Source organism: Pongo pygmaeus, chromosome 6 (assembly GCF_028885625.2).
Source record: "Pongo pygmaeus isolate AG05252 chromosome 6, NHGRI_mPonPyg2-v2.0_pri, whole genome shotgun sequence".
In the NCBI taxonomy this organism is placed as follows: Eukaryota; Metazoa; Chordata; class Mammalia; order Primates; family Hominidae; genus Pongo; species Pongo pygmaeus.
In genome coordinates this window covers 28900105-28972193 of record NC_072379.2, presented here as the reverse complement: position 1 = coordinate 28972193, position 72089 = coordinate 28900105, and positions in this window count along the sequence as shown.

The following is a 72089-nucleotide window of genomic DNA, read 5'->3' as shown; positions in this document are numbered from 1 at the left end:
TGACATTTCTTTTTGCAGCATAGGCCTCAAACCGCTCCAACTATCCACTTGCAGATTTTACAAAAAGAGTGTTTTAAAACTGCTCTATCAAAAGGAAGTTTGAACTCTGTGAGGCGAATGCACAAAGCACCGGGAACTTTCTGAGAATGCGTTTGTCTAGTTTCTATGTGAAGATATTTGCTTTCCCAGCATAGGCCTCAATGCACTCCATACGTCCACTTGCAGATTCTACTAAAAGAGTGTTTCAAATCTTTTCTATCAAAAGGAAAATTCAACTCTGTGAGTTGAATGCACTCATCACAAAGAAGTTTCTGAAAATGCTCTTGTCTAGTTTTTATATAAAGATATTTCCTTTGCCAGCGTAGGCCTGAAATCGCTCCAAATAGCCACTTGCAAATTCTACAAAAAGAGTGCTTCAAAACTGCGCTAAGAAAAGGAAGGTTCCACTCAGTGAGTCAGATGCATAAAGCACAGGGAAGTTTCTGAGAATGCATCCGTCTAGTTTTTAGGTGAAGATATTTCCTTTTCCAGGGTTGGCCTCTTAGCACTCCAAATATCCACTAGCAGATTCTACTAAAAGTGTGTTTCAAAACTTCTATATCAAAAGGAAGCTTCAACTCTGTGAGTTGAATGCGCACATCACAAAGATCTTTCTGAGAATGCTTCTATCTAGTTTTGATGCGAAGATATTTCCTTTTCCAGCATAGGCCTCAAAGCGTTCCAATTATCGACTTGCAGATTCTACTAAAACAGTGTTTCAAAACTGTTCTATCAAAAGAAAAGTTCAACTCTGTGTGTTGAATGCTCACATCACAAAGAAGTTTCTGAGACTGCTTCTGTCTAGTTTTCATGTGAAGAAATTTCCTTTTCCAGCAGAGGCCTCAAAGCGCTCCAAATATCCACTTGCAGATTCTACAAAAAGAGTGTTTCAAAACTGCTCTATCAAAAGGAAGGTTCAACTCTGTGAGCCGAATGCACTCATCACAAGGAAGTTTCTGAGAATGCTTCTGCCTGGAATTTATGTGATGATATTTCCTTTTCCAGCATACGCGTCCAAGCATTCCAAATATCCACTTGCAGATTCCACGAAACGAGTGTTTCAAAACTGTTCCATCAAAAGGAAGGTTCAACTCTGTGAGTAGAATGCACTCATCACAAAGAAGTTTCTAAGAATACTTCTGTATACTTTTCATCTGAATGTATTTCCTTTCCCACTAGATGCCGCAATCGCACCAAATATCCACTTGCAGTTTCCACAAAAAGAGTGTTGCAGAACTGCTCTGGGGAAAGGAATGTTCAACTCAGTGAGTTCAATCCCCACACGGCAAAGAAGTTTCTGAGAATGCTTCTGTCTAGTTTTTATATGCAGATATTTCCTTCTCCAGCACAGGCCTCAAAGCGCTCTAAATATCCACTTTCACATTCTACAAAAACAGCCTTTCAAACAGGGTGTATCAAAAGGAAGGTTCAACTCTGTGACTTGAATGCGCTCATCACAAAGAAGTTTCTGAGAATGCTTCCATCTAGTTTTTATGTGATGACATTTCTTTTTGCAGCATAGGCCTCAAAGCGCTCCAACTATCCACTTGCAGATTCTACAAAAAGAGTGTTTTAAAACTGCTCTATCAAAACGAAGTTTGAACTCTGTGAGTCGAATGCACAAAGCGCCGGGAACTTTCTGAGAATGCTTTTGTCTAGTTTCTATGTGAAGATATTTGCTTTCCCAGCCTAGGCCTCAATGCACTCCATACATCCACTTGCAGATTCTACTAAAAGAGTGTTTCAAATCTTTTCTATCAAAAGGAAAATTCAACTCTGTGAGTTGAATGCACCCATCACAAAGAAGTTTCTGAAAATGCTCTTGTCTAGTTTTTATATGAAGATATTTCCTTTGCCAGCGTAGGCCTGAAATCGCTCCAAATAGCCACTTGCAAATTCTACAAAAAGAGTGCTTCAAAACTGCGCTATGAAAAGGAAGGTTCCACTCAGTGAGTCAGATGCATAAAGCACAGGGAAGTTTCTGAGAATGCATCCGTCTAGTTTTTAGGTGAAGATATTTCCTTTTCCAGGGTTGGCCTCTTAGCACTCCAAATATCCACTAGGAGATTCTACTAAAAGTGTGTTTCAAAACTTCTGTATCAAAAGGAAGCTTCAACTCTGTGAGTTGAATGCGCACATCACAAAGATCTTTCTGAGAATGCTTCTATCTAGTTTTGATGCGAAGATATTTCCTTTTCCAGCATAGGCCTCAAAGCGTTCCAATTATCGACTTGCAGATTCTACTAAAACAGTGTTTCAAAACTGTTCTATCAAAAGGAAAGTTCAACTCTGTGTGTTGAATGCTCACATCACAAAGAAGTTTCTGAGACTGCTTCTGTCTAGTTTTTATGTGAAGAAATTTCCTTTTCCAGCAGAGGCCTCAAAGCGCTCCAAATATCCACTTGCAGATTCTACAAAAAGAGTGTTTCAAAACTGCTCTATCAAAAGGAAGGTGCAACGCTGTGAGCTGAATGCACTCATCACAAGGAAGTTTCTGAGAATGCTTCTGTCTGGAATTTATGTGATGATATTTCCTTTTCCAGCATACGCGTCCAAGCATTCCAAATATCCACTTGCAGATTCCACGAAACGAGTGTTTCAAAACTGTTCCATCAAAAGGAAGGTCCAACTCTGTGAGTAGAATGCACTCATCACAAAGAAGTTTCTGAGAATACTTCTGTATACTTTTCATCTGAATGTATTTCCTTTCCCACTAGATGCCGCAATCGCACCAAATATCCACTTGCAGTTTCCACAAAAAGAGTGTTGCAGAACTGCTCTGGGGAAAGGAATGTTCAACTCAGTGAGTTCAATCCCCACACGGCAAAGAAGTTTCTGAGAATGCTTCTGTCTAGTTTTTATATGAAGATATTTCCTTTTCCAGCATAGGCCTCAAATCGATCTAAATATCCACTTTCACATTCTACAAAAACAGCCTTTCAAACAGGGTGTATCAAAAGGAAGGTTCAACTCTGTGACTTGAATGCACTCATCACAAAGAAGTTTCTGAGAATGCTTCCATCTGGTTTTTATGTGATGACATTTCTTTTTGCAGCATAGGCCTCAAAGCGCTCCAACTATCCACTTCCAGATTCTACAAAAAGAGTGTTTTGAAACTGCTCTATCAAAAGGAAGTTTGAACTCTGTGAGTCGAATGCACAAAGCACCGGGAACTTTCTGAGAATGCTTTTGTCTAGTTTCTATGTGAAGATATTTGCTTTCCCAGCATAGGCCTCAATGCACTCCATACATCCACTTGCAGATTCTACTAAAAGAGTGTTTCAAATCTTTTCTATCAAAAGGAAAATTCAACTCTGTGAGTTGAATGCACCCATCACAAAGAAGTTTCTGAAAATGCTCTTGTCTAGTTTTTATATGAAGATATTTCCTTTGCCAGCGTAGGCCTGAAATCGCTCCAAATAGCCACTTGCAAATTCTACAAAAAGAGTGCTTCAAAACAGCGCTGTGAAAAGGAAGGTTCCACTCAGTGAGTTAGATGCATAAAGCACAGGGAAGTTTCTGAGAATGCATCCGTCTAGTTTTTAGGTGAAGATATTTCCTTTTCCAGGGTTGGCCTCTTAGCACTCCAAATATCCACTAGCAGATTCTACTAAAAGTGTGTTTCAAAACTTCTGTATCAAAAGGAAGCTTCAACTCTGTGAGTTGAATGCGCACATCACAAAGATCTTTCTGAGAATGCTTCTATCTAGTTTTGATGCGAAGATATTTCCTTTTCCAGCATAGGCCTCAAAGCGTTCCAATTATCGACTTGCACATTCTACTAAAACAGTGTTTCAAAACTGTTCTATCAAAAGGAAAGTTCAACTCTGTGTGTTGAATGCTCACAAAACAAAGAAGTTTCTGAGACTGCTTCTGTCTAGTTTTTATGTGAAGAAATTTCCTTTTCCAGCAGAGGCCTCAAAGCGCTCCAAATATCCACTTGCAGATTCTACAAAAAGAGTGTTTCAAAACTGCTCTATCAAAAGGAAGGTTCAACTCTGTGAGCTGAATGCACTCATCACAAGGAAGTTTCTGAGAATGCTTCTGCCTGGAATTTATGTGATGATATTTCCTTTTCCAGCCTACGCGTCCAAGCATTCCAAATATCCACTTGCAGATTCCACGAAACGAGTGTTTCAAAACTGTTCCATCAAAAGGAAGGTTCAACTCTGTGAGTAGAATGCACTCATCACAAAGAAGTTTCTGAGAATACTTCTGTATACTTTTCATCTGAATGTATTTCCTTTCCCACTAGATGCCGCAATCGCACCAAATATCCACTTGCAGTTTCCACAAAAAGAGTGTTGCAGAACTGCTCTGGGGAAAGGAATGTTCAACTCAGTGAGTTCAATCCCCACACGGCAAAGAAGTTTCTGAGAATGCTTCTGTCTAGTTTTTATATGAAGATATTTCCTTTTCCAGCATAGGCCTCAAAGCGCTCTAAATATCCACTTTCACATTCTACAAAAACAGCCTTTCAAACAGGGTGTATCAAAAGGAAGGTTCAACTCTGTGACTTGAATGCACTCATCACAAAGAAGTTTCTGAGAATGCTTCCATCTGGTTTTTATGTGATGACATTTCTTTTTGCAGCATAGGCCTCAAACCGCTCCAACTATCCACTTCCAGATTTTACAAAAAGAGTGTTTTAAAACTGCTCTATCAAAAGGAAGTTTGAACTCTGTGAGGCGAATGCACAAAGCACCGGGAACTTTCTGAGAATGCGTTTGTCTAGTTTCTATGTGAAGATATTTGCTTTCCCAGCATAGGCCTCAATGCACTCCATACGTCCACTTGCAGATTCTACTAAAAGAGTGTTTCAAATCTTTTCTATCAAAAGGAAAATTCAACTCTGTGAGTTGAATGCACTCATCACAAAGAAGTTTCTGAAAATGCTCTTGTCTAGTTTTTATATAAAGATATTTCCTTTGCCAGCGTAGGCCTGAAATCGCTCCAAATAGCCACTTGCAAATTCTACAAAAAGAGTGCTTCAAAACTGCGCTAAGAAAAGGAAGGTTCCACTCAGTGAGTTAGATGCATAAAGCACAGGGAAGTTTCTGAGAATGCATCCGTCTAGTTTTTAGGTGAAGATATTTCCTTTTCCAGGGTTGGCCTCTTAGCACTCCAAATATCCACTAGCAGATTCTACTAAAAGTGTGTTTCAAAACTTCTGTATCAAAAGGAATCTTCAACTCTGTGAGTTGAATGCGCACATCACAAAGATCTTTCTGAGAATGCTTCTATCTAGTTTTGATGCGAAGATATTTCCTTTTCCAGCATAGGCCTCAAAGCGTTCCAATTATCGACTTGCACATTCTACTAAAACAGTGTTTCAAAACTGTTCTATCAAAAGGAAAGTTCAACTCTGTGTGTTGAATGCTCACAAAACAAAGAAGTTTCTGAGACTGCTTCTGTCTAGTTTTTATGTGAAGAAATTTCCTTTTCCAGCAGAGGCCTCAAAGCGCTCCAAATATCCACTTGCAGATTCTACAAAAAGAGTGTTTCAAAACTGCTCTATCAAAAGGAAGGTTCAACTCTGTGAGCTGAATGCACTCATCACAAGGAAGTTTCTGAGAATGCTTCTGCCTGGAATTTATGTGATGATATTTCCTTTTCCAGCATACGCGTCCAAGCATTCCAAATATCCACTTGCAGATTCCACGAAACGAGTGTTTCAAAACTGTTCCATCAAAAGGAAGGTTCAACTCTGTGAGTAGAATGCACTCATCACAAAGAAGTTTCTGAGAATACTTCTGTATACTTTTCATCTGAATGTATTTCCTTTCCCACTAGATGCCGCAATCGCACCAAATATCCACTTGCAGTTTCCACAAAAAGAGTGTTGCAGAACTGCTCTGGGGAAAGGAATGTTCAACTCAGTGAGTTCAATCCCCACACGGCAAAGAAGTTTCTGAGAATGCTTCTGTCTAGTTTTTATATGAAGATATTTCCTTTTCCAGCATAGGCCTCAAAGCGCTCTAAATATCCACTTTCACATTCTACAAAAACAGCCTTTCAAACAGGGTGTATCAAAAGGAAGGTTCAACTCTGTGACTTGAATGCACTCATCACAAAGAAGTTTCTGAGAATGCTTCCATCTGGTTTTTATGTGATGACATTTCTTTTTGCAGCATAGGCCTCAAACCGCTCCAACTATCCACTTGCAGATTTTACAAAAAGAGTGTTTTAAAACTGCTCTATCAAAAGGAAGTTTGAACTCTGTGAGGCGAATGCACAAAGCACCGGGAACTTTCTGAGAATGCGTTTGTCTAGTTTCTATGTGAAGATATTTGCTTTCCCAGCATAGGCCTCAATGCACTCCATACGTCCACTTGCAGATTCTACTAAAAGAGTGTTTCAAATCTTTTCTATCAAAAGGAAAATTCAACTCTGTGAGTTGAATGCACTCATCACAAAGAAGTTTCTGAAAATGCTCTTGTCTAGTTTTTATATAAAGATATTTCCTTTGCCAGCGTAGGCCTGAAATCGCTCCAAATAGCCACTTGCAAATTCTACAAAAAGAGTGCTTCAAAACTGCGCTAAGAAAAGGAAGGTTCCACTCAGTGAGTCAGATGCATAAAGCACAGGGAAGTTTCTGAGAATGCATCCGTCTAGTTTTTAGGTGAAGATATTTCCTTTTCCAGGGTTGGCCTCTTAGCACTCCAAATATCCACTAGCAGATTCTACTAAAAGTGTGTTTCAAAACTTCTATATCAAAAGGAAGCTTCAACTCTGTGAGTTGAATGCGCACATCACAAAGATCTTTCTGAGAATGCTTCTATCTAGTTTTGATGCGAAGATATTTCCTTTTCCAGCATAGGCCTCAAAGCGTTCCAATTATCGACTTGCAGATTCTACTAAAACAGTGTTTCAAAACTGTTCTATCAAAAGAAAAGTTCAACTCTGTGTGTTGAATGCTCACATCACAAAGAAGTTTCTGAGACTGCTTCTGTCTAGTTTTCATGTGAAGAAATTTCCTTTTCCAGCAGAGGCCTCAAAGCGCTCCAAATATCCACTTGCAGATTCTACAAAAAGAGTGTTTCAAAACTGCTCTATCAAAAGGAAGGTTCAACTCTGTGAGCCGAATGCACTCATCACAAGGAAGTTTCTGAGAATGCTTCTGCCTGGAATTTATGTGATGATATTTCCTTTTCCAGCATACGCGTCCAAGCATTCCAAATATCCACTTGCAGATTCCACGAAACGAGTGTTTCAAAACTGTTCCATCAAAAGGAAGGTTCAACTCTGTGAGTAGAATGCACTCATCACAAAGAAGTTTCTAAGAATACTTCTGTATACTTTTCATCTGAATGTATTTCCTTTCCCACTAGATGCCGCAATCGCACCAAATATCCACTTGCAGTTTCCACAAAAAGAGTGTTGCAGAACTGCTCTGGGGAAAGGAATGTTCAACTCAGTGAGTTCAATCCCCACATGGCAAAGAAGTTTCTGAGAATGCTTCTGTCTAGTTTTTATATGCAGATATTTCCTTCTCCAGCACAGGCCTCAAAGCGCTCTAAATATCCACTTTCACATTCTACAAAAACAGCCTTTCAAACAGGGTGTATCAAAAGGAAGGTTCAACTCTGTGACTTGAATGCGCTCATCACAAAGAAGTTTCTGAGAATGCTTCCATCTAGTTTTTATGTGATGACATTTCTTTTTGCAGCATAGGCCTCAAAGCGCTCCAACTATCCACTTGCAGATTCTACAAAAAGAGTGTTTTAAAACTGCTCTATCAAAACGAAGTTTGAACTCTGTGAGTCGAATGCACAAAGCGCCGGGAACTTTCTGAGAATGCTTTTGTCTAGTTTCTATGTGAAGATATTTGCTTTCCCAGCCTAGGCCTCAATGCACTCCATACATCCACTTGCAGATTCTACTAAAAGAGTGTTTCAAATCTTTTCTATCAAAAGGAAAATTCAACTCTGTGAGTTGAATGCACCCATCACAAAGAAGTTTCTGAAAATGCTCTTGTCTAGTTTTTATATGAAGATATTTCCTTTGCCAGCGTAGGCCTGAAATCGCTCCAAATAGCCACTTGCAAATTCTACAAAAAGAGTGCTTCAAAACTGCGCTATGAAAAGGAAGGTTCCACTCAGTGAGTCAGATGCATAAAGCACAGGGAAGTTTCTGAGAATGCATCCGTCTAGTTTTTAGGTGAAGATATTTCCTTTTCCAGGGTTGGCCTCTTAGCACTCCAAATATCCACTAGCAGATTCTACTAAAAGTGTGTTTCAAAACTTCTGTATCAAAAGGAAGCTTCAACTCTGTGAGTTGAATGCGCACATCACAAAGATCTTTCTGAGAATGCTTCTATCTAGTTTTGATGCGAAGATATTTCCTTTTCCAGCATAGGCCTCAAAGCGTTCCAATTATCGACTTGCAGATTCTACTAAAACAGTGTTTCAAAACTGTTCTATCAAAAGGAAAGTTCAACTCTGTGTGTTGAATGCTCACATCACAAAGAAGTTTCTGAGACTGCTTCTGTCTAGTTTTTATGTGAAGAAATTTCCTTTTCCAGCAGAGGCCTCAAAGCGCTCCAAATATCCACTTGCAGATTCTACAAAAAGAGTGTTTCAAAACTGCTCTATCAAAAGGAAGGTGCAACGCTGTGAGCTGAATGCACTCATCACAAGGAAGTTTCTGAGAATGCTTCTGTCTGGAATTTATGTGATGATATTTCCTTTTCCAGCATACGCGTCCAAGCATTCCAAATATCCACTTGCAGATTCCACGAAACGAGTGTTTCAAAACTGTTCCATCAAAAGGAAGGTCCAACTCTGTGAGTAGAATGCACTCATCACAAAGAAGTTTCTGAGAATACTTCTGTATACTTTTCATCTGAATGTATTTCCTTTCCCACTAGATGCCGCAATCGCACCAAATATCCACTTGCAGTTTCCACAAAAAGAGTGTTGCAGAACTGCTCTGGGGAAAGGAATGTTCAACTCAGTGAGTTCAATCCCCACACGGCAAAGAAGTTTCTGAGAATGCTTCTGTCTAGTTTTTATATGAAGATATTTCCTTTTCCAGCATAGGCCTCAAATCGATCTAAATATCCACTTTCACATTCTACAAAAACAGCCTTTCAAACAGGGTGTATCAAAAGGAAGGTTCAACTCTGTGACTTGAATGCACTCATCACAAAGAAGTTTCTGAGAATGCTTCCATCTGGTTTTTATGTGATGACATTTCTTTTTGCAGCATAGGCCTCAAAGCGCTCCAACTATCCACTTCCAGATTCTACAAAAAGAGTGTTTTGAAACTGCTCTATCAAAAGGAAGTTTGAACTCTGTGAGTCGAATGCACAAAGCACCGGGAACTTTCTGAGAATGCTTTTGTCTAGTTTCTATGTGAAGATATTTGCTTTCCCAGCATAGGCCTCAATGCACTCCATACATCCACTTGCAGATTCTACTAAAAGAGTGTTTCAAATCTTTTCTATCAAAAGGAAAATTCAACTCTGTGAGTTGAATGCACCCATCACAAAGAAGTTTCTGAAAATGCTCTTGTCTAGTTTTTATATGAAGATATTTCCTTTGCCAGCGTAGGCCTGAAATCGCTCCAAATAGCCACTTGCAAATTCTACAAAAAGAGTGCTTCAAAACAGCGCTGTGAAAAGGAAGGTTCCACTCAGTGAGTTAGATGCATAAAGCACAGGGAAGTTTCTGAGAATGCATCCGTCTAGTTTTTAGGTGAAGATATTTCCTTTTCCAGGGTTGGCCTCTTAGCACTCCAAATATCCACTAGCAGATTCTACTAAAAGTGTGTTTCAAAACTTCTGTATCAAAAGGAAGCTTCAACTCTGTGAGTTGAATGCGCACATCACAAAGATCTTTCTGAGAATGCTTCTATCTAGTTTTGATGCGAAGATATTTCCTTTTCCAGCATAGGCCTCAAGGCGTTCCAATTATCGACTTGCACATTCTACTAAAACAGTGTTTCAAAACTGTTCTATCAAAAGGAAAGTTCAACTCTGTGTGTTGAATGCTCACAAAACAAAGAAGTTTCTGAGACTGCTTCTGTCTAGTTTTTATGTGAAGAAATTTCCTTTTCCAGCAGAGGCCTCAAAGCGCTCCAAATATCCACTTGCAGATTCTACAAAAAGAGTGTTTCAAAACTGCTCTATCAAAAGGAAGGTTCAACTCTGTGAGCTGAATGCACTCATCACAAGGAAGTTTCTGAGAATGCTTCTGCCTGGAATTTATGTGATGATATTTCCTTTTCCAGCATACGCGTCCAAGCATTCCAAATATCCACTTGCAGATTCCACGAAACGAGTGTTTCAAAACTGTTCCATCAAAAGGAAGGTTCAACTCTGTGAGTAGAATGCACTCATCACAAAGAAGTTTCTGAGAATACTTCTGTATACTTTTCATCTGAATGTATTTCCTTTCCCACTAGATGCCGCAATCGCACCAAATATCCACTTGCAGTTTCCACAAAAAGAGTGTTGCAGAACTGCTCTGGGGAAAGGAATGTTCAACTCAGTGAGTTCAATCCCCACACGGCAAAGAAGTTTCTGAGAATGCTTCTGTCTAGTTTTTATATGAAGATATTTCCTTTTCCAGCATAGGCCTCAAAGCGCTCTAAATATCCACTTTCACATTCTACAAAAACAGCCTTTCAAACAGGGTGTATCAAAAGGAAGGTTCAACTCTGTGACTTGAATGCACTCATCACAAAGAAGTTTCTGAGAATGCTTCCATCTGGTTTTTATGTGATGACATTTCTTTTTGCAGCATAGGCCTCAAACCGCTCCAACTATCCACTTGCAGATTTTACAAAAAGAGTGTTTTAAAACTGCTCTATCAAAAGGAAGTTTGAACTCTGTGAGGCGAATGCACAAAGCACCGGGAACTTTCTGAGAATGCGTTTGTCTAGTTTCTATGTGAAGATATTTGCTTTCCCAGCATAGGCCTCAATGCACTCCATACGTCCACTTGCAGATTCTACTAAAAGAGTGTTTCAAATCTTTTCTATCAAAAGGAAAATTCAACTCTGTGAGTTGAATGCACTCATCACAAAGAAGTTTCTGAAAATGCTCTTGTCTAGTTTTTATATAAAGATATTTCCTTTGCCAGCGTAGGCCTGAAATCGCTCCAAATAGCCACTTGCAAATTCTACAAAAAGAGTGCTTCAAAACTGCGCTAAGAAAAGGAAGGTTCCACTCAGTGAGTCAGATGCATAAAGCACAGGGAAGTTTCTGAGAATGCATCCGTCTAGTTTTTAGGTGAAGATATTTCCTTTTCCAGGGTTGGCCTCTTAGCACTCCAAATATCCACTAGCAGATTCTACTAAAAGTGTGTTTCAAAACTTCTATATCAAAAGGAAGCTTCAACTCTGTGAGTTGAATGCGCACATCACAAAGATCTTTCTGAGAATGCTTCTATCTAGTTTTGATGCGAAGATATTTCCTTTTCCAGCATAGGCCTCAAAGCGTTCCAATTATCGACTTGCAGATTCTACTAAAACAGTGTTTCAAAACTGTTCTATCAAAAGAAAAGTTCAACTCTGTGTGTTGAATGCTCACATCACAAAGAAGTTTCTGAGACTGCTTCTGTCTAGTTTTCATGTGAAGAAATTTCCTTTTCCAGCAGAGGCCTCAAAGCGCTCCAAATATCCACTTGCAGATTCTACAAAAAGAGTGTTTCAAAACTGCTCTATCAAAAGGAAGGTTCAACTCTGTGAGCCGAATGCACTCATCACAAGGAAGTTTCTGAGAATGCTTCTGCCTGGAATTTATGTGATGATATTTCCTTTTCCAGCATACGCGTCCAAGCATTCCAAATATCCACTTGCAGATTCCACGAAACGAGTGTTTCAAAACTGTTCCATCAAAAGGAAGGTTCAACTCTGTGAGTAGAATGCACTCATCACAAAGAAGTTTCTAAGAATACTTCTGTATACTTTTCATCTGAATGTATTTCCTTTCCCACTAGATGCCGCAATCGCACCAAATATCCACTTGCAGTTTCCACAAAAAGAGTGTTGCAGAACTGCTCTGGGGAAAGGAATGTTCAACTCAGTGAGTTCAATCCCCACATGGCAAAGAAGTTTCTGAGAATGCTTCTGTCTAGTTTTTATATGCAGATATTTCCTTCTCCAGCACAGGCCTCAAAGCGCTCTAAATATCCACTTTCACATTCTACAAAAACAGCCTTTCAAACAGGGTGTATCAAAAGGAAGGTTCAACTCTGTGACTTGAATGCGCTCATCACAAAGAAGTTTCTGAGAATGCTTCCATCTAGTTTTTATGTGATGACATTTCTTTTTGCAGCATAGGCCTCAAAGCGCTCCAACTATCCACTTGCAGATTCTACAAAAAGAGTGTTTTAAAACTGCTCTATCAAAACGAAGTTTGAACTCTGTGAGTCGAATGCACAAAGCGCCGGGAACTTTCTGAGAATGCTTTTGTCTAGTTTCTATGTGAAGATATTTGCTTTCCCAGCCTAGGCCTCAATGCACTCCATACATCCACTTGCAGATTCTACTAAAAGAGTGTTTCAAATCTTTTCTATCAAAAGGAAAATTCAACTCTGTGAGTTGAATGCACCCATCACAAAGAAGTTTCTGAAAATGCTCTTGTCTAGTTTTTATATGAAGATATTTCCTTTGCCAGCGTAGGCCTGAAATCGCTCCAAATAGCCACTTGCAAATTCTACAAAAAGAGTGCTTCAAAACTGCGCTATGAAAAGGAAGGTTCCACTCAGTGAGTCAGATGCATAAAGCACAGGGAAGTTTCTGAGAATGCATCCGTCTAGTTTTTAGGTGAAGATATTTCCTTTTCCAGGGTTGGCCTCTTAGCACTCCAAATATCCACTAGGAGATTCTACTAAAAGTGTGTTTCAAAACTTCTGTATCAAAAGGAAGCTTCAACTCTGTGAGTTGAATGCGCACATCACAAAGATCTTTCTGAGAATGCTTCTATCTAGTTTTGATGCGAAGATATTTCCTTTTCCAGCATAGGCCTCAAAGCGTTCCAATTATCGACTTGCAGATTCTACTAAAACAGTGTTTCAAAACTGTTCTATCAAAAGGAAAGTTCAACTCTGTGTGTTGAATGCTCACATCACAAAGAAGTTTCTGAGACTGCTTCTGTCTAGTTTTTATGTGAAGAAATTTCCTTTTCCAGCAGAGGCCTCAAAGCGCTCCAAATATCCACTTGCAGATTCTACAAAAAGAGTGTTTCAAAACTGCTCTATCAAAAGGAAGGTGCAACGCTGTGAGCTGAATGCACTCATCACAAGGAAGTTTCTGAGAATGCTTCTGTCTGGAATTTATGTGATGATATTTCCTTTTCCAGCATACGCGTCCAAGCATTCCAAATATCCACTTGCAGATTCCACGAAACGAGTGTTTCAAAACTGTTCCATCAAAAGGAAGGTCCAACTCTGTGAGTAGAATGCACTCATCACAAAGAAGTTTCTGAGAATACTTCTGTATACTTTTCATCTGAATGTATTTCCTTTCCCACTAGATGCCGCAATCGCACCAAATATCCACTTGCAGTTTCCACAAAAAGAGTGTTGCAGAACTGCTCTGGGGAAAGGAATGTTCAACTCAGTGAGTTCAATCCCCACACGGCAAAGAAGTTTCTGAGAATGCTTCTGTCTAGTTTTTATATGAAGATATTTCCTTTTCCAGCATAGGCCTCAAATCGATCTAAATATCCACTTTCACATTCTACAAAAACAGCCTTTCAAACAGGGTGTATCAAAAGGAAGGTTCAACTCTGTGACTTGAATGCACTCATCACAAAGAAGTTTCTGAGAATGCTTCCATCTGGTTTTTATGTGATGACATTTCTTTTTGCAGCATAGGCCTCAAAGCGCTCCAACTATCCACTTCCAGATTCTACAAAAAGAGTGTTTTGAAACTGCTCTATCAAAAGGAAGTTTGAACTCTGTGAGTCGAATGCACAAAGCACCGGGAACTTTCTGAGAATGCTTTTGTCTAGTTTCTATGTGAAGATATTTGCTTTCCCAGCATAGGCCTCAATGCACTCCATACATCCACTTGCAGATTCTACTAAAAGAGTGTTTCAAATCTTTTCTATCAAAAGGAAAATTCAACTCTGTGAGTTGAATGCACCCATCACAAAGAAGTTTCTGAAAATGCTCTTGTCTAGTTTTTATATGAAGATATTTCCTTTGCCAGCGTAGGCCTGAAATCGCTCCAAATAGCCTCTTGCAAATTCTACAAAAAGAGTGCTTCAAAACAGCGCTGTGAAAAGGAAGGTTCCACTCAGTGAGTTAGATGCATAAAGCACAGGGAAGTTTCTGAGAATGCATCCGTCTAGTTTTTAGGTGAAGATATTTCCTTTTCCAGGGTTGGCCTCTTAGCACTCCAAATATCCACTAGCAGATTCTACTAAAAGTGTGTTTCAAAACTTCTGTATCAAAAGGAAGCTTCAACTCTGTGAGTTGAATGCGCACATCACAAAGATCTTTCTGAGAATGCTTCTATCTAGTTTTGATGCGAAGATATTTCCTTTTCCAGCATAGGCCTCAAAGCGTTCCAATTATCGACTTGCACATTCTACTAAAACAGTGTTTCAAAACTGTTCTATCAAAAGGAAAGTTCAACTCTGTGTGTTGAATGCTCACAAAACAAAGAAGTTTCTGAGACTGCTTCTGTCTAGTTTTTATGTGAAGAAATTTCCTTTTCCAGCAGAGGCCTCAAAGCGCTCCAAATATCCACTTGCAGATTCTACAAAAAGAGTGTTTCAAAACTGCTCTATCAAAAGGAAGGTTCAACTCTGTGAGCTGAATGCACTCATCACAAGGAAGTTTCTGAGAATGCTTCTGCCTGGAATTTATGTGATGATATTTCCTTTTCCAGCCTACGCGTCCAAGCATTCCAAATATCCACTTGCAGATTCCACGAAACGAGTGTTTCAAAACTGTTCCATCAAAAGGAAGGTTCAACTCTGTGAGTAGAATGCACTCATCACAAAGAAGTTTCTGAGAATACTTCTGTATACTTTTCATCTGAATGTATTTCCTTTCCCACTAGATGCCGCAATCGCACCAAATATCCACTTGCAGTTTCCACAAAAAGAGTGTTGCAGAACTGCTCTGGGGAAAGGAATGTTCAACTCAGTGAGTTCAATCCCCACACGGCAAAGAAGTTTCTGAGAATGCTTCTGTCTAGTTTTTATATGAAGATATTTCCTTTTCCAGCATAGGCCTCAAAGCGCTCTAAATATCCACTTTCACATTCTACAAAAACAGCCTTTCAAACAGGGTGTATCAAAAGGAAGGTTCAACTCTGTGACTTGAATGCACTCATCACAAAGAAGTTTCTGAGAATGCTTCCATCTGGTTTTTATGTGATGACATTTCTTTTTGCAGCATAGGCCTCAAACCGCTCCAACTATCCACTTGCAGATTTTACAAAAAGAGTGTTTTAAAACTGCTCTATCAAAAGGAAGTTTGAACTCTGTGAGGCGAATGCACAAAGCACCGGGAACTTTCTGAGAATGCGTTTGTCTAGTTTCTATGTGAAGATATTTGCTTTCCCAGCATAGGCCTCAATGCACTCCATACGTCCACTTGCAGATTCTACTAAAAGAGTGTTTCAAATCTTTTCTATCAAAAGGAAAATTCAACTCTGTGAGTTGAATGCACTCATCACAAAGAAGTTTCTGAAAATGCTCTTGTCTAGTTTTTATATAAAGATATTTCCTTTGCCAGCGTAGGCCTGAAATCGCTCCAAATAGCCACTTGCAAATTCTACAAAAAGAGTGCTTCAAAACTGCGCTAAGAAAAGGAAGGTTCCACTCAGTGAGTTAGATGCATAAAGCACAGGGAAGTTTCTGAGAATGCATCCGTCTAGTTTTTAGGTGAAGATATTTCCTTTTCCAGGGTTGGCCTCTTAGCACTCCAAATATCCACTAGCAGATTCTACTAAAAGTGTGTTTCAAAACTTCTGTATCAAAAGGAATCTTCAACTCTGTGAGTTGAATGCGCACATCACAAAGATCTTTCTGAGAATGCTTCTATCTAGTTTTGATGCGAAGATATTTCCTTTTCCAGCATAGGCCTCAAAGCGTTCCAATTATCGACTTGCACATTCTACTAAAACAGTGTTTCAAAACTGTTCTATCAAAAGGAAAGTTCAACTCTGTGTGTTGAATGCTCACAAAACAAAGAAGTTTCTGAGACTGCTTCTGTCTAGTTTTTATGTGAAGAAATTTCCTTTTCCAGCAGAGGCCTCAAAGCGCTCCAAATATCCACTTGCAGATTCTACAAAAAGAGTGTTTCAAAACTGCTCTATCAAAAGGAAGGTTCAACTCTGTGAGCTGAATGCACTCATCACAAGGAAGTTTCTGAGAATGCTTCTGCCTGGAATTTATGTGATGATATTTCCTTTTCCAGCATACGCGTCCAAGCATTCCAAATATCCACTTGCAGATTCCACGAAACGAGTGTTTCAAAACTGTTCCATCAAAAGGAAGGTTCAACTCTGTGAGTAGAATGCACTCATCACAAAGAAGTTTCTGAGAATACTTCTGTATACTTTTCATCTGAATGTATTTCCTTTCCCACTAGATGCCGCAATCGCACCAAATATCCACTTGCAGTTTCCACAAAAAGAGTGTTGCAGAACTGCTCTGGGGAAAGGAATGTTCAACTCAGTGAGTTCAATCCCCACACGGCAAAGAAGTTTCTGAGAATGCTTCTGTCTAGTTTTTATATGAAGATATTTCCTTTTCCAGCATAGGCCTCAAAGCGCTCTAAATATCCACTTTCACATTCTACAAAAACAGCCTTTCAAACAGGGTGTATCAAAAGGAAGGTTCAACTCTGTGACTTGAATGCACTCATCACAAAGAAGTTTCTGAGAATGCTTCCATCTGGTTTTTATGTGATGACATTTCTTTTTGCAGCATAGGCCTCAAACCGCTCCAACTATCCACTTGCAGATTTTACAAAAAGAGTGTTTTAAAACTGCTCTATCAAAAGGAAGTTTGAACTCTGTGAGGCGAATGCACAAAGCACCGGGAACTTTCTGAGAATGCGTTTGTCTAGTTTCTATGTGAAGATATTTGCTTTCCCAGCATAGGCCTCAATGCACTCCATACGTCCACTTGCAGATTCTACTAAAAGAGTGTTTCAAATCTTTTCTATCAAAAGGAAAATTCAACTCTGTGAGTTGAATGCACTCATCACAAAGAAGTTTCTGAAAATGCTCTTGTCTAGTTTTTATATAAAGATATTTCCTTTGCCAGCGTAGGCCTGAAATCGCTCCAAATAGCCACTTGCAAATTCTACAAAAAGAGTGCTTCAAAACTGCGCTAAGAAAAGGAAGGTTCCACTCAGTGAGTCAGATGCATAAAGCACAGGGAAGTTTCTGAGAATGCATCCGTCTAGTTTTTAGGTGAAGATATTTCCTTTTCCAGGGTTGGCCTCTTAGCACTCCAAATATCCACTAGCAGATTCTACTAAAAGTGTGTTTCAAAACTTCTATATCAAAAGGAAGCTTCAACTCTGTGAGTTGAATGCGCACATCACAAAGATCTTTCTGAGAATGCTTCTATCTAGTTTTGATGCGAAGATATTTCCTTTTCCAGCATAGGCCTCAAAGCGTTCCAATTATCGACTTGCAGATTCTACTAAAACAGTGTTTCAAAACTGTTCTATCAAAAGAAAAGTTCAACTCTGTGTGTTGAATGCTCACATCACAAAGAAGTTTCTGAGACTGCTTCTGTCTAGTTTTCATGTGAAGAAATTTCCTTTTCCAGCAGAGGCCTCAAAGCGCTCCAAATATCCACTTGCAGATTCTACAAAAAGAGTGTTTCAAAACTGCTCTATCAAAAGGAAGGTTCAACTCTGTGAGCCGAATGCACTCATCACAAGGAAGTTTCTGAGAATGCTTCTGCCTGGAATTTATGTGATGATATTTCCTTTTCCAGCATACGCGTCCAAGCATTCCAAATATCCACTTGCAGATTCCACGAAACGAGTGTTTCAAAACTGTTCCATCAAAAGGAAGGTTCAACTCTGTGAGTAGAATGCACTCATCACAAAGAAGTTTCTAAGAATACTTCTGTATACTTTTCATCTGAATGTATTTCCTTTCCCACTAGATGCCGCAATCGCACCAAATATCCACTTGCAGTTTCCACAAAAAGAGTGTTGCAGAACTGCTCTGGGGAAAGGAATGTTCAACTCAGTGAGTTCAATCCCCACACGGCAAAGAAGTTTCTGAGAATGCTTCTGTCTAGTTTTTATATGCAGATATTTCCTTCTCCAGCACAGGCCTCAAAGCGCTCTAAATATCCACTTTCACATTCTACAAAAACAGCCTTTCAAACAGGGTGTATCAAAAGGAAGGTTCAACTCTGTGACTTGAATGCGCTCATCACAAAGAAGTTTCTGAGAATGCTTCCATCTAGTTTTTATGTGATGACATTTCTTTTTGCAGCATAGGCCTCAAAGCGCTCCAACTATCCACTTGCAGATTCTACAAAAAGAGTGTTTTAAAACTGCTCTATCAAAACGAAGTTTGAACTCTGTGAGTCGAATGCACAAAGCGCCGGGAACTTTCTGAGAATGCTTTTGTCTAGTTTCTATGTGAAGATATTTGCTTTCCCAGCCTAGGCCTCAATGCACTCCATACATCCACTTGCAGATTCTACTAAAAGAGTGTTTCAAATCTTTTCTATCAAAAGGAAAATTCAACTCTGTGAGTTGAATGCACCCATCACAAAGAAGTTTCTGAAAATGCTCTTGTCTAGTTTTTATATGAAGATATTTCCTTTGCCAGCGTAGGCCTGAAATCGCTCCAAATAGCCACTTGCAAATTCTACAAAAAGAGTGCTTCAAAACTGCGCTATGAAAAGGAAGGTTCCACTCAGTGAGTCAGATGCATAAAGCACAGGGAAGTTTCTGAGAATGCATCCGTCTAGTTTTTAGGTGAAGATATTTCCTTTTCCAGGGTTGGCCTCTTAGCACTCCAAATATCCACTAGGAGATTCTACTAAAAGTGTGTTTCAAAACTTCTGTATCAAAAGGAAGCTTCAACTCTGTGAGTTGAATGCGCACATCACAAAGATCTTTCTGAGAATGCTTCTATCTAGTTTTGATGCGAAGATATTTCCTTTTCCAGCATAGGCCTCAAAGCGTTCCAATTATCGACTTGCAGATTCTACTAAAACAGTGTTTCAAAACTGTTCTATCAAAAGGAAAGTTCAACTCTGTGTGTTGAATGCTCACATCACAAAGAAGTTTCTGAGACTGCTTCTGTCTAGTTTTTATGTGAAGAAATTTCCTTTTCCAGCAGAGGCCTCAAAGCGCTCCAAATATCCACTTGCAGATTCTACAAAAAGAGTGTTTCAAAACTGCTCTATCAAAAGGAAGGTGCAACGCTGTGAGCTGAATGCACTCATCACAAGGAAGTTTCTGAGAATGCTTCTGTCTGGAATTTATGTGATGATATTTCCTTTTCCAGCATACGCGTCCAAGCATTCCAAATATCCACTTGCAGATTCCACGAAACGAGTGTTTCAAAACTGTTCCATCAAAAGGAAGGTCCAACTCTGTGAGTAGAATGCACTCATCACAAAGAAGTTTCTGAGAATACTTCTGTATACTTTTCATCTGAATGTATTTCCTTTCCCACTAGATGCCGCAATCGCACCAAATATCCACTTGCAGTTTCCACAAAAAGAGTGTTGCAGAACTGCTCTGGGGAAAGGAATGTTCAACTCAGTGAGTTCAATCCCCACACGGCAAAGAAGTTTCTGAGAATGCTTCTGTCTAGTTTTTATATGAAGATATTTCCTTTTCCAGCATAGGCCTCAAATCGATCTAAATATCCACTTTCACATTCTACAAAAACAGCCTTTCAAACAGGGTGTATCAAAAGGAAGGTTCAACTCTGTGACTTGAATGCACTCATCACAAAGAAGTTTCTGAGAATGCTTCCATCTGGTTTTTATGTGATGACATTTCTTTTTGCAGCATAGGCCTCAAAGCGCTCCAACTATCCACTTCCAGATTCTACAAAAAGAGTGTTTTGAAACTGCTCTATCAAAAGGAAGTTTGAACTCTGTGAGTCGAATGCACAAAGCACCGGGAACTTTCTGAGAATGCTTTTGTCTAGTTTCTATGTGAAGATATTTGCTTTCCCAGCATAGGCCTCAATGCACTCCATACATCCACTTGCAGATTCTACTAAAAGAGTGTTTCAAATCTTTTCTATCAAAAGGAAAATTCAACTCTGTGAGTTGAATGCACCCATCACAAAGAAGTTTCTGAAAATGCTCTTGTCTAGTTTTTATATGAAGATATTTCCTTTGCCAGCGTAGGCCTGAAATCGCTCCAAATAGCCACTTGCAAATTCTACAAAAAGAGTGCTTCAAAACAGCGCTGTGAAAAGGAAGGTTCCACTCAGTGAGTTAGATGCATAAAGCACAGGGAAGTTTCTGAGAATGCATCCGTCTAGTTTTTAGGTGAAGATATTTCCTTTTCCAGGGTTGGCCTCTTAGCACTCCAAATATCCACTAGCAGATTCTACTAAAAGTGTGTTTCAAAACTTCTGTATCAAAAGGAAGCTTCAACTCTGTGAGTTGAATGCGCACATCACAAAGATCTTTCTGAGAATGCTTCTATCTAGTTTTGATGCGAAGATATTTCCTTTTCCAGCATAGGCCTCAAAGCGTTCCAATTATCGACTTGCACATTCTACTAAAACAGTGTTTCAAAACTGTTCTATCAAAAGGAAAGTTCAACTCTGTGTGTTGAATGCTCACAAAACAAAGAAGTTTCTGAGACTGCTTCTGTCTAGTTTTTATGTGAAGAAATTTCCTTTTCCAGCAGAGGCCTCAAAGCGCTCCAAATATCCACTTGCAGATTCTACAAAAAGAGTGTTTCAAAACTGCTCTATCAAAAGGAAGGTTCAACTCTGTGAGCTGAATGCACTCATCACAAGGAAGTTTCTGAGAATGCTTCTGCCTGGAATTTATGTGATGATATTTCCTTTTCCAGCATACGCGTCCAAGCATTCCAAATATCCACTTGCAGATTCCACGAAACGAGTGTTTCAAAACTGTTCCATCAAAAGGAAGGTTCAACTCTGTGAGTAGAATGCACTCATCACAAAGAAGTTTCTGAGAATACTTCTGTATACTTTTCATCTGAATGTATTTCCTTTCCCACTAGATGCCGCAATCGCACCAAATATCCACTTGCAGTTTCCACAAAAAGAGTGTTGCAGAACTGCTCTGGGGAAAGGAATGTTCAACTCAGTGAGTTCAATCCCCACACGGCAAAGAAGTTTCTGAGAATGCTTCTGTCTAGTTTTTATATGAAGATATTTCCTTTTCCAGCATAGGCCTCAAAGCGCTCTAAATATCCACTTTCACATTCTACAAAAACAGCCTTTCAAACAGGGTGTATCAAAAGGAAGGTTCAACTCTGTGACTTGAATGCACTCATCACAAAGAAGTTTCTGAGAATGCTTCCATCTGGTTTTTATGTGATGACATTTCTTTTTGCAGCATAGGCCTCAAACCGCTCCAACTATCCACTTGCAGATTTTACAAAAAGAGTGTTTTAAAACTGCTCTATCAAAAGGAAGTTTGAACTCTGTGAGGCGAATGCACAAAGCACCGGGAACTTTCTGAGAATGCGTTTGTCTAGTTTCTATGTGAAGATATTTGCTTTCCCAGCATAGGCCTCAATGCACTCCATACGTCCACTTGCAGATTCTACTAAAAGAGTGTTTCAAATCTTTTCTATCAAAAGGAAAATTCAACTCTGTGAGTTGAATGCACTCATCACAAAGAAGTTTCTGAAAATGCTCTTGTCTAGTTTTTATATAAAGATATTTCCTTTGCCAGCGTAGGCCTGAAATCGCTCCAAATAGCCACTTGCAAATTCTACAAAAAGAGTGCTTCAAAACTGCGCTAAGAAAAGGAAGGTTCCACTCAGTGAGTCAGATGCATAAAGCACAGGGAAGTTTCTGAGAATGCATCCGTCTAGTTTTTAGGTGAAGATATTTCCTTTTCCAGGGTTGGCCTCTTAGCACTCCAAATATCCACTAGCAGATTCTACTAAAAGTGTGTTTCAAAACTTCTATATCAAAAGGAAGCTTCAACTCTGTGAGTTGAATGCGCACATCACAAAGATCTTTCTGAGAATGCTTCTATCTAGTTTTGATGCGAAGATATTTCCTTTTCCAGCATAGGCCTCAAAGCGTTCCAATTATCGACTTGCAGATTCTACTAAAACAGTGTTTCAAAACTGTTCTATCAAAAGAAAAGTTCAACTCTGTGTGTTGAATGCTCACATCACAAAGAAGTTTCTGAGACTGCTTCTGTCTAGTTTTCATGTGAAGAAATTTCCTTTTCCAGCAGAGGCCTCAAAGCGCTCCAAATATCCACTTGCAGATTCTACAAAAAGAGTGTTTCAAAACTGCTCTATCAAAAGGAAGGTTCAACTCTGTGAGCCGAATGCACTCATCACAAGGAAGTTTCTGAGAATGCTTCTGCCTGGAATTTATGTGATGATATTTCCTTTTCCAGCATACGCGTCCAAGCATTCCAAATATCCACTTGCAGATTCCACGAAACGAGTGTTTCAAAACTGTTCCATCAAAAGGAAGGTTCAACTCTGTGAGTAGAATGCACTCATCACAAAGAAGTTTCTAAGAATACTTCTGTATACTTTTCATCTGAATGTATTTCCTTTCCCACTAGATGCCGCAATCGCACCAAATATCCACTTGCAGTTTCCACAAAAAGAGTGTTGCAGAACTGCTCTGGGGAAAGGAATGTTCAACTCAGTGAGTTCAATCCCCACATGGCAAAGAAGTTTCTGAGAATGCTTCTGTCTAGTTTTTATATGCAGATATTTCCTTCTCCAGCACAGGCCTCAAAGCGCTCTAAATATCCACTTTCACATTCTACAAAAACAGCCTTTCAAACAGGGTGTATCAAAAGGAAGGTTCAACTCTGTGACTTGAATGCGCTCATCACAAAGAAGTTTCTGAGAATGCTTCCATCTAGTTTTTATGTGATGACATTTCTTTTTGCAGCATAGGCCTCAAAGCGCTCCAACTATCCACTTGCAGATTCTACAAAAAGAGTGTTTTAAAACTGCTCTATCAAAACGAAGTTTGAACTCTGTGAGTCGAATGCACAAAGCGCCGGGAACTTTCTGAGAATGCTTTTGTCTAGTTTCTATGTGAAGATATTTGCTTTCCCAGCCTAGGCCTCAATGCACTCCATACATCCACTTGCAGATTCTACTAAAAGAGTGTTTCAAATCTTTTCTATCAAAAGGAAAATTCAACTCTGTGAGTTGAATGCACCCATCACAAAGAAGTTTCTGAAAATGCTCTTGTCTAGTTTTTATATGAAGATATTTCCTTTGCCAGCGTAGGCCTGAAATCGCTCCAAATAGCCACTTGCAAATTCTACAAAAAGAGTGCTTCAAAACTGCGCTATGAAAAGGAAGGTTCCACTCAGTGAGTCAGATGCATAAAGCACAGGGAAGTTTCTGAGAATGCATCCGTCTAGTTTTTAGGTGAAGATATTTCCTTTTCCAGGGTTGGCCTCTTAGCACTCCAAATATCCACTAGGAGATTCTACTAAAAGTGTGTTTCAAAACTTCTGTATCAAAAGGAAGCTTCAACTCTGTGAGTTGAATGCGCACATCACAAAGATCTTTCTGAGAATGCTTCTATCTAGTTTTGATGCGAAGATATTTCCTTTTCCAGCATAGGCCTCAAAGCGTTCCAATTATCGACTTGCAGATTCTACTAAAACAGTGTTTCAAAACTGTTCTATCAAAAGGAAAGTTCAACTCTGTGTGTTGAATGCTCACATCACAAAGAAGTTTCTGAGACTGCTTCTGTCTAGTTTTTATGTGAAGAAATTTCCTTTTCCAGCAGAGGCCTCAAAGCGCTCCAAATATCCACTTGCAGATTCTACAAAAAGAGTGTTTCAAAACTGCTCTATCAAAAGGAAGGTGCAACGCTGTGAGCTGAATGCACTCATCACAAGGAAGTTTCTGAGAATGCTTCTGTCTGGAATTTATGTGATGATATTTCCTTTTCCAGCATACGCGTCCAAGCATTCCAAATATCCACTTGCAGATTCCACGAAACGAGTGTTTCAAAACTGTTCCATCAAAAGGAAGGTCCAACTCTGTGAGTAGAATGCACTCATCACAAAGAAGTTTCTGAGAATACTTCTGTATACTTTTCATCTGAATGTATTTCCTTTCCCACTAGATGCCGCAATCGCACCAAATATCCACTTGCAGTTTCCACAAAAAGAGTGTTGCAGAACTGCTCTGGGGAAAGGAATGTTCAACTCAGTGAGTTCAATCCCCACACGGCAAAGAAGTTTCTGAGAATGCTTCTGTCTAGTTTTTATATGAAGATATTTCCTTTTCCAGCATAGGCCTCAAATCGATCTAAATATCCACTTTCACATTCTACAAAAACAGCCTTTCAAACAGGGTGTATCAAAAGGAAGGTTCAACTCTGTGACTTGAATGCACTCATCACAAAGAAGTTTCTGAGAATGCTTCCATCTGGTTTTTATGTGATGACATTTCTTTTTGCAGCATAGGCCTCAAAGCGCTCCAACTATCCACTTCCAGATTCTACAAAAAGAGTGTTTTGAAACTGCTCTATCAAAAGGAAGTTTGAACTCTGTGAGTCGAATGCACAAAGCACCGGGAACTTTCTGAGAATGCTTTTGTCTAGTTTCTATGTGAAGATATTTGCTTTCCCAGCATAGGCCTCAATGCACTCCATACATCCACTTGCAGATTCTACTAAAAGAGTGTTTCAAATCTTTTCTATCAAAAGGAAAATTCAACTCTGTGAGTTGAATGCACCCATCACAAAGAAGTTTCTGAAAATGCTCTTGTCTAGTTTTTATATGAAGATATTTCCTTTGCCAGCGTAGGCCTGAAATCGCTCCAAATAGCCACTTGCAAATTCTACAAAAAGAGTGCTTCAAAACAGCGCTGTGAAAAGGAAGGTTCCACTCAGTGAGTTAGATGCATAAAGCACAGGGAAGTTTCTGAGAATGCATCCGTCTAGTTTTTAGGTGAAGATATTTCCTTTTCCAGGGTTGGCCTCTTAGCACTCCAAATATCCACTAGCAGATTCTACTAAAAGTGTGTTTCAAAACTTCTGTATCAAAAGGAAGCTTCAACTCTGTGAGTTGAATGCGCACATCACAAAGATCTTTCTGAGAATGCTTCTATCTAGTTTTGATGCGAAGATATTTCCTTTTCCAGCATAGGCCTCAAAGCGTTCCAATTATCGACTTGCACATTCTACTAAAACAGTGTTTCAAAACTGTTCTATCAAAAGGAAAGTTCAACTCTGTGTGTTGAATGCTCACAAAACAAAGAAGTTTCTGAGACTGCTTCTGTCTAGTTTTTATGTGAAGAAATTTCCTTTTCCAGCAGAGGCCTCAAAGCGCTCCAAATATCCACTTGCAGATTCTACAAAAAGAGTGTTTCAAAACTGCTCTATCAAAAGGAAGGTTCAACTCTGTGAGCTGAATGCACTCATCACAAGGAAGTTTCTGAGAATGCTTCTGCCTGGAATTTATGTGATGATATTTCCTTTTCCAGCATACGCGTCCAAGCATTCCAAATATCCACTTGCAGATTCCACGAAACGAGTGTTTCAAAACTGTTCCATCAAAAGGAAGGTTCAACTCTGTGAGTAGAATGCACTCATCACAAAGAAGTTTCTGAGAATACTTCTGTATACTTTTCATCTGAATGTATTTCCTTTCCCACTAGATGCCGCAATCGCACCAAATATCCACTTGCAGTTTCCACAAAAAGAGTGTTGCAGAACTGCTCTGGGGAAAGGAATGTTCAACTCAGTGAGTTCAATCCCCACACGGCAAAGAAGTTTCTGAGAATGCTTCTGTCTAGTTTTTATATGAAGATATTTCCTTTTCCAGCATAGGCCTCAAAGCGCTCTAAATATCCACTTTCACATTCTACAAAAACAGCCTTTCAAACAGGGTGTATCAAAAGGAAGGTTCAACTCTGTGACTTGAATGCACTCATCACAAAGCAGTTTCTGAGAATGCTTCCATCTGGTTTTTATGTGATGACATTTCTTTTTGCAGCATAGGCCTCAAACCGCTCCAACTATCCACTTGCAGATTTTACAAAAAGAGTGTTTTAAAACTGCTCTATCAAAAGGAAGTTTGAACTCTGTGAGGCGAATGCACAAAGCACCGGGAACTTTCTGAGAATGCGTTTGTCTAGTTTCTATGTGAAGATATTTGCTTTCCCAGCATAGGCCTCAATGCACTCCATACGTCCACTTGCAGATTCTACTAAAAGAGTGTTTCAAATCTTTTCTATCAAAAGGAAAATTCAACTCTGTGAGTTGAATGCACTCATCACAAAGAAGTTTCTGAAAATGCTCTTGTCTAGTTTTTATATAAAGATATTTCCTTTGCCAGCGTAGGCCTGAAATCGCTCCAAATAGCCACTTGCAAATTCTACAAAAAGAGTGCTTCAAAACTGCGCTAAGAAAAGGAAGGTTCCACTCAGTGAGTTAGATGCATAAAGCACAGGGAAGTTTCTGAGAATGCATCCGTCTAGTTTTTAGGTGAAGATATTTCCTTTTCCAGGGTTGGCCTCTTAGCACTCCAAATATCCACTAGCAGATTCTACTAAAAGTGTGTTTCAAAACTTCTGTATCAAAAGGAATCTTCAACTCTGTGAGTTGAATGCGCACATCACAAAGATCTTTCTGAGAATGCTTCTATCTAGTTTTGATGCGAAGATATTTCCTTTTCCAGCATAGGCCTCAAAGCGTTCCAATTATCGACTTGCACATTCTACTAAAACAGTGTTTCAAAACTGTTCTATCAAAAGGAAAGTTCAACTCTGTGTGTTGAATGCTCACAAAACAAAGAAGTTTCTGAGACTGCTTCTGTCTAGTTTTTATGTGAAGAAATTTCCTTTTCCAGCAGAGGCCTCAAAGCGCTCCGAATATCCACTTGCAGATTCTACAAAAAGAGTGTTTCAAAACTGCTCTATCAAAAGGAAGGTTCAACTCTGTGAGCTGAATGCACTCATCACAAGGAAGTTTCTGAGAATGCTTCTGCCTGGAATTTATGTGATGATATTTCCTTTTCCAGCATACGCGTCCAAGCATTCCAAATATCCACTTGCAGATTCCACGAAACGAGTGTTTCAAAACTGTTCCATCAAAAGGAAGGTTCAACTCTGTGAGTAGAATGCACTCATCACAAAGAAGTTTCTGAGAATACTTCTGTATACTTTTCATCTGAATGTATTTCCTTTCCCACTAGATGCCGCAATCGCACCAAATATCCACTTGCAGTTTCCACAAAAAGAGTGTTGCAGAACTGCTCTGGGGAAAGGAATGTTCAACTCAGTGAGTTCAATCCCCACACGGCAAAGAAGTTTCTGAGAATGCTTCTGTCTAGTTTTTATATGAAGATATTTCCTTTTCCAGCATAGGCCTCAAAGCGCTCTAAATATCCACTTTCACATTCTACAAAAACAGCCTTTCAAACAGGGTGTATCAAAAGGAAGGTTCAACTCTGTGACTTGAATGCACTCATCACAAAGAAGTTTCTGAGAATGCTTCCATCTGGTTTTTATGTGATGACATTTCTTTTTGCAGCATAGGCCTCAAACCGCTCCAACTATCCACTTGCAGATTTTACAAAAAGAGTGTTTTAAAACTGCTCTATCAAAAGGAAGTTTGAACTCTGTGAGGCGAATGCACAAAGCACCGGGAACTTTCTGAGAATGCGTTTGTCTAGTTTCTATGTGAAGATATTTGCTTTCCCAGCATAGGCCTCAATGCACTCCATACGTCCACTTGCAGATTCTACTAAAAGAGTGTTTCAAATCTTTTCTATCAAAAGGAAAATTCAACTCTGTGAGTTGAATGCACTCATCACAAAGAAGTTTCTGAAAATGCTCTTGTCTAGTTTTTATATAAAGATATTTCCTTTGCCAGCGTAGGCCTGAAATCGCTCCAAATAGCCACTTGCAAATTCTACAAAAAGAGTGCTTCAAAACTGCGCTAAGAAAAGGAAGGTTCCACTCAGTGAGTCAGATGCATAAAGCACAGGGAAGTTTCTGAGAATGCATCCGTCTAGTTTTTAGGTGAAGATATTTCCTTTTCCAGGGTTGGCCTCTTAGCACTCCAAATATCCACTAGCAGATTCTACTAAAAGTGTGTTTCAAAACTTCTATATCAAAAGGAAGCTTCAACTCTGTGAGTTGAATGCGCACATCACAAAGATCTTTCTGAGAATGCTTTTATCTAGTTTTGATGCGAAGATATTTCCTTTTCCAGCATAGGCCTCAAAGCGTTCCAATTATCGACTTGCAGATTCTACTAAAACAGTGTTTCAAAACTGTTCTATCAAAAGAAAAGTTCAACTCTGTGTGTTGAATGCTCACATCACAAAGAAGTTTCTGAGACTGCTTCTGTCTAGTTTTCATGTGAAGAAATTTCCTTTTCCAGCAGAGGCCTCAAAGCGCTCCAAATATCCACTTGCAGATTCTACAAAAAGAGTGTTTCAAAACTGCTCTATCAAAAGGAAGGTTCAACTCTGTGAGCCGAATGCACTCATCACAAGGAAGTTTCTGAGAATGCTTCTGCCTGGAATTTATGTGATGATATTTCCTTTTCCAGCATACGCGTCCAAGCATTCCAAATATCCACTTGCAGATTCCACGAAACGAGTGTTTCAAAACTGTTCCATCAAAAGGAAGGTTCAACTCTGTGAGTAGAATGCACTCATCACAAAGAAGTTTCTAAGAATACTTCTGTATACTTTTCATCTGAATGTATTTCCTTTCCCACTAGATGCCGCAATCGCACCAAATATCCACTTGCAGTTTCCACAAAAAGAGTGTTGCAGAACTGCTCTGGGGAAAGGAATGTTCAACTCAGTGAGTTCAATCCCCACATGGCAAAGAAGTTTCTGAGAATGCTTCTGTCTAGTTTTTATATGCAGATATTTCCTTCTCCAGCACAGGCCTCAAAGCGCTCTAAATATCCACTTTCACATTCTACAAAAACAGCCTTTCAAACAGGGTGTATCAAAAGGAAGGTTCAACTCTGTGACTTGAATGCGCTCATCACAAAGAAGTTTCTGAGAATGCTTCCATCTAGTTTTTATGTGATGACATTTCTTTTTGCAGCATAGGCCTCAAAGCGCTCCAACTATCCACTTGCAGATTCTACAAAAAGAGTGTTTTAAAACTGCTCTATCAAAACGAAGTTTGAACTCTGTGAGTCGAATGCACAAAGCGCCGGGAACTTTCTGAGAATGCTTTTGTCTAGTTTCTATGTGAAGATATTTGCTTTCCCAGCATAGGCCTCAATGCACTCCATACATCCACTTGCAGATTCTACTAAAAGAGTGTTTCAAATCTTTTCTATCAAAAGGAAAATTCAACTCTGTGAGTTGAATGCACCCATCACAAAGAAGTTTCTGAAAATGCTCTTGTCTAGTTTTTATATGAAGATATTTCCTTTGCCAGCGTAGGCCTGAAATCGCTCCAAATAGCCACTTGCAAATTCTACAAAAAGAGTGCTTCAAAACTGCGCTATGAAAAGGAAGGTTCCACTCAGTGAGTCAGATGCATAAAGCACAGGGAAGTTTCTGAGAATGCATCCGTCTAGTTTTTAGGTGAAGATATTTCCTTTTCCAGGGTTGGCCTCTTAGCACTCCAAATATCCACTAGCAGATTCTACTAAAAGTGTGTTTCAAAACTTCTGTATCAAAAGGAAGCTTCAACTCTGTGAGTTGAATGCGCACATCACAAAGATCTTTCTGAGAATGCTTCTATCTAGTTTTGATGCGAAGATATTTCCTTTTCCAGCATAGGCCTCAAAGCGTTCCAATTATCGACTTGCACATTCTACTAAAACAGTGTTTCAAAACTGTTCTATCAAAAGGAAAGTTCAACTCTGTGTGTTGAATGCTCACATCACAAAGAAGTTTCTGAGACTGCTTCTGTCTAGTTTTTATGTGAAGAAATTTCCTTTTCCAGCAGAGGCCTCAAAGCGCTCCAAATATCCACTTGCAGATTCTACAAAAAGAGTGTTTCAAAACTGCTCTATCAAAAGGAAGGTGCAACGCTGTGAGCTGAATGCACTCATCACAAGGAAGTTTCTGAGAATGCTTCTGTCTGGAATTTATGTGATGATATTTCCTTTTCCAGCATACGCGTCCAAGCATTCCAAATATCCACTTGCAGATTCCACGAAACGAGTGTTTCAAAACTGTTCCATCAAAAGGAAGGTCCAACTCTGTGAGTAGAATGCACTCATCACAAAGAAGTTTCTGAGAATACTTCTGTATACTTTTCATCTGAATGTATTTCCTTTCCCACTAGATGCCGCAATCGCACCAAATATCCACTTGCAGTTTCCACAAAAAGAGTGTTGCAGAACTGCTCTGGGGAAAGGAATGTTCAACTCAGTGAGTTCAATCCCCACACGGCAAAGAAGTTTCTGAGAATGCTTCTGTCTAGTTTTTATATGAAGATATTTCCTTTTCCAGCATAGGCCTCAAATCGATCTAAATATCCACTTTCACATTCTACAAAAACAGCCTTTCAAACAGGGTGTATCAAAAGGAAGGTTCAACTCTGTGACTTGAATGCACTCATCACAAAGAAGTTTCTGAGAATGCTTCCATCTGGTTTTTATGTGATGACATTTCTTTTTGCAGCATAGGCCTCAAAGCGCTCCAACTATCCACTTCCAGATTCTACAAAAAGAGTGTTTTGAAACTGCTCTATCAAAAGGAAGTTTGAACTCTGTGAGTCGAATGCACAAAGCACCGGGAACTTTCTGAGAATGCTTTTGTCTAGTTTCTATGTGAAGATATTTGCTTTCCCAGCATAGGCCTCAATGCACTCCATACATCCACTTGCAGATTCTACTAAAAGAGTGTTTCAAATCTTTTCTATCAAAAGGAAAATTCAACTCTGTGAGTTGAATGCACCCATCACAAAGAAGTTTCTGAAAATGCTCTTGTCTAGTTTTTATATGAAGATATTTCCTTTGCCAGCGTAGGCCTGAAATCGCTCCAAATAGCCACTTGCAAATTCTACAAAAAGAGTGCTTCAAAACAGCGCTGTGAAAAGGAAGGTTCCACTCAGTGAGTTAGATGCATAAAGCACAGGGAAGTTTCTGAGAATGCATCCGTCTAGTTTTTAGGTGAAGATATTTCCTTTTCCAGGGTTGGCCTCTTAGCACTCCAAATATCCACTAGCAGATTCTACTAAAAGTGTGTTTCAAAACTTCTGTATCAAAAGGAAGCTTCAACTCTGTGAGTTGAATGCGCACATCACAAAGATCTTTCTGAGAATGCTTCTATCTAGTTTTGATGCGAAGATATTTCCTTTTCCAGCATAGGCCTCAAAGCGTTCCAATTATCGACTTGCAGATTCTACTAAAACAGTGTTTCAAAACTGTTCTATCAAAAGAAAAGTTCAACTCTGTGTGTTGAATGCTCACATGACAAAGAAGTTTCTGAGACTGCTTCTGTCTAGTTTTCATGTGAAGAAATTTCCTTTTCCAGCAGAGGCCTCAAAGCGCTCCAAATATCCACTTGCAGATTCTACAAAAAGAGTGTTTCAAAACTGCTCTATCAAAAGGAAGGTTCAACTCTGTGAGCCGAATGCACTCATCACAAGGAAGTTTCTGAGAATGCTTCTGCCTGGAATTTATGTGATGATATTTCCTTTTCCAGCATACGCGTCCAAGCATTCCAAATATCCACTTGCAGATTCCACGAAACGAGTGTTTCAAAACTGTTCCATCAAAAGGAAGGTTCAACTCTGTGAGTAGAATGCACTCATCACAAAGAAGTTTCTAAGAATACTTCTGTATACTTTTCATCTGAATGTATTTCCTTTCCCACTAGCTGCCGCAATCGCACCAAATATCCACTTGCAGTTTCCACAAAAAGAGTGTTGCAGAACTGCTCTGGGGAAAGGAATGTTCAACTCAGTGAGTTCAATCCCCACATGGCAAAGAAGTTTCTGAGAATGCTTCTGTCTAGTTTTTATATGCAGATATTTCCTTCTCCAGCACAGGCCTCAAAGCGCTCTAAATATCCACTTTCACATTCTACAAAAACAGCCTTTCAAACAGGGTGTATCAAAAGGAAGGTTCAACTCTGTGACTTGAATGCGCTCATCACAAAGAAGTTTCTGAGAATGCTTCCATCTAGTTTTTATGTGATGACATTTCTTTTTGCAGCATAGGCCTCAAAGCGCTCCAACTATCCACTTGCAGATTCTACAAAAAGAGTGTTTTAAAACTGCTCTATCAAAACGAAGTTTGAACTCTGTGAGTCGAATGCACAAAGCGCCGGGAACTTTCTGAGAATGCTTTTGTCTAGTTTCTATGTGAAGATATTTGCTTTCCCAGCATAGGCCTCAATGCACTCCATACATCCACTTGCAGATTCTACTAAAAGAGTGTTTCAAATCTTTTCTATCAAAAGGAAAATTCAACTCTGTGAGTTGAATGCACCCATCACAAAGAAGTTTCTGAAAATGCTCTTGTCTAGTTTTTATATGAAGATATTTCCTTTGCCAGCGTAGGCCTGAAATCGCTCCAAATAGCCACTTGCAAATTCTACAAAAAGAGTGCTTCAAAACTGCGCTATGAAAAGGAAGGTTCCACTCAGTGAGTCAGATGCATAAAGCACAGGGAAGTTTCTGAGAATGCATCCGTCTAGTTTTTAGGTGAAGATATTTCCTTTTCCAGGGTTGGCCTCTTAGCACTCCAAATATCCACTAGCAGATTCTACTAAAAGTGTGTTTCAAAACTTCTGTATCAAAAGGAAACTTCAACTCTGTGAGTTGAATGCGCACATCACAAAGATCTTTCTGAGAATGCTTCTATCTAGTTTTGATGCGAAGATATTTCCTTTTCCAGCATAGGCCTCAAAGCGTTCCAATTATCGACTTGCAGATTCTACTAAAACAGTGTTTCAAAACTGTTCTATCAAAAGAAAAGTTCAACTCTGTGTGTTGAATGCTCACATCACAAAGAAGTTTCTGAGACTGCTTCTGTCTAGTTTTCATGTGAAGAAATTTCCTTTTCCAGCAGAGGCCTCAAAGCGCTCCAAATATCCACTTGCAGATTCTACAAAAAGAGTGTTTCAAAACTGCTCTATCAAAAGGAAGGTTCAACTCTGTGAGCCGAATGCACTCATCACAAGGAAGTTTCTGAGAATGCTTCTGCCTGGAATTTATGTGATGATATTTCCTTTTCCAGCATACGCGTCCAAGCATTCCAAATATCCACTTGCAGATTCCACGAAACGAGTGTTTCAAAACTGTTCCATCAAAAGGAAGGTTCAACTCTGTGAGTAGAATGCACTCATCACAAAGAAGTTTCTAAGAATACTTCTGTATACTTTTCATCTGAATGTATTTCCTTTCCCACTAGATGCCGCAATCGCACCAAATATCCACTTGCAGTTTCCACAAAAAGAGTGTTGCAGAACTGCTCTGGGGAAAGGAATGTTCAACCCAGTGAGTTCAATCCCCACATGGCAAAGAAGTTTCTGAGAATGCTTCTGTCTAGTTTTTATATGCAGATATTTCCTTCTCCAGCACAGGCCTCAAAGCGCTCTAAATATCCACTTTCACATTCTACAAAAACAGCCTTTCAAACAGGGTGTATCAAAAGGAAGGTTCAACTCTGTGACTTGAATGCGCTCATCACAAAGAAGTTTCTGAGAATGCTTCCATCTAGTTTTTATGTGATGACATTTCTTTTTGCAGCATAGGCCTCAAAGCGCTCCAACTATCCACTTCCAGATTCTACAAAAAGAGTGTTTTAAAACTGCTCTATCAAAACGAAGTTTGAACTCTGTGAGTCGAATGCACAAAGCGCCGGGAACTTTCTGAGAATGCTTTTGTCTAGTTTCTATGTGAAGATATTTGCTTTCCCAGCATAGGCCTCAATGCACTCCATACATCCACTTGCAGATTCTACTAAAAGAGTGTTTCAAATCTTTTCTATCAAAAGGAAAATTCAACTCTGTGAGTTGAATGCACCCATCACAAAGAAGTTTCTGAAAATGCTCTTGTCTAGTTTTTATATGAAGATATTTCCTTTGCCAGCGTAGGCCTGAAATCGCTCCAAATAGCCACTTGCAAATTCTACAAAAAGAGTGCTTCAAAACTGCGCTATGAAAAGGAAGGTTCCACTCAGTGAGTCAGATGCATAAAGCACAGGGAAGTTTCTGAGAATGCATCCGTCTAGTTTTTAGGTGAAGATATTTCCTTTTCCAGGGTTGGCCTCTTAGCACTCCAAATATCCACTAGCAGATTCTACTAAAAGTGTGTTTCAAAACTTCTGTATCAAAAGGAAGCTTCAACTCTGTGAGTTGAATGCGCACATCACAAAGATCTTTCTGAGAATGCTTCTATCTAGTTTTGATGCGAAGATATTTCCTTTTCCAGCATAGGCCTCAAAGCGTTCCAATTATCGACTTGCAGATTCTACTAAAACAGTGTTTCAAAATTGTTCTATCAAAAGGAAAGTTCAACTCTGTGTGTTGAATGCTCACATCACATGAAGTTTCTGAGACTGCTTCTGTCTAGTTTTCATGTGAAGAAATTTCCTTTTCCAGCAGAGGCCTCAAAGCGCTCCAAATATCCACTTGCAGATTCTACAAAAAGAGTGTTTCAAAACTGCTCTATCAAAAGGAAGGTTCAACTCTGTGAGCTGAATGCACTCATCACAAGGAAGTTTCTGAGAATGCTTCTGTCTGGAATTTATGTGATGATATTTCCTTTTCCAGCATACGCGTCCAAGCATTCCAAATATCCACTTGCAGATTCCACGAAACGAGTGTTTCAAAACTGTTCCATCAAAAGGAAGGTTCAACTCTGTGAGTAGAATGCACTCATCACAAAGAAGTTTCTGAGAATACTTTTGTATACTTTTCATCTGAATGTATTTCCTTTCCCACTAGATGCCGCAATCGCACCAAATATCCACTTGCAGTTTCCACAGAAAGAGTGTTGCAGAACTGCTCTGGGGAAAGGAATGTTCAACTCAGTGAGTTCAATCCCCACACGGCAAAGAAGTTTCTGAGAATGCTTCTGTCTAGTTTTTATATGAAGATATTTCCTTTTCCAGCATAGGCCTCAAAGCGCTCTAAATATCCACTTTCACATTCTACAAAAACAGCCTTTCAAACAGGGTGTATCAAAAGGAAGGTTCAACTCTGTGACTTGAATGCACTCATCACAAAGAAGTTTCTGAGAATGCTTCCATCTGGTTTTTATGTGATGACATTTCTTTTTGCAGCATATTCCTCAAAGCGCTCCAACTATCCACTTGCAGATTCTACAAAAAGAGTGTTTTAAAACTGCTCTATCAAAAGGGAGTTTGAACTCTGTGAGGCGAATGCACAAAGCACCGGGAACTTTCTGAGAATGCTTTTGTCTAGTTTCTATGTGAAGATATTTGCTTTCCCAGCATAGGCCTCAATGCACTCCATACATCCACTTGCAGATTCTACTAAAAGAGTGTTTCAAATCTTTTCTATCAAAAGGAAAATTCAACTCTGTGGGTAGAATGCACTCATCACAAAGAAGTTTCTGAAAATGCTCTTGTCTAGTTTTTATATGAAGATATTTCCTTTGCCAGCGTAGGCCTGAAATCGCTCCAAATAGCCACTTGCAAATTCTACAAAAAGAGTGCTTCAAAACTGCGCTATGAAAAGGAAGGTTCCACTCAGTGATTCAGATGCATAAAGCACAGGGAAGTTTCTGAGAATGCATCCGTCTAGTTTTTAGGTGAAGATATTTCCTTTTCCAGGGTTGGCCTCTTAGCACTCCAAATATCCACTAGCAGATTCTACTAAAAGTGTGTTTCAAAACTTCTGTATCAAAAGGAAGCTTCAACTCTGTGAGTTGAATGCGCACATCACAAAGATCTTTCTGAGAATGCTTCTATCTAGTTTTGATGCGAAGATATTTCCTTTTCCAGCATAGGAATCAAAGCGTCCCAATTATCGACTTGCACATTCTACTAAAACAGTGTTTCAAAACTGTTCTATCAAAAGGAAAGTTCAACTCTGTGTGTTGAATGCTCACATCACAAAGAAGTTTCTGAGACTGCTTCTGTCTAGTTTTTATGTGAAGAAATTTCCTTTTCCAGCAGAGGCCTCAAAGCGCTCCAAATATCCACTTGCAGATTCTAAAAAAAGAGTGTTTCAAAACTGCTCTATCAAAAGGAAGGTGCAACTCTGTGAGCTGAATGCACTCATCACAAGGAAGTTTCTGAGAATGCTTCTGCCTGGAATTTATGTGATGATATTTCCTTTTCCAGCATACGCGTCCAAGCATTCCAAATATCCACTTGCAGATTCCACGAAACGAGTGTTTCAAAACTGTTCCATCAAAAGGAAGGTCCAACTCTGTGAGTAGAATGCACTCATCACAAAGAAGTTTCTGAGAATACTTCTGTATACTTTTCATCTGAATGTATTTCCTTTCCCACTAGATGCCGCAATCGCACCAAATATCCACTTGCAGTTTCCACAAAAAGAGTGTTGCAGAACTGCTCTGGGGAAAGGAATGTTCAACTCAGTGAGTTCATTCCCCACACGGCAAAGAAGTTTCTGAGAATGCTTCTGTCTAGTTTTTATATGAAGATATTTCCTTTTCCAGCATAGGCCTCTAAGCGCTCTAAATATCCACTTTCACATTCTACAAAAACAGCCTTTCAAACAGGGTGTATCAAAAGGAAGGTTCAACTCTGTGACTTGAATGCGCTCATCACAAAGAAGTTTCTGAGAATGCTTCCATCTAGTGTTTATGTGATGACATTTCTTTTTGCAGCATAGGCCTCAAAGCGCTCCAACTATCCAATTGCAGATTCTACAAAAAGAGTGTTTTAAAACTGCTCTATCAAAAGGAAGTTTGAAATCTGTGAGTCGAATGCAAAAAGCACCGGAAACTTTCTGAGAATGCGTTTGTCTAGTTTCTATGTGAAGATGTTTGCTTTCCCAGCATAGGCCTCAATGCACTCCATACGTCCACTTGCAGATTCTACTAAAAGAGTGTTTCAAATCTTTTCTATCAAAAGGAAAATTCAACTCTGTGAGTTGAATGCACTCATCACAAAGAAGTTTCTGCAAATGCTCTTGTCTAGTTTTTATATGAAGATATTTCCTTTGCCAGCGTAGGCCTGAAATCGCTCCAAATAGCCACTTGCAAATTCTACAAAAAGAGTGCTTCAAAACTGCGCTATGAAAAGGAAGGTTCCACTCAGTGAGTCAGATGCATAAAGCACGGGGAAGTTTCTGAGAATGCATCCGTCTAGTTTTTAGGTGAAGATATTTCCTTTTCCAGGGTTGGCCTCTTAGCACTCCAAATATCCACTAGCAGATTCTACTAAAAGTGTGTTTCAAAACTTCTGTATCAAAAGGAAGCTTCAACTCTGTGAGTTGAATGCGCACATCACAAAGATCTTTCTGAGAATGCTTCTATCTAGTTTTGATGCGAAGATATTTCCTTTTCCAGCATAGGCCTCAAAGCGTTCCAATTATCGACTTGCAGATTCTACTAAAACAGTGTTTCAAAACTGTTCTATCAAAAGGAAAGTTCAACTCTGTGTGTTGAATGCTCACATCACAAAGAAGTTTCTGAGACTGCTTCTGTCTAGTTTTTATGTGAAGAAATTTCCTTTTCCAGCAGAGGCCTCAAAGCGCTCCAAATATCCACTTGCAGATTCTACAAAAAGAGTGTTTCAAAACTGCTCTATCAAAAGGAAGGTTCAACGCTGTGAGCTGAATGCACTCATCACAAGGAAGTTTCTGAGAATGCTTCTGTCTGGAATTTATGTGATGATATTTCCTTTTCCAGCATACGCGTCCAAGCATTCCAAATATCCACTTGCAGATTCCACGAAACGAGTGTTTCAAAACTGTTCCATCAAAAGGAAGGTCCAACTCTGTGAGTAGAATGCACTCATCACAAAGAAGTTTCTGAGAATACTTCTGTATACTTTTCATCTGAATGTATTTCCTTTCCCACTAGATGCCGCAATCGCACCAAATATCCACTTGCAGTTTCCACAAAAAGAGTGTTGCAGAACTGCTCTGGGGAAAGGAATGTTCAACTCAGTGAGTTCAATCCCCACACGGCAAAGAAGTTTCTGAGAATGCTTCTGTCTAGTTTTTATATGAAGATATTTCCTTTTCCAGCATAGGCCTCAAATCGATCTAAATATCCACTTTCACATTCTACAAAAACAGCCTTTCAAACAGGGTGTATCAAAAGGAAGGTTCAACTCTGTGACTTGAATGCACTCATCACAAAGAAGTTTCTGAGAATGCTTCCATCTGGTTTTTATGTGATGACATTTCTTTTTGCAGCATAGGCCTCAAAGCGCTCCAACTATCCACTTCCAGATTCTACAAAAAGAGTGTTTTGAAACTGCTCTATCAAAAGGAAGTTTGAACTCTGTGAGTCGAATGCACAAAGCACCGGGAACTTTCTGAGAATGCTTTTGTCTAGTTTCTATGTGAAGATATTTGCTTTCCCAGCATAGGCCTCAATGCACTCCATACATCCACTTGCAGATTCTACTAAAAGAGTGTTTCAAATCTTTTCTATCAAAAGGAAAATTCAACTCTGTGAGTTGAATGCACCCATCACAAAGAAGTTTCTGAAAATGCTCTTGTCTAGTTTTTATATGAAGATATTTCCTTTGCCAGCGTAGGCCTGAAATCGCTCCAAATAGCCACTTGCAAATTCTACAAAAAGAGTGCTTCAAAACAGCGCTGTGAAAAGGAAGGTTCCACTCAGTGAGTTAGATGCATAAAGCACAGGGAAGTTTCTGAGAATGCATCCGTCTAGTTTTTAGGTGAAGATATTTCCTTTTCCAGGGTTGGCCTCTTAGCACTCCAAATATCCACTAGCAGATTCTACTAAAAGTGTGTTTCAAAACTTCTGTATCAAAAGGAAGCTTCAACTCTGTGAGTTGAATGCGCACATCACAAAGATCTTTCTGAGAATGCTTCTATCTAGTTTTGATGCGAAGATATTTCCTTTTCCAGCATAGGCCTCAAAGCGTTCCAATTATCGACTTGCACATTCTACTAAAACAGTGTTTCAAAACTGTTCTATCAAAAGGAAAGTTCAACTCTGTGTGTTGAATGCTCACAAAACAAAGAAGTTTCTGAGACTGCTTCTGTCTAGTTTTTATGTGAAGAAATTTCCTTTTCCAGCAGAGGCCTCAAAGCGCTCCAAATATCCACTTGCAGATTCTACAAAAAGAGTGTTTCAAAACTGCTCTATCAAAAGGAAGGTTCAACTCTGTGAGCTGAATGCACTCATCACAAGGAAGTTTCTGAGAATGCTTCTGCCTGGAATTTATGTGATGATATTTCCTTTTCCAGCATACGCGTCCAAGCATTCCAAATATCCACTTGCAGATTCCACGAAACGAGTGTTTCAAAACTGTTCCATCAAAAGGAAGGTTCAACTCTGTGAGTAGAATGCACTCATCACAAAGAAGTTTCTGAGAATACTTCTGTATACTTTTCATCTGAATGTATTTCCTTTCCCACTAGATGCCGCAATCGCACCAAATATCCACTTGCAGTTTCCACAAAAAGAGTGTTGCAGAACTGCTCTGGGGAAAGGAATGTTCAACTCAGTGAGTTCAATCCCCACACGGCAAAGAAGTTTCTGAGAATGCTTCTGTCTAGTTTTTATATGAAGATATTTCCTTTTCCAGCATAGGCCTCAAAGCGCTCTAAATATCCACTTTCACATTCTACAAAAACAGCCTTTCAAACAGGGTGTATCAAAAGGAAGGTTCAACTCTGTGACTTGAATGCACTCATCACAAAGAAGTTTCTGAGAATGCTTCCATCTGGTTTTTATGTGATGACATTTCTTTTTGCAGCATAGGCCTCAAACCGCTCCAACTATCCACTTGCAGATTTTACAAAAAGAGTGTTTTAAAACTGCTCTATCAAAAGGAAGTTTGAACTCTGTGAGGCGAATGCACAAAGCACCGGGAACTTTCTGAGAATGCGTTTGTCTAGTTTCTATGTGAAGATATTTGCTTTCCCAGCATAGGCCTCAATGCACTCCATACGTCCACTTGCAGATTCTACTAAAAGAGTGTTTCAAATCTTTTCTATCAAAAGGAAAATTCAACTCTGTGAGTTGAATGCACTCATCACAAAGAAGTTTCTGAAAATGCTCTTGTCTAGTTTTTATATAAAGATATTTCCTTTGCCAGCGTAGGCCTGAAATCGCTCCAAATAGCCACTTGCAAATTCTACAAAAAGAGTGCTTCAAAACTGCGCTAAGAAAAGGAAGGTTCCACTCAGTGAGTCAGATGCATAAAGCACAGGGAAGTTTCTGAGAATGCATCCGTCTAGTTTTTAGGTGAAGATATTTCCTTTTCCAGGGTTGGCCTCTTAGCACTCCAAATATCCACTAGCAGATTCTACTAAAAGTGTGTTTCAAAACTTCTATATCAAAAGGAAGCTTCAACTCTGTGAGTTGAATGCGCACATCACAAAGATCTTTCTGAGAATGCTTCTATCTAGTTTTGATGCGAAGATATTTCCTTTTCCAGCATAGGCCTCAAAGCGTTCCAATTATCGACTTGCAGATTCTACTAAAACAGTGTTTCAAAACTGTTCTATCAAAAGAAAAGTTCAACTCTGTGTGTTGAATGCTCACATCACAAAGAAGTTTCTGAGACTGCTTCTGTCTAGTTTCATGTGAAGAAATTTCCTTTTCCAGCAGAGGCCTCAAAGCGCTCCAAATATCCACTTGCAGATACTACAAAAAGAGTGTTTCTAAACTGCTCTATCAAAAGGAAGGTTCAACTCTGTGAGCCGAATGCACTCATCACAAGGAAGTTTCTGAGAATGCTTCTGCCTGGAATTTATGTGATGATATTTCCTTTTCCAGCATACGCGTCCAAGCATTCCAAATATCCACTTGCAGATTCCACGAAACGAGTGTTTCAAAACTGTTCCATCAAAAGGAAGGTTCAACTCTGTGAGTAGAATGCACTCATCACAAAGAAGTTTCTAAGAATACTTCTGTATACTTTTCATCTGAATGTATTTCCTTTCCCACTAGATGCCGCAATCGCACCAAATATCCACTTGCAGTTTCCACAAAAAGAGTGTTGCAGAACTGCTCTGGGGAAAGGAATGTTCAACTCAGTGAGTTCAATCCCCACATGGCAAAGAAGTTTCTGAGAATGCTTCTGTCTAGTTTTTATATGCAGATATTTCCTTCTCCAGCACAGGCCTCAAAGCGCTCTAAATATCCACTTTCACATTCTACAAAAACAGCCTTTCAAACAGGGTGTATCAAAAGGAAGGTTCAACTCTGTGACTTGAATGCGCTCATCACAAAGAAGTTTCTGAGAATGCTTCCATCTAGTTTTTATGTGATGACATTTCTTTTTGCAGCATAGGCCTCAAAGCGCTCCAACTATCCACTTGCAGATTCTACAAAAAGAGTGTTTTAAAACTGCTCTATCAAAACGAAGTTTGAACTCTGTGAGTCGAATGCACAAAGCGCCGGGAACTTTCTGAGAATGCTTTTGTCTAGTTTCTATGTGAAGATATTTGCTTTCCCAGCATAGGCCTCAATGCACTCCATACATCCACTTGCAGATTCTACTAAAAGAGTGTTTCAAATCTTTTCTATCAAAAGGAAAATTCAACTCTGTGAGTTGAATGCACCCATCACAAAGAAGTTTCTGAAAATGCTCTTGTCTAGTTTTTATATGAAGATATTTCCTTTGCCAGCGTAGGCCTGAAATCGCTCCAAATAGCCACTTGCAAATTCTACAAAAAGAGTGCTTCAAAACTGCGCTATGAAAAGGAAGGTTCCACTCAGTGAGTCAGATGCATAAAGCACAGGGAAGTTTCTGAGAATGCATCCGTCTAGTTTTTAGGTGAAGATATTTCCTTTTCCAGGGTTGGCCTCTTAGCACTCCAAATATCCACTAGCAGATTCTACTAAAAGTGTGTTTCAAAACTTCTGTATCAAAAGGAAGCTTCAACTCTGTGAGTTGAATGCGCACATCACAAAGATCTTTCTGAGAATGCTTCTATCTAGTTTTGATGCGAAGATATTTCCTTTTCCAGCATAGGCCTCAAAGCGTTCCAATTATCGACTTGCAGATTCTACTAAAACAGTGTTTCAAAACTGTTCTATCAAAAGGAAAGTTCAACTCTGTGTGTTGAATGCTCACATCACAAAGAAGTTTCTGAGACTGCTTCTGTCTAGTTTTTATGTGAAGAAATTTCCTTTTCCAGCAGAGGCCTCAAAGCGCTCCAAATATCCACTTGCAGATTCTACAAAAAGAGTGTTTCAAAACTGCTGTATCAAAAGGAAGGTTCAACTCTGTGAGCCGAATGCACTCATCACAAGGAAGTTTCTGAGAATGCTTCTGTCTGGAATTTATGTGATGATATTTCCTTTTCCAGCATACGCGTCCAAGCATTCCAAATATCCACTTGCAGATTCCACGAAACGAGTGTTTCAAAACTGTTCCATCAAAAGGAAGGTCCAACTCTGTGAGTAGAATGCACTCATCACAAAGAAGTTTCTGAGAATACTTCTGTATACTTTTCATCTGAATGTATTTCCTTTCCCACTAGATGCCGCAATCGCACCAAATATCCACTTGCAGTTTCCACAAAAAGAGTGTTGCAGAACTGCTCTGGGGAAAAGAATGTTCAACTCAGTGAGTTCATTCCCAACACGGCAAAGAAGTTTCTGAGAATGCTTCTGTCTAGTTTTTATATGAAGATATTTCCTTTTCCAGCATAGGCCTCAAAGGGCTCTAAATATCCACTTTCACATTCTACAAAAACAGCCTTTCAAACAGGGTGTATCAAAAGGAAGGTTCAACTCTGTGACTTGAATGCGCTCATCACAAAGAAGTTTCTGAGAATGCTTCCATCTAGTGTTTATGTGATGACATTTCTTTTTGCAGCATAGGCCTCAAAGCGCTCCAACTATCCACTTGCAGATTCTGCAAAAAGAGTGTTTTAAAACTGCTCTATCAAAAGGAAGTTTGAAATCTGTGAGTCGAATGCACAAAGCACAGGAAACTTTCTGAGAATGCGTTTGTCTACTTTCTATGTGAAGATGTTTCCTTTCCCAGCATAGGCCTCAATGCACTCCATACGTCCACTTGCAGATTCTACTAAAAGAGTGTTTCAAATCTTTTCTATCAAAAGGAAAATTCAACTCTGTGAGTTGAATGCACTCATCACAAAGAAGTTTCTGAAAATGCTCTTGTCTAGTTTTTATATGAAGATATTTCCTTTGCCAGCGTAGGTCTGAAATCGCTCCAAATAGCCACTTGCAAATTCTACAAAAAGAGTGCTTCAAAACAGCGCTGTGAAAAGGAAGGTTCCACTCAGTGAGTTAGATGCATAAAGCACAGGGAAGTTTCTGAGAATGCATCCGTCTAGTTTTTAGGTGAAGATATTTCCTTTTCCAGGGTTGGCCTCTTAGCACTCCAAATATCCACTAGCAGATTCTACTAAAAGTGTGTTTCAAAACTTCTGTATCAAAAGGAAGCTTCAACTCTGTGAGTTGAATGCGCACATCACAAAGATCTTTCTGGGAATGCTTCTATCTAGTTTTGATGCGAAGATATTTCCCTTTCCAGCATAGGCCTCAAAGCGTTACAATTATCGACTTGCAGATTCTACTAAAACAGTGTTTCAAAACTGTTCTATCAAAAGGAAAGTTCAGCTCTGTGTGTTGAATGCTCACATCACAAAGAAGTTTCTGAGAATGCTTCTGTCTAGTTTTTATGTGAAGAAATTTCCTTTTCCAGCAGAGGCCTCAAAGCGCTCCAAATATCCACTTGCAGATTCTACAAAAAGAGTGTTTCAAAACTGCTCTATCAAAAGGAAGATTCAACTCTGTGAGCTGAATGCACTCATCACAAGGAAGTTTCTGAGAATGCTTCTGTCTGGAATTTATGTGATGATATTTCCTTTTCCAGCATACGCGTCCAAGCATTCCAAATATCCACTTGCAGATTCCACGAAACGAGTGTTTCAAAACTGTTCCATCAAAAGGAAGGTTCAACTCTGTGAGTAGAATGCACTCATCACAAAGAAGTTTCTGAGAATACTTCTGTATACTTTTCATCTGAATGTATTTCCTTTCCCACTAGATGCCGCAATCGCACCAAATATCCACTTGCAGTTTCCACAAAAAGAGTGTTGCAGAACTGCTCTGGGGAAAGGAATGTTCAACTCAGTGAGTTCAATCCCCACACGGCAAAGAAGTTTCTGAGAATGCTTCTGTCTAGTTTTTATATGAAGATATTTCCTTTTCCAGCATAGGCCTCAAAGCGCTCTAAATATCCACTTTCACATTCTACGAAAACAGCCTTTCAAACAGGGTGTATCAAAAGGAAGGTTCAACTCTGTGACTTGAATGCACTCATCACAAAGAAGTTTCTGAGAATGCTTCCATCTGGTTTTTATGTGATGACATTTCTTTTTGCAGCATAGGCCTCAAACCGCTCCAACTATCCACTTGCAGATTTTACAAAAAGAGTGTTTTAAAACTGCTCTATCAAAAGGAAGTTTGAACTCTGTGAGGCGAATGCACAAAGCACCGGGAACTTTCTGAGAATGCGTTTGTCTAGTTTCTATGTGAAGATATTTGCTTTCCCAGCATAGGCCTCAATGCACTCCATACGTCCACTTGCAGATTCTACTAAAAGAGTGTTTCAAATCTTTTCTATCAAAAGGAAAATTCAACTCTGTGAGTTGAATGCACTCATCACAAAGAAGTTTCTGAAAATGCTCTTGTCTAGTTTTTATATGAAGATATTTCCTTTGCCAGCGTAGGCCTGAAATCGCTCCAAATAGCCACTTGCAAATTCTACAAAAAGAGTGCTTCAAAACTGCGCTAAGAAAAGGAAGGTTCCGCTCAGTGAGTCAGATGCATAAAGCACAGGGAAGTTTCTGAGAATGCATCCGTCTAGTTTTTAGGTGAAGATATTTCCTTTTCCAGGGTTGGCCTCTTAGCACTCCAAATATCCACTAGCAGATTCTACTAAAAGTGTGTTTCAAAACTTCTATATCAAAAGGAAGCTTCAACTCTGTGAGTTGAATGCGCACATCACAAAGATCTTTCTGAGAATGCTTCTATCTAGTTTTGATGCGAAGATATTTCCTTTTCCAGCATAGGCCTCAAAGCGTTCCAAATATCGACTTGCAGATTCTACTAAAACAGTGTTTCAAAACTGTTCTATCAAAAGAAAAGTTCAACTCTGTGTGTTGAATGCTCACATCACAAAGAAGTTTCTGAGACTGCTTCTGTCTAGTTTCATGTGAAGAAATTTCCTTTTCCAGCAGAGGCCTCAAAGCGCTCCAAATATCCACTTGCAGATACTACAAAAAGAGTGTTTCTAAACTGCTCTATCAAAAGGAAGGTTCAACTCTGTGAGCCGAATGCACTCATCACAAGGAAGTTTCTGAGAATGCTTCTGCCTGGAATTTATGTGATGATATTTCCTTTTCCAGCATACGCGTCCAAGCATTCCAAATATCCACTTGCAGATTCCACGAAACGAGTGTTTCAAAACTGTTCCATCAAAAGGAAGGTTCAACTCTGTGAGTAGAATGCACTCATCACAAAGAAGTTTCTAAGAATACTTCTGTATACTTTTCATCTGAATGTATTTCCTTTCCCACTAGATGCCGCAATCGCACCAAATATCCACTTGCAGTTTCCACAAAAAGAGTGTTGCAGAACTGCTCTGGGGAAAGGAATGTTCAACTCAGTGAGTTCAATCCCCACATGGCAAAGAAGTTTCTGAGAATGCTTCTGTCTAGTTTTTATATGCAGATATTTCCTTCTCCAGCACAGGCCTCAAAGCGCTCTAAATATCCACTTTCACATTCTACAAAAACAGCCTTTCAAACAGGGTGTATAAAAAGGAAGGTTCAACTCTGTGACTTGAATGCGCTCATCACAAAGAAGTTTCTGAGAATGCTTCCATCTAGTTTTTATGTGATGACATTTCTTTTTGCAGCATAGGCCTCAAAGCGCTCCAACTATCCACTTGCAGATTCTACAAAAAGAGTGTTTTAAAACTGCTCTATCAAAACGAAGTTTGAACTCTGTGAGTCGAATGCACAAAGCGCCGGGAACTTTCTGAGAATGCTTTTGTCTAGTTTCTATGTGAAGATATTTGCTTTCCCAGCATAGGCCTCAATGCACTCCATACATCCACTTGCAGATTCTACTAAAAGAGTGTTTCAAATCTTTTCTATCAAAAGGAAAATTCAACTCTGTGAGTTGAATGCACCCATCACAAAGAAGTTTCTGAAAATGCTCTTGTCTAGTTTTTATATGAAGATATTTCCTTTGCCAGCGTAGGCCTGAAATCGCTCCAAATAGCCACTTGCAAATTCTACAAAAAGAGTGCTTCAAAACTGCGCTATGAAAAGGAAGTTTCCACTCAGTGAGTCAGATGCATAAAGCACAGGGAAGTTTCTGAGAATGCATCCGTCTAGTTTTTAGGTGAAGATATTTCCTTTTCCAGGGTTGGCCTCTTAGCACTCCAAATATCCACTAGCAGATTCTACTAAAAGTGTGTTTCAAAACTTCTGTATCAAAAGGAAGCTTCAACTCTGTGAGTTGAATGCGCACATCACAAAGATCTTTCTGAGAATGCTTCTATCTAGTTTTGATGCGAAGATATTTCCTTTTCCAGCATAGGCCTCAAAGCGTTCCAATTATCGACTTGCAGATTCTACTAAAACAGTGTTTCAAAACTGTTCTATCAAAAGGAAAGTTCAACTCTGTGTGTTGAATGCTCACATCACAAAGAAGTTTCTGAGACTGCTTCTGTCTAGTTTTTATGTGAAGAAATTTCCTTTTCCAGCAGAGGCCTCAAAGCGCTCCAAATATCCACTTGCAGATACTACAAAAAGAGTGTTTCAAAACTGCTGTATCAAAAGGAAGGTTCAACTCTGTGAGCCGAATGCACTCATCACAAGGAAGTTTCTGAGAATGCTTCTGTCTGGAATTTATGTGATGATATTTCCTTTTCCAGCATACGCGTCCAAGCATTCCAAATATCCACTTGCAGATTCCACGAAACGAGTGTTTCAAAACTGTTCCATCAAAAGGAAGGTTCAACTCTGTGAGTAGAATGCACTCATCACAAAGAAGTTTCTGAGAATACTTCTGTATACTTTTCATCTGAATGTATTTCCTTTCCCACTAGATGCCGCAATCGCACCAAATATCCACTTGCAGTTTCCACAAAAAGAGTGTTGCAGAACTGCTCTGGGGAAAGGAATGTTCAACTCAGTGAGTTCAATCCCCACACGGCAAAGAAGTTTCTGAGAATGCTTCTGTCTAGTTTTTATATGGAGATATTTCCTTTTCCAGCATAGGCCTCAAAGCGCTCTAAATATCCACTTTCACATTCTACGAAAACAGCCTTTCAAACAGGGTGTATCAAAAGGAAGGTTCAACTCTGTGACTTGAATGCACTCATCACAAAGAAGTTTCTGAGAATGCTTCCATCTGGTTTTTATGTGATGACATTTCTTTTTGCAGCATAGGCCTCAAACCGCTCCAACTATCCACTTGCAGATTTTACAAAAAGAGTGTTTTAAAACTGCTCTATCAAAAGGAAGTTTGAACTCTGTGAGGCGAATGCACAAAGCACCGGGAACTTTCTGAGAATGCGTTTGTCTAGTTTCTATGTGAAGATATTTGCTTTCCCAGCATAGGCCTCAATGCACTCCATACGTCCACTTGCAGATTCTACTAAAAGAGTGTTTCAAATCTTTTCTATCAAAAGGAAAATTCAACTCTGTGAGTTGAATGCACTCATCACAAAGAAGTTTCTGAAAATGCTCTTGTCTAGTTTTTATATGAAGATATTTCCTTTGCCAGCGTAGGCCTGAAATCGCTCCAAATAGCCACTTGCAAATTCTACAAAAAGAGTGCTTCAAAACTGCGCTAAGAAAAGGAAGGTTCCACTCAGTGAGTCAGATGCATAAAGCACAGGGAAGTTTCTGAGAATGCATCCGTCTTGTTTTTAGGTGAAGATATTTCCTTTTCCAGGGTTGGCCTCTTAGCACTCCAAATATCCACTAGCAGATTCTACTAAAAGTGTGTTTCAAAACTTCTGTATCAAAAGGAAGCTTCAACTCTGTGAGTTGAATGCGCACATCACAAAGATCTTTCTGAGAATGCTTCTATCTAATTTTGATGCGAAGATATTTCCTTTTCCAGCATAGGCCTCAAAGCGTTCCAATTATCGACTTGCAGATTCTACTAAAACAGTGTTTCAAAACTGTTCTATCAAAAGGAAAGTTCAACTCTGTGTGTTGAATGCTCACATCACAAAGAAGTTTCTGAGACTGCTTCTGTCTAGTTTTCATGTGAAGAAATTTCCTTTTCCAGCAGAGGCCTCAAAGCGCTCCAAATATCCACTTGCAGATTCTACAAAAAGAGTGTTTCAAAACTGCTCTATCAAAAGGAAGGTTCAACTCTGTGAGCCGAATGCACTCATCACAAGGAAGTTTCTGAGAATGCTTCTGCCTGGAATTTATGTGATGATATTTCCTTTTCCAGCATACGCGTCCAAGCATTCCAAATATCCACTTGCAGATTCCACGAAACGAGTGTTTCAAAACTGTTCCATCAAAAGGAAGGTTCAACTCTGTGAGTAGAATGCACTCATCACAAAGAAGTTTCTAAGAATACTTCTGTATACTTTTCATCTGAATGTATTTCCTTTCCCACTAGATGCCGCAATCGCACCAAATATCCACTTGCAGTTTCCACAAAAAGAGTGTTGCAGAACTGCTCTGGGGAAAAGAATGTTCAACCCAGTGAGTTCAATCCCCACATGGCAAAGAAGTTTCTGAGAATGCTTTTGTCTAGTGTTTATATGCAGATATTTCCTTCTCCAGCACAGGCCTCAAAGCGCTCTAAATATCCACTTTCACATTCTACAAAAACAGCCTTTCAAACAGGGTGTATCAAAAGGAAGGTTCAACTCTGTGACTTGAATGCACTCATCACAAAGAAGTTTCTGAGAATGCTTCCATCTAGTTTTAATGTGATGACATTTCTTTTTGCAGCATAGGCCTCAAAGCGCTCCAACTATCCACTTGCAGATTCTACAAAAAGAGTGTTTTAAAACTGCTCTATCAAAAGGGAGTTTGAACTCTGTGAGTCGAATGCACAAAGCACCGGGAACTTTCTGAGAATGCTTTTGTCTAGTTTCTATGTGAAGATATTTGCTTTCCCAGCATAGGCCTCAATGCACTCCATACATCCACTTGCAGATTCTACTAAAAGTGTGTTTCAAATCTTTTCTATCAAAAGGAAAATTCAACTCTGTGAGTTGAATGCACTCATCACAAAGAAGTTTCTGAAAATGCTCTTGTCTAGTTTTTATATGAAGATATTTCCTTTGCCAGCGTAGGCCTGAAATCGCTCCAAATAGCCACTTGCAAATTCTACAAAAAGAGTGCTTCAAAACTGCGCTATGAAAAGGAAGGTTCCACTCAGTGATTCAGATGCATAAAGCACAGGGAAGTTTCTGAGAATGCATCCGTCTAGTTTTAAGGTGAAGATATTTCCTTTTCCAGGTTTGGCCTCTTAGCACTCCAAATATCCACTAGCAGATTCTACTAAAAGTGTGTTTCAAAACTTCTGTATCAAAAGGAAGCTTCAACTCTGTGAGTTGAATGCGCACATCACAAAGATCTTTCTGAGAATGCTTCTATCTAGTTTTGATGCGAAGATATTTCCTTTTCCAGCATAGGCCTCAAAGCGTTCCAATTATCGACTTGCAGATTCTACTAAAACAGTGTTTCAAAACTGTTCTATCAAAAGGAAAGTTCAACTCTGTGTGTTGAATGCTCACATCACAAAGAAGTTTCTGAGACTGCTTCTGTCTAGTTTTCATGTGAAGAAATTTCCTTTTCCAGCAGAGGCCTCAAAGTGCTCCAAATATCCACTTGCAGATTCTACAAAAAGAGTGTTTCAAAACTGCTCTATCAAAAGGAAGGTTCAACTCTGTGAGCTGAATGCACTCATCACAAGGAAGTTTCTGAGAATGCTTCTGTCTGGAATTTATGTGATGATATTTCCTTTTCCAGCATACGCGTCCAAGCATTCCAAATATCCACTTGCAGATTCCACGAAACGAGTGTTTCAAAACTGTTCCATCAAAAGGAAGGTTCAACTCTGTGAGTAGAATGCACTCATCACAAAGAAGTTTCTGAGAATACTTTTGTATACTTTTCATCTGAATGTATTTCCTTTCCCACTAGATGCCGCAATCGCACCAAATATCCACTTGCAGTTTCCACAGAAAGAGTGTTGCAGAACTGCTCTGGGGAAAGGAATGTTCAACTCAGTGAGTTCAATCCCCACACGGCAAAGAAGTTTCTGAGAATGCTTCTGTCTAGTTTTTATATGAAGATATTTCCTTTTCCAGCATAGGCCTCAAAGCGCTCTAAATATCCACTTTCACATTCTACAAAAACAGCCTTTCAAACAGGGTGTATCAAAAGGAAGGTTCAACTCTGTGACTTGAATGCACTCATCACAAAGAAGTTTCTGAGAATGCTTCCATCTGGTTTTTATGTGATGACATTTCTTTTTGCAGCATATTCCTCAAAGCGCTCCAACTATCCACTTGCAGATTCTACAAAAAGAGTGTTTTAAAACTGCTCTATCAAAAGGGAGTTTGAACTCTGTGAGTCGAATGCACAAAGCACCGGGAACTTTCTGAGAATGCTTTTGTCTAGTTTCTATGTGAAGATATTTGCTTTCCCAGCATAGGCCTCAATGCACTCCATACATCCACTTGCAGATTCTACTAAAAGAGTGTTTCAAATCTTTTCTATCAAAAGGAAAATTCAACTCTGTGAGTTGAATGCACTCATCACAAAGAAGTTTCTGAAAATGCTCTTGTCTAGTTTTTATATGAAGATATTTCCTTTGCCAGCGTAGGCCTGAAATCGCTCCAAATAGCCACTTGCAAATTCTACAAAAAGAGTGCTTCAAAACTGCGCTATGAAAAGGAAGGTTCCACTCAGTGATTCAGATGCATAAAGCACAGGGAAGTTTCTGAGAATGCATCCGTCTAGTTTTTAGGTGAAGATATTTCCTTTTCCAGGGTTGGCCTCTTAGCACTCCAAATATCCACTAGCAGATTCTACTAAAAGTGTGTTTCAAAACTTCTGTATCAAAAGGAAGCTTGAACTCTGTGAGTTGAATGCGCACATCACAAAGATCTTTCTGAGAATGCTTCTATCTAGTTTTGATGCGAAGATATTTCCTTTTCCAGCATAGGCCTCAAAGCGTTCCAATTATCGACTTGCAGATTCTACTAAAACAGTGTTTCAAAACTGTTCTATCAAAAGGAAAGTTCAACTCTGTGTGTTGAATGCTCACATCACAAAGAAGTTTCTGAGACTGCTTCTGTCTAGTTTTTATGTGAAGAAATTTCCTTTTCCAGCAGAGGCCTCAAAGCGCTCCAAATATCCACTTGCAGATTCTACAAAAAGAGTGTTTCAAAACGGCTCTATCAAAAGGAAGGTTCAACTCTGTGAGCTGAATGCACTCATCACAAGGAAGTTTCTGAGAATCCTTCTGCCTGGAATTTATGTGATGATATTTCCTTTTCCAGCATACGCGTCCAAGCATTCCAAATATCCACTTGCAGATTCCACGAAACGAGTGTTTCAAAACTGTTCCATCAAAAGGAAGGTCCAACTCTGTGAGTAGAATGCACTCATCACAAAGAAGTTTCTGAGAATACTTCTGTATACTTTTCATCTGAATGTATTTCCTTTCCCACTAGATGCCGCAATCGCACCAAATATCCACTTGCAGTTTCCACAAAAAGAGTGTTGCAGAACTGCTCTGGGGAAAGGAATGTTCAACTCAGTGAGTTCATTCCCCACACGGCAAAGAAGTTTCTGAGAATGCTTCTGTCTAATTTTTATATGAAGATATTTCCTTTTCCAGCATAGGCCTCTAAGCGCTCTAAATATCCACTTTCACATTCTACAAAAACAGCCTTTCAAACAGGGTGTATCAAAAGGAAGGTTCAACTCTGTGACTTGAATGCACTCATCACAAAGAAGTTTCTGAGAATGCTTCCATCTGGTTTTTATGTGATGACATTTCTTTTTGCAGCATAGGCCTCAAACCGCTCCAACTATCCACTTGCAGATTTTACAAAAAGAGTGTTTTAAAACTGCTCTATCAAAAGGAAGTTTGAACTCTGTGAGGCGAATGCACAAAGCACCGGGAACTTTCTGAGAATGCGTTTGTCTAGTTTCTATGTGAAGATATTTGCTTTCCCAGCATAGGCCTCAATGCACTCCATACGTCCACTTGCAGATTCTACTAAAAGAGTGTTTCAAATCTTTTCTATCAAAAGGAAAATTCAACTCTGTGAGTTGAATGCACTCATCACAAAGAAGTTTCTGAAAATGCTCTTGTCTAGTTTTTATATGAAGATATTTCCTTTGCCAGCGTAGGCCTGAAATCGCTCCAAATAGCCACTTGCAAATTCTACAAAAAGAGTGCTTCAAAACTGCGCTAAGAAAAGGAAGGTTCCACTCAGTGAGTCAGATGCATAAAGCACAGGGAAGTTTCTGAGAATGCATCCGTCTAGTTTTTAGGTGAAGATATTTCCTTTTCCAGGGTTGGCCTCTTAGCACTCCAAATATCCACTAGCAGATTCTACTAAAAGTGTGTTTCAAAACTTCTGTATCAAAAGGAAGCTTCAACTCTGTGAGTTGAATGCGCACATCACAAAGATCTTTCTGAGAATGCTTCTATCTAATTTTGATGCGAAGATATTTCCTTTTCCAGCATAGGCCTCAAAGCGTTCCAATTATCGACTTGCAGATTCTACTAAAACAGTGTTTCAAAACTGTTCTATCAAAAGGAAAGTTCAACTCTGTGTGTTGAATGCTCACATCACAAAGAAGTTTCTGAGACTGCTTCTGTCTAGTTTTCATGTGAAGAAATTTCCTTTTCCAGCAGAGGCCTCAAAGCGCTCCAAATATCCACTTGCAGATTCTACAAAAAGAGTGTTTCAAAACTGCTCTATCAAAAGGAAGGTTCAACTCTGTGAGCCGAATGCACTCATCACAAGGAAGTTTCTGAGAATGCTTCTGCCTGGAATTTATGTGATGATATTTCCTTTTCCAGCATACGCGTCCAAGCATTCCAAATATCCACTTGCAGATTCCACGAAACGAGTGTTTCAAAACTGTTCCATCAAAAGGAAGGTTCAACTCTGTGAGTAGAATGCACTCATCACAAAGAAGTTTCTAAGAATACTTCTGTATACTTTTCATCTGAATGTATTTCCTTTCCCACTAGATGCCGCAATCGCACCAAATATCCACTTGCAGTTTCCACAAAAAGAGTGTTGCAGAACTGCTCTGGGGAAAAGAATGTTCAACCCAGTGAGTTCAATCCCCACATGGCAAAGAAGTTTCTGAGAATGCTTTTGTCTAGTGTTTATATGCAGATATTTCCTTCTCCAGCACAGGCCTCAAAGCGCTCTAAATATCCACTTTCACATTCTACAAAACAGCCTTTCAAACAGGGTGTATCAAAAGGAAGGTTCAACTCTGTGACTTGAATGCACTCATCACAAAGAAGTTTCTGAGAATGCTTCCATCTAGTTTTAATGTGATGACATTTCATTTTGCAGCATAGGCCTCAAAGCGCTCCAACTATCCACTTGCAGATTCTACAAAAAGAGTGTTTTAAAACTGCTCTATCAAAAGGGAGTTTGAACTCTGTGAGTCGAATGCACAAAGCACCGGGAACTTTCTGAGAATGCTTTTGTCTAGTTTCTATGTGAAGATATTTGCTTTCCCAGCATAGGCCTCAATGCACTCCATACATCCACTTGCAGATTCTACTAAAAGTGTGTTTCAAATCTTTTCTATCAAAAGGAAAATTCAACTCTGTGAGTTGAATGCACTCATCACAAAGAAGTTTCTGAAAATGCTCTTGTCTAGTTTTTATATGAAGATATTTCCTTTGCCAGCGTAGGCCTGAAATCGCTCCAAATAGCCACTTGCAAATTCTACAAAAAGAGTGCTTCAAAACTGCGCTATGAAAAGGAAGGTTCCACTCAGTGATTCAGATGCATAAAGCACAGGGAAGTTTCTGAGAATGCATCCGTCTAGTTTTAAGGTGAAGATATTTCCTTTTCCAGGTTTGGCCTCTTAGCACTCCAAATATCCACTAGCAGATTCTACTAAAAGTGTGTTTCAAAACTTCTGTATCAAAAGGAAGCTTCAACTCTGTGAGTTGAATGCGCACATCACAAAGATCTTTCTGAGAATGCTTCTATCTAGTTTTGATGCGAAGATATTTCCTTTTCCAGCATAGGCCTCAAAGCGTTCCAATTATCGACTTGCAGATTCTACTAAAACAGTGTTTCAAAACTGTTCTATCAAAAGGAAAGTTCAACTCTGTGTGTTGAATGCTCACATCACAAAGAAGTTTCTGAGACTGCTTCTGTCTAGTTTTCATGTGAAGAAATTTCCTTTTCCAGCAGAGGCCTCAAAGTGCTCCAAATATCCACTTGCAGATTCTACAAAAAGAGTGTTTCAAAACTGCTCTATCAAAAGGAAGGTTCAACTCTGTGAGCTGAATGCACTCATCACAAGGAAGTTTCTGAGAATGCTTCTGTCTGGAATTTATGTGATGATATTTCCTTTTCCAGCATACGCGTCCAAGCATTCCAAATATCCACTTGCAGATTCCACGAAACGAGTGTTTCAAAACTGTTCCATCAAAAGGAAGGTTCAACTCTGTGAGTAGAATGCACTCATCACAAGGAAGTTTCTGAGAATACTTTTGTATACTTTTCATCTGAATGTATTTCCTTTCCCACTAGATGCCGCAATCGCACCAAATATCCACTTGCAGTTTCCACAGAAAGAGTGTTGCAGAACTGCTCTGGGGAAAGGAATGTTCAACTCAGTGAGTTCAATCCCCACACGGCAAAGAAGTTTCTGAGAATGCTTCTGTCTAGTTTTTATATGAAGATATTTCCTTTTCCAGCATAGGCCTCAAAGCGCTCTAAATATCCACTTTCACATTCTACAAAAACAGCCTTTCAAACAGGGTGTATCAAAAGGAAGGTTCAACTCTGTGACTTGAATGCACTCATCACAAAGAAGTTTCTGAGAATGCTTCCATCTGGTTTTTATGTGATGACATTTCTTTTTGCAGCATATTCCTCAAAGCGCTCCAACTATCCACTTGCAGATTCTACAAAAAGAGTGTTTTAAAACTGCTCTATCAAAAGGGAGTTTGAACTCTGTGAGTCGAATGCACAAAGCACCGGGAACTTTCTGAGAATGCTTTTGTCTAGTTTCTATGTGAAGATATTTGCTTTCCCAGCATAGGCCTCAATGCACTCCATACATCCACTTGCAGATTATACTAAAAGAGTGTTTCAAATCTTTTCTATCAAAAGGAAAATTCAACTCTGTGAGTTGAATGCACTCATCACAAAGAAGTTTCTGAAAATGCTCTTGTCTAGTTTTTATATGAAGATATTTCCTTTGCCAGCGTAGGCCTGAAATCGCTCCAAATAGCCACTTGCAAATTCTACAAAAAGAGTGCTTCAAAACTGCGCTATGAAAAGGAAGGTTCCACTCAGTGATTCAGATGCATAAAGCACAGGGAAGTTTCTGAGAATGCATCCGTCTAGTTTTAAGGTGAAGATATTTCCTTTTCCAGGTTTGGCCTCTTAGCACTCCAAATATCCACTAGCAGATTCTACTAAAAGTGTGTTTCAAAACTTCTGTATCAAAAGGAAGCTTGAACTCTGTGAGTTGAATGCGCACATCACAAAGATCTTTCTGAGAATGCTTCTATCTAGTTTTGATGCGAAGATATTTCCTTTTCCAGCATAGGCCTCAAAGCGTTCCAATTATCGACTTGCAGATTCTACTAAAACAGTGTTTCAAAACTGTTCTATCAAAAGGAAAGTTCAACTCTGTGTGTTGAATGCTCACATCACAAAGAAGTTTCTGAGACTGCTTCTGTCTAGTTTTTATGTGAAGAAATTTCCTTTTCCAGCAGAGGCCTCAAAGCGCTCCAAATATCCACTTGCAGATTCTACAAAAAGAGTGTTTCAAAACGGCTCTATCAAAAGGAAGGTTCAACTCTGTGAGCTGAATGCACTCATCACAAGGAAGTTTCTGAGAATCCTTCTGCCTGGAATTTATGTGATGATATTTCCTTTTCCAGCATACGCGTCCAAGCATTCCAAATATCCACTTGCAGATTCCACGAAACGAGTGTTTCAAAACTGTTCCATCAAAAGGAAGGTCCAACTCTGTGAGTAGAATGCACTCATCACAAAGAAGTTTCTGAGAATACTTCTGTATACTTTTCATCTGAATGTATTTCCTTTCCCACTAGATGCCGCAATCGCACCAAATATCCACTTGCAGTTTCCACAAAAAGAGTGTTGCAGAACTGCTCTGGGGAAAGGAATGTTCAACTCAGTGAGTTCATTCCCCACACGGCAAAGAAGTTTCTGAGAATGCTTCTGTCTAGTTTTTATATGAAGATATTTCCTTTTCCAGCATAGGCCTCTAAGCGCTCTAAATATCCACTTTCACATTCTACAAAACAGCCTTTCAAACAGGGTGTATCAAAAGGAAGGTTCAACTCTGTGACTTGAATGCGCTCATCACAAAGAAGTTTCTGAGAATGCTTCCATCTAGTGTTTATGTGATGACATTTCTTTTTGCAGCATAGGCCTCAAAGCGCTCCAACTATCCAATTGCAGATTCTACAAAAAGAGTGTTTTAAAACTGCTCTATCAAAAGGAAGTTTGAAATCTGTGAGTCGAATGCAAAAAGCACCGGAAACTTTCTGAGAATGCGTTTGTCTAGTTTCTATGTGAAGATGTTTGCTTTCCCAGCATAGGCCTCAATGCACTCCATACGTCCACTTGCAGATTCTACTAAAAGAGTGTTTCAAATCTTTTCTATCAAAAGGAAAATTCAACTCTGTGAGTTGAATGCACTCATCACAAAGAAGTTTCTGAAAATGCTCTTGTCTAGTTTTTATATGAAGATATTTCCTTTGCCAGCGTAGGCCTGAAATCGCTCCAAATAGCCACTTGCAAATTCTACAAAAAGAGTGCTTCAAAACTGCGCTATGAAAAGGAAGGTTCCACTCAGTGAGTTAGATGCATAAAGCACAGGGAAGTTTCTGAGAATGCATCCGTCTAGTTTTTAGGTGAAGATATTTCCTTTTCCAGGGTTGGCCTCTTAGCACTCCAAATATCCACTAGCAGATTCTACTAAAAGTGTGTTTCAAAACTTCGGTATCAAAAGGAAGCTTCAACTCTGTGAGTTGAATGCACACATCACAAAGATCTTTCTGAGAATGCTTCTATCTAGTTTTGATGCGAAGATATTTCCTTTTCCAGCATAGGCCTCAAAGCGTTCCAATTATCGACTTGCAGATTCTACTAAAACAGTGTTTCAAAACTGTTCTATCAAAAGGAAAGTTCAACTCTGTGTGTTGAATGCTCACATCACAAAGAAGTTTCTGAGACTGCTTCTGTCTAGTTTTTATGTGAAGAAATTTCCTTTTCCAGCAGAGGCCTCAAAGCGCTCCAAATATCCACTTGCAGATTCTACGAAAAGAGTGTTTCAAAACTGCTCTATCAAAAGGAAGGTTCAACGCTGTGAGCTGAATGCACTCATCACAAGGAAGTTTCTGAGAATGCTTCTGTCTGGAATTTATGTGATGATATTTCCTTTTCCAGCATACGCGTCCAAGCATTCCAAATATCCACTTGCAGATTCCACGAAACGAGTGTTTCAAAACTGTTCCATCAAAAGGAAGGTTCAACTCTGTGAGTAGAATGCACTCATCACAAAGAAGTTTCTGAGAATACTTCTGTATACTTTTCATCTGAATGTATTTCCTTTCCCACTAGATGCCGCAATCGCACCAAATATCCACTTGCAGTTTCCACAAAAAGAGTGTTGCAGAACTGCTCTGGGGAAAGGAATGTTCAACTCAGTGAGTTCAATCCCCACACGGCAAAGAAGTTTCTGAGAATGCTTCTGTCTAGTTTTTATATGAAGATATTTCCTTTTCCAGCATAGGCCTCAAAGCGCTCTAAATATCCACTTTCACATTCTACGAAAACAGCCTTTCAAACAGGGTGTATCAAAAGGAAGGTTCAACTCTGTGACTTGAATGCACTCATCACAAAGAAGTTTCTGAGAATGCTTCCATCTGGTTTTTATGTGATGACATTTCTTTTTGCAGCATAGGCCTCAAACCGCTCCAACTATCCACTTGCAGATTTTACAAAAAGAGTGTTTTAAAACTGCTCTATCAAAAGGAAGTTTGAACTCTGTGAGGCGAATGCACAAAGCACCGGGAACTTTCTGAGAATGCGTTTGTCTAGTTTCTATGTGAAGATATTTGCTTTCCCAGCATAGGCCTCAATGCACTCCATACGTCCACTTGCAGATTCTACTAAAAGAGTGTTTCAAATCTTTTCTATCAAAAGGAAAATTCAACTCTGTGAGTTGAATGCACTCATCACAAAGAAGTTTCTGAAAATGCTCTTGTCTAGTTTTTATATGAAGATATTTCCTTTGCCAGCGTAGGCCTGAAATCGCTCCAAATAGCCACTTGCAAATTCTACAAAAAGAGTGCTTCAAAACTGCGCTAAGAAAAGGAAGGTTCCACTCAGTGAGTCAGATGCATAAAGCACAGGGAAGTTTCTGAGAATGCATCCGTCTAGTTTTTAGGTGAAGATATTTCCTTTTCCAGGGTTGGCCTCTTAGCACTCCAAATATCCACTAGCAGATTCTACTAAAAGTGTGTTTCAAAACTTCTGTATCAAAAGGAAGCTTCAACTCTGTGAGTTGAATGCGCACATCACAAAGATCTTTCTGAGAATGCTTCTATCTAATTTTGATGCGAAGATATTTCCTTTTCCAGCATAGGCCTCAAAGCGTTCCAATTATCGACTTGCAGATTCTACTAAAACAGTGTTTCAAAACTGTTCTATCAAAAGGAAAGTTCAACTCTGTGTGTTGAATGCTCACATCACAAAGAAGTTTCTGAGACTGCTTCTGTCTAGTTTTCATGTGAAGAAATTTCCTTTTCCAGCAGAGGCCTCAAAGCGCTCCAAATATCCACTTGCAGATTCTACAAAAAGAGTGTTTCAAAACTGCTCTATCAAAAGGAAGGTTCAACTCTGTGAGCCGAATGCACTCATCACAAGGAAGTTTCTGAGAATGCTTCTGCCTGGAATTTATGTGATGATATTTCCTTTTCCAGCATACGCGTCCAAGCATTCCAAATATCCACTTGCAGATTCCACGAAACGAGTGTTTCAAAACTGTTCCATCAAAAGGAAGGTTCAACTCTGTGAGTAGAATGCACTCATCACAAAGAAGTTTCTAAGAATACTTCTGTATACTTTTCATCTGAATGTATTTCCTTTCCCACTAGATGCCGCAATCGCACCAAATATCCACTTGCAGTTTCCACAAAAAGAGTGTTGCAGAACTGCTCTGGGGAAAAGAATGTTCAACCCAGTGAGTTCAATCCCCACATGGCAAAGAAGTTTCTGAGAATGCTTTTGTCTAGTGTTTATATGCAGATATTTCCTTCTCCAGCACAGGCCTCAAAGCGCTCTAAATATCCACTTTCACATTCTACAAAACAGCCTTTCAAACAGGGTGTATCAAAAGGAAGGTTCAACTCTGTGACTTGAATGCACTCATCACAAAGAAGTTTCTGAGAATGCTTCCATCTAGTTTTAATGTGATGACATTTCTTTTTGCAGCATAGGCCTCAAAGCGCTCCAACTATCCACTTGCAGATTCTACAAAAAGAGTGTTTTAAAACTGCTCTATCAAAAGGGAGTTTGAACTCTGTGAGTCGAATGCACAAAGCACCGGGAACTTTCTGAGAATGCTTTTGTCTAGTTTCTATGTGAAGATATTTGCTTTCCCAGCATAGGCCTCAATGCACTCCATACATCCACTTGCAGATTCTACTAAAAGTGTGTTTCAAATCTTTTCTATCAAAAGGAAAATTCAACTCTGTGAGTTGAATGCACTCATCACAAAGAAGTTTCTGAAAATGCTCTTGTCTAGTTTTTATATGAAGATATTTCCTTTGCCAGCGTAGGCCTGAAATCGCTCCAAATAGCCACTTGCAAATTCTACAAAAAGAGTGCTTCAAAACTGCGCTATGAAAAGGAAGGTTCCACTCAGTGATTCAGATGCATAAAGCACAGGGAAGTTTCTGAGAATGCATCCGTCTAGTTTTAAGGTGAAGATATTTCCTTTTCCAGGTTTGGCCTCTTAGCACTCCAAATATCCACTAGCAGATTCTACTAAAAGTGTGTTTCAAAACTTCTGTATCAAAAGGAAGCTTCAACTCTGTGAGTTGAATGCGCACATCACAAAGATCTTTCTGAGAATGCTTCTATCTAGTTTTGATGCGAAGATATTTCCTTTTCCAGCATAGGCCTCAAAGCGTTCCAATTATCGACTTGCAGATTCTACTAAAACAGTGTTTCAAAACTGTTCTATCAAAAGGAAAGTTCAACTCTGTGTGTTGAATGCTCACATCACAAAGAAGTTTCTGAGACTGCTTCTGTCTAGTTTTCATGTGAAGAAATTTCCTTTTCCAGCAGAGGCCTCAAAGTGCTCCAAATATCCACTTGCAGATTCTACAAAAAGAGTGTTTCAAAACTGCTCTATCAAAAGGAAGGTTCAACTCTGTGAGCTGAATGCACTCATCACAAGGAAGTTTCTGAGAATGCTTCTGTCTGGAATTTATGTGATGATATTTCCTTTTCCAGCATACGCGTCCAAGCATTCCAAATATCCACTTGCAGATTCCACGAAACGAGTGTTTCAAAACTGTTCCATCAAAAGGAAGGTTCAACTCTGTGAGTAGAATGCACTCATCACAAGGAAGTTTCTGAGAATACTTTTGTATACTTTTCATCTGAATGTATTTCCTTTCCCACTAGATGCCGCAATCGCACCAAATATCCACTTGCAGTTTCCACAGAAAGAGTGTTGCAGAACTGCTCTGGGGAAAGGAATGTTCAACTCAGTGAGTTCAATCCCCACACGGCAAAGAAGTTTCTGAGAATGCTTCTGTCTAGTTTTTATATGAAGATATTTCCTTTTCCAGCATAGGCCTCAAAGCGCTCTAAATATCCACTTTCACATTCTACAAAAACAGCCTTTCAAACAGGGTGTATCAAAAGGAAGGTTCAACTCTGTGACTTGAATGCACTCATCACAAAGAAGTTTCTGAGAATGCTTCCATCTGGTTTTTATGTGATGACATTTCTTTTTGCAGCATATTCCTCAAAGCGCTCCAACTATCCACTTGCAGATTCTACAAAAAGAGTGTTTTAAAACTGCTCTATCAAAAGGGAGTTTGAACTCTGTGAGTCGAATGCACAAAGCACCGGGAACTTTCTGAGAATGCTTTTGTCTAGTTTCTATGTGAAGATATTTGCTTTCCCAGCATAGGCCTCAATGCACTCCATACATCCACTTGCAGATTCTACTAAAAGAGTGTTTCAAATCTTTTCTATCAAAAGGAAAATTCAACTCTGTGAGTTGAATGCACTCATCACAAAGAAGTTTCTGAAAATGCTCTTGTCTAGTTTTTATATGAAGATATTTCCTTTGCCAGCGTAGGCCTGAAATCGCTCCAAATAGCCACTTGCAAATTCTACAAAAAGAGTGCTTCAAAACTGCGCTATGAAAAGGAAGGTTCCACTCAGTGATTCAGATGCATAAAGCACAGGGAAGTTTCTGAGAATGCATCCGTCTAGTTTTTAGGTGAAGATATTTCCTTTTCCAGGTTTGGCCTCTTAGCACTCCAAATATCCACTAGCAGATTCTACTAAAAGTGTGTTTCAAAACTTCTGTATCAAAAGGAAGCTTGAACTCTGTGAGTTGAATGCGCACATCACAAAGATCTTTCTGAGAATGCTTCTATCTAGTTTTGATGCGAAGATATTTCCTTTTCCAGCATAGGCCTCAAAGCGTTCCAATTATCGACTTGCAGATTCTACTAAAACAGTGTTTCAAAACTGTTCTATCAAAAGGAAAGTTCAACTCTGTGTGTTGAATGCTCACATCACAAAGAAGTTTCTGAGACTGCTTCTGTCTAGTTTTTATGTGAAGAAATTTCCTTTTCCAGCAGAGGCCTCAAAGCGCTCCAAATATCCACTTACAGATTCTACAAAAAGAGTGTTTCAAAACGGCTCTATCAAAAGGAAGGTTCAACTCTGTGAGCTGAATGCACTCATCACAAGGAAGTTTCTGAGAATCCTTCTGCCTGGAATTTATGTGATGATATTTCCTTTTCCAGCATACGCGTCCAAGCATTCCAAATATCCACTTGCAGATTCCACGAAACGAGTGTTTCAAAACTGTTCCATCAAAAGGAAGGTCCAACTCTGTGAGTAGAATGCACTCATCACAAAGAAGTTTCTGAGAATACTTCTGTATACTTTTCATCTGAATGTATTTCCTTTCCCACTAGATGCCGCAATCGCACCAAATATCCACTTGCAGTTTCCACAAAAAGAGTGTTGCAGAACTGCTCTGGGGAAAGGAATGTTCAACTCAGTGAGTTCATTCCCCACACGGCAAAGAAGTTTCTGAGAATGCTTCTGTCTAGTTTTTATATGAAGATATTTCCTTTTCCAGCATAGGCCTCTAAGCGCTCTAAATATCCACTTTCACATTCTACAAAAACAGCCTTTCAAACAGGGTGTATCAAAAGGAAGGTTCAACTCTGTGACTTGAATGCACTCATCACAAAGAAGTTTCTGAGAATGCTTCCATCTGGTTTTTATGTGATGACATTTCTTTTTGCAGCATAGGCCTCAAACCGCTCCAACTATCCACTTGCAGATTTTACAAAAAGAGTGTTTTAAAACTGCTCTATGAAAAGGAAGTTTGAACTCTGTGAGGCGAATGCACAAAGCACCGGGAACTTTCTGAGAATGCGTTTGTCTAGTTTCTATGTGAAGATATTTGCTTTCCCAGCATAGGCCTCAATGCACTCCATACGTCCACTTGCAGATTCTACTAAAAGAGTGTTTCAAATCTTTTCTATCAAAAGGAAAATTCAACTCTGTGAGTTGAATGCACTCATCACAAAGAAGTTTCTGAAAATGCTCTTGTCTAGTTTTTATATGAAGATATTTCCTTTGCCAGCGTAGGCCTGAAATCGCTCCAAATAGCCACTTGCAAATTCTACAAAAAGAGTGCTTCAAAACTGCGCTAAGAAAAGGAAGGTTCCACTCAGTGAGTCAGATGCATAAAGCACAGGGAAGTTTCTGAGAATGCATCCGTCTAGTTTTTAGGTGAAGATATTTCCTTTTCCAGGGTTGGCCTCTTAGCACTCCAAATATCCACTAGCAGATTCTACTAAAAGTGTGTTTCAAAACTTCTGTATCAAAAGGAAGCTTCAACTCTGTGAGTTGAATGCGCACATCACAAAGATCTTTCTGAGAATGCTTCTATCTAATTTTGATGCGAAGATATTTCCTTTTCCAGCATAGGCCTCAAAGCGTTCCAATTATCGACTTGCAGATTCTACTAAAACAGTGTTTCAAAACTGTTCTATCAAAAGGAAAGTTCAACTCTGTGTGTTGAATGCTCACATCACAAAGAAGTTTCTGAGACTGCTTCTGTCTAGTTTTCATGTGAAGAAATTTCCTTTTCCAGCAGAGGCCTCAAAGCGCTCCAAATATCCACTTGCAGATTCTACGAAAAGAGTGTTTCAAAACTGCTCTATCAAAAGGAAGGTTCAACTCTGTGAGCCGAATGCACTCATCACAAGGAAGTTTCTGAGAATGCTTCTGCCTGGAATTTATGTGATGATATTTCCTTTTCCAGCATACGCGTCCAAGCATTCCAAATATCCACTTGCAGATTCCACGAAACGAGTGTTTCAAAACTGTTCCATCAAAAGGAAGGTTCAACTCTGTGAGTAGAATGCACTCATCACAAAGAAGTTTCTAAGAATACTTCTGTATACTTTTCATCTGAATGTATTTCCTTTCCCACTAGATGCCGCAATCGCACCAAATATCCACTTGCAGTTTCCACAAAAAGAGTGTTGCAGAACTGCTCTGGGGAAAAGAATGTTCAACCCAGTGAGTTCAATCCCCACATGGCAAAGAAGTTTCTGAGAATGCTTTTGTCTAGTGTTTATATGCAGATATTTCCTTCTCCAGCACAGGCCTCAAAGCGCTCTAAATATCCACTTTCACATTCTACAAAACAGCCTTTCAAACAGGGTGTATCAAAAGGAAGGTTCAACTCTGTGACTTGAATGCACTCATCACAAAGAAGTTTCTGAGAATGCTTCCATCTAGTTTTAATGTGATGACATTTCTTTTTGCAGCATAGGCCTCAAAGCGCTCCAACTATCCACTTGCAGATTCTACAAAAAGAGTGTTTTAAAACTGCTCTATCAAAAGGGAGTTTGAACTCTGTGAGTCGAATGCACAAAGCACCGGGAACTTTCTGAGAATGCTTTTGTCTAGTTTCTATGTGAAGATATTTGCTTTCCCAGCATAGGCCTCAATGCACTCCATACATCCACTTGCAGATTCTACTAAAAGTGTGTTTCAAATCTTTTCTATCAAAAGGAAAATTCAACTCTGTGAGTTGAATGCACTCATCACAAAGAAGTTTCTGAAAATGCTCTTGTCTAGTTTTTATATGAAGATATTTCCTTTGCCAGCGTAGGCCTGAAATCGCTCCAAATAGCCACTTGCAAATTCTACAAAAAGAGTGCTTCAAAACTGCGCTATGAAAAGGAAGGTTCCACTCAGTGATTCAGATGCATAAAGCACAGGGAAGTTTCTGAGAATGCATCCGTCTAGTTTTAAGGTGAAGATATTTCCTTTTCCAGGTTTGGCCTCTTAGCACTCCAAATATCCACTAGCAGATTCTACTAAAAGTGTGTTTCAAAACTTCTGTATCAAAAGGAAGCTTCAACTCTGTGAGTTGAATGCGCACATCACAAAGATCTTTCTGAGAATGCTTCTATCTAGTTTTGATGCGAAGATATTTCCTTTTCCAGCATAGGCCTCAAAGCGTTCCAATTATCGACTTGCAGATTCTACTAAAACAGTGTTTCAAAACTGTTCTATCAAAAGGAAAGTTCAACTCTGTGTGTTGAATGCTCACATCACAAAGAAGTTTCTGAGACTGCTTCTGTCTAGTTTTCATGTGAAGAAATTTCCTTTTCCAGCAGAGGCCTCAAAGTGCTCCAAATATCCACTTGCAGATTCTACAAAAAGAGTGTTTCAAAACTGCTCTATCAAAAGGAAGGTTCAACTCTGTGAGCTGAATGCACTCATCACAAGGAAGTTTCTGAGAATGCTTCTGTCTGGAATTTATGTGATGATATTTCCTTTTCCAGCATACGCGTCCAAGCATTCCAAATATCCACTTGCAGATTCCACGAAACGAGTGTTTCAAAACTGTTCCATCAAAAGGAAGGTTCAACTCTGTGAGTAGAATGCACTCATCACAAAGAAGTTTCTGAGAATACTTTTGTATACTTTTCATCTGAATGTATTTCCTTTCCCACTAGATGCCGCAATCGCACCAAATATCCACTTGCAGTTTCCACAGAAAGAGTGTTGCAGAACTGCTCTGGGGAAAGGAATGTTCAACTCAGTGAGTTCAATCCCCACACGGCAAAGAAGTTTCTGAGAATGCTTCTGTCTAGTTTTTATATGAAGATATTTCCTTTTCCAGCATAGGCCTCAAAGCGCTCTAAATATCCACTTTCACATTCTACAAAAACAGCCTTTCAAACAGGGTGTATCAAAAGGAAGGTTCAACTCTGTGACTTGAATGCACTCATCACAAAGAAGTTTCTGAGAATGCTTCCATCTGGTTTTTATGTGATGACATTTCTTTTTGCAGCATATTCCTCAAAGCGCTCCAACTATCCACTTGCAGATTCTACAAAAAGAGTGTTTTAAAACTGCTCTATCAAAAGGGAGTTTGAACTCTGTGAGTCGAATGCACAAAGCACCGGGAACTTTCTGAGAATGCTTTTGTCTAGTTTCTATGTGAAGATATTTGCTTTCCCAGCATAGGCCTCAATGCACTCCATACATCCACTTGCAGATTCTACTAAAAGAGTGTTTCAAATCTTTTCTATCAAAAGGAAAATTCAACTCTGTGAGTTGAATGCACTCATCACAAAGAAGTTTCTGAAAATGCTCTTGTCTAGTTTTTATATGAAGATATTTCCTTTGCCAGCGTAGGCCTGAAATCGCTCCAAATAGCCACTTGCAAATTCTACAAAAAGAGTGCTTCAAAACTGCGCTATGAAAAGGAAGGTTCCACTCAGTGATTCAGATGCATAAAGCACAGGGAAGTTTCTGAGAATGCATCCGTCTAGTTTTTAGGTGAAGATATTTCCTTTTCCAGGTTTGGCCTCTTAGCACTCCAAATATCCACTAGCAGATTCTACTAAAAGTGTGTTTCAAAACTTCTGTATCAAAAGGAAGCTTCAACTCTGTGAGTTGAATGCGCACATCACAAAGATCTTTCTGAGAATGCTTCTATCTAGTTTTGATGCGAAGATATTTCCTTTTCCAGCATAGGCCTCAAAGCGTTCCAATTATCGACTTGCAGATTCTACTAAAACAGTGTTTCAAAACTGTTCTATCAAAAGGAAAGTTCAACTCTGTGTGTTGAATGCTCACATCACAAAGAAGTTTCTGAGACTGCTTCTGTCTAGTTTTTATGTGAAGAAATTTCCTTTTCCAGCAGAGGCCTCAAAGCGCTCCAAATATCCACTTGCAGATTCTACAAAAAGAGTGTTTCAAAACGGCTCTATCAAAAGGAAGGTGCAACTCTGTGAGCTGAATGCACTCATCACAAGGAAGTTTCTGAGAATCCTTCTGCCTGGAATTTATGTGATGATATTTCCTTTTCCAGCATACGCGTCCAAGCATTCCAAATATCCACTTGCAGATTCCACGAAACGAGTGTTTCAAAACTGTTCCATCAAAAGGAAGGTCCAACTCTGTGAGTAGAATGCACTCATCACAAAGAAGTTTCTGAGAATACTTCTGTATACTTTTCATCTGAATGTATTTCCTTTCCCACTAGATGCCGCAATCGCACCAAATATCCACTTGCAGTTTCCACAAAAAGAGTGTTGCAGAACTGCTCTGGGGAAAGGAATGTTCAACTCAGTGAGTTCATTCCCCACACGGCAAAGAAGTTTCTGAGAATGCTTCTGTCTAGTTTTTATATGAAGATATTTCCTTTTCCAGCATAGGCCTCTAAGCGCTCTAAATATCCACTTTCACATTCTACAAAAACAGCCTTTCAAACAGGGTGTATCAAAAGGAAGGTTCAACTCTGTGACTTGAATGCGCTCATCACAAAGAAGTTTCTGAGAATGCTTCCATCTAGTGTTTATGTGATGACATTTCTTTTTGCAGCATAGGCCTCAAAGCGCTCCAACTATCCAATTGCAGATTCTACAAAAAGAGTGTTTTAAAACTGCTCTATCAAAAGGAAGTTTGAAATCTGTGAGTCGAATGCAAAAAGCACCGGAAACTTTCTGAGAATGCGTTTGTCTAGTTTCTATGTGAAGATGTTTGCTTTCCCAGCATAGGCCTCAATGCACTCCATACGTCCACTTGCAGATTCTACTAAAAGAGTGTTTCAAATCTTTTCTATCAAAAGGAAAATTCAACTCTGTGAGTTGAATGCACTCATCACAAAGAAGTTTCTGAAAATGCTCTTGTCTAGTTTTTATATGAAGATATTTCCTTTGCCAGCGTAGGCCTGAAATCGCTCCAAATAGCCACTTGCAAATTCTACAAAAAGAGTGCTTCAAAACTGCGCTATGAAAAGGAAGGTTCCACTCAGTGAGTTAGATGCATAAAGCACAGGGAAGTTTCTGAGAATGCATCCGTCTAGTTTTTAGGTGAAGATATTTCCTTTTCCAGGGTTGGCCTCTTAGCACTCCAAATATCCACTAGCAGATTCTACTAAAAGTGTGTTTCAAAACTTCGGTATCAAAAGGAATTTTCAACTCTGTGAGTTGAATGCGCACATCACAAAGATCTTTCTGAGAATGCTTCTATCTAGTTTTGATGCGAAGATATTTCCTTTTCCAGCATAGGCCTCAAAGCGTTCCAATTATCGACTTGCAGATTCTACTAAAACAGTGTTTCAAAACTGTTCTATCAAAAGGAAAGTTCAACTCTGTGTGTTGAATGCTCACATCACAAAGAAGTTTCTGAGACTGCTTCTGTCTAGTTTTTATGTGAAGAAATTTCCTTTTCCAGCAGAGGCCTCAAAGCGCTCCAAATATCCACTTGCAGATTCTCCAAAAAGAGTGTTTCAAAACTGCTCTATCAAAAGGAAGGTTCAACGCTGTGAGCTGAATGCACTCATCACAAGGAAGTTTCTGAGAATGCTTCTGTCTGGAATTTATGTGATGATATTTCCTTTTCCAGCATACGCGTCCAAGCATTCCAAATATCCACTTGCAGATTCCACGAAACGAGTGTTTCAAAACTGTTCCATCAAAAGGAAGGTTCAACTCTGTGAGTAGAATGCACTCGTCACAAAGAAGTTTCTGAGAATACTTCTGTATGCTTTTCATCTGAATGTATTTCCTTTCCCACTAGACGCCGCAATCGCACCAAATATCCACTTGCAGTTTCCACAAAAAGAGTGTTGCAGAACTGCTCTGGGGAAAGGAATGTTCAACTCAGTGAGTTCATTCCCCACGTGGCAAAGAAGTTTCTGAGAATGCTTCTGTCTAGTTTTTATATGCAGATATTTCCTTTTCCAGCATAGGCCTCAAAGCGCTCTAAATATCCACTTTCACATTCTACAAAAACAGCCTTTCAAACAGGGTGTATCAAAAGGAAGGTTCAACTCTGTGACTTGAATGCACTCATCACAAAGAAGTTTCTGAGAATGCTTCCATCTAGTTTTTATGTGATGACATTTCTTTTTGCAGCATAGGCCTCAAAGCGCTCCAACTATCCACTTGCAGATCCTACAAAAAGAGTGTTTTAAAACTGCTCTATCAAAAGGAAATTTGAACTCTGTGAGTCGAATGCACAAAGCACCGGGAACTTTCTGAAAATGCTTTTGTCTAGTTTCTATGTGAAGATATTTGCTTTCCCAGCGTAGGCTTCAATGCACTCCATACATCCAAATGCAGATTCTACTAAAAGAGTGTTTCAAATCTTTTCTATCAAAAGGAAAATTCAACTCTGTGAGTTGAATGCACTCATCACAAAGAAGTTTCTGAAAATGCTCTTGTCTAGTTTTTATATGAAGATATTTCCTTTGCCAGCGTAGGCCTGAAATCGCTCCAAATAGCCACTTGCAAATTCTACAAAAAGAGTGCTTCAAAACTGCGCTATGAAAAGGAAGGTTCCACTCAGTGAGTTAGATGCATAAAGCACAGGGAAGTTTCTGAGAATGCATCCGTCTAGTTTTTAGGTGAAGATATTTCCTTTTCCAGGGTTGGCCTCTTAGCACTCCGAATATCCACTAGCAGATTCTACTAAAAGTGTGTTTCAAAACTTCTGTATCAAAAGGAAGCTTCAACTCTGTGAGTTGAATGCGCACATCACAAAGGTCTTTCTGAGAATGCTTCTATCTAGTTTTAATGCGAAGATATTTCCTTTTCCAGCATAGGCCTCAAAGCGTTCCAATTATCGACTTGCAGATTCTACTAAAACAGTGTTTCAAAACTGTTCTATCAAAAGGAAAGTTCAACTCTGTGTGTTGAATGCTCACATCACAAAGAAGTTTCTGAGACTGCTTCTGTCTAGTTTTTATGTGAAGAAATTTCCTTTTCCAGCAGAGGCCTCAAAGCGCTCCAAATATCCACTTGCAGATTCTACAAAAAGAGTGTTTCAAAACTGCTCTATCAAAAGGAAGGTTCAACTCTGTGAGCTGAATGCACTCATCACAAGGAAGTTTCTGAGAATGCTTCTGTCTGGAATTTATGTGATGATATTTCCTTTTCCAGCATACGCGTCCAAGCATTCCAAATATCCACTTGCAGATTCCACGAAACGAGTGTTTCAAAACTGTTCCATCAAAAGGAAGGTTCAACTCTGTGAGTAGAATGCACTCATCACAAAGAAGTTTCTGAGAATACTTCTGTATACTTTTCATCTGAATGTATTTCCTTTCCCACTAGACGCCGCAATCGCACCAAATATCCACTTGCAGTTTCCACAAAAAGAGTGTTGCAGAACGGCTCTGTGGAAAGGAATGTTCAACTCAGTGAGTTCAATCCCCACATGGCGAAGAAGTTTCTGAGAATGCTTCTGTCTAGTTTTTATATGAAGATATTTCCTTTTCCAGCACAGGCCTCAATGCGCTCTAAATATCCACTTTCACATTCTACAAACACAGCCTTTCAAACAGGGTGTATCAAAAGGAAGGTTCAACTCTGTGACTTGAATGCACTCATCACAAAGAAGTTTCTGAGAATGCTTCCATCTAGTTTTTATGTGATGACATTTCTTTTTGCAGCATAGGCCTCAAAGCGCTCCAACTATCCACTTGCAGATTCTACAAAAAGAGTGTTTTAAAACTGCTCTATCAAAAGGAAGTTTGAACTCTGTGAGTCGAATGCACAAAGCACCGGGAAATTTCTGAGAATGCGTTTGTCTAGTTTCTATGTGAAGATATTTGCTTTCCCAGCATAGGCCTCAATGCACTCCATACATCCACTTGCAGATTCTACTAAAAGAGTGATTCAAATCTTTTCTATCAAAAGGAAAATTCAACTCTGTGAGTTGAATGCACTCATCACAAAGAAGTTTCTGAAAATGCTTTTGTCTAGTTTTTATATGAAGATATTTCCTTTGCCAGCGTAGGCCTGAAATCGCTCCAAATAGCCACTTGCAAATTCTACAAAAAGAGTGCTTCAAAACTGCGCTATGAAAAGGAAGGTTCCACTCAGTGAGTTAGATGCATAAAGCACAGGGAAGTTTCTGAGAATGCATCCGTCTAGTTTTTAGGTGAAGATATTTCCTTTTCCAGGGTTGGCCTCTTAGCACTCCAAATATCCACTAGCAGATTCTACTAAAAGTGTGTTTCAAAACTTCGGTATCAAAAGGAAGCTTCAACTCTGTGAGTTGAATGCGCACATCACAAAGATCTTTCTGAGAATGCTTCTATCTAGTTTTAATGCGAAGATATTTCCTTTTCCAGCATAGGCCTCAAAGCGTTCCAATTATCGACTTGCAGATTCTACTAAAACAGTGTTTCAAAACTGTTCTATCAAAAGGAAAGTTCAACTCTGTGTGTTGAATGCTCACATCACAAAGAAGTTTCTGAGACTCCTTCTGTCTAGTTTTTATGTGAAGAAATTTCCTTTTCCAGCAGAGGCCTCAAAGCGCTCCAAATATCCACTTGCAGATTCTACAAAAAGAGTGTTTCAAAACTGCTCTATCAAAAGGAAGGTTCAACGCTGTGAGCTGAATGCACTCATCACAAGGAAGTTTCTGAGAATGCTTCTGCCTGGAATTTATGTGATGATATTTCCTTTTCCAGCGTACGCGTCCAAGCATTCCAAATATCCACTTGCAGATTCCAAGAAACGAGTGTTTCAAAACTGTTCCATCAGAAGGAAGGTTCAACTCTGTGAGTAGAATGCACTCATCACAAAGAAGTTTCTGAGAATACTTCTGTATACTTTTCATCTGAATGTATTTCCTTTCCCACTAGACGCCGCAATCGCACCAAATATCCACTTGCAGTTTCCACAAAAAGAGTGTTGCAGAACTGCTCTGGAGAAAGGAATGTTCAACTCAGTGAGTTCATTCCCCACATGGCAAAGAAGTTTCTGAGAATGCTT